The sequence below is a fragment of the Rhopilema esculentum genome, chromosome 20 (assembly GCF_057945365.1).
Source record: "Rhopilema esculentum isolate cy_ngs chromosome 20, ASM5794536v1, whole genome shotgun sequence".
Classification (NCBI taxonomy): domain Eukaryota; kingdom Metazoa; phylum Cnidaria; class Scyphozoa; order Rhizostomeae; family Rhizostomatidae; genus Rhopilema; species Rhopilema esculentum.
The window spans coordinates 16,121,116-16,193,204 of NC_142834.1; the positions used below are offsets into that span (position 1 = coordinate 16,121,116).

Below are 72,089 nucleotides of genomic sequence, written 5' to 3' on the forward strand. Positions count from 1 at the left end.
AATAAATACACGTAAGTCAGTGAAGGCTAATATTTCGCCCCGGCATACGGGGCTTCATCAGAGAAAAAAACCGTACAAAGACGCATTTTGAGGGTTTTCTATGATTGTACCGAACCTGCGTATGGGGATATAATACCCACAGATACCAAGAGTTACACTAGCACTACACCCCTGATCCTAAGTGTATATGAATCGATTTAGTGGACTTTTGATGCAGAAAAGCGCAAGAAAAACAAAACATGTGCATCGTATCAATCTCTGTTGATTGTAAATACAATACCCTTTAGTTAAGCTTAATTAAATACATTTGAGAATTATTTCTTGAAGTCATTTTCTTGCATTGACTTAAAACGATTCTTAAAACGGAACTCATTACTGTATGTGACCCCCCAGATGCTAGACGTTGATTCTCTGTTGCAGTTTGCCCCCTTTTCCCAGAGGCATGGACAAGGGGGGGGGGGACGGTGGAGTGTGGTATTGCTCAAAAACTTTTTCAAACCGCCAACAGCCAATTTGCTAGCAAGTTTAGAATTCTTGGTATTGTTTTAAATGTTCCTAGTAGGCCTCTGTTTTTACATCACAAATGCTAACATGCGCATTTTTTATAAGAAACTAAGCAAACTACTGGTTAAAATTTTCTTAACCTTATCAATAAATTTATTATTGAAAATTTTCTTTAAAACCAAGAAATTAAAAGCTAGCGTAACAAACACCTAATCAGTTGTAGGAGTTATTTTCTTTCTATTATCTATGAAAATTGAACCATAAATGGGTTCCTTATCGACTAAAAAAATTAAGTTTTGAGTAGCTTTTTAATGTTGAGGGTGATCAGTACTATTTTTTAATTTTCTTTTAAAACAAAGGGCTGGCACCAGGGGCGGATCGAGACATTCTCAACATTCTCAATTGAGAATGTCAGATTTTCCCAGTTTGATTATTCTAAATAAAATGCTAAAAGTAATGAATGAGCTCAGATTTGAGATTCAAGATAAGCATACATCTTTTTATTATGTATTTTAGGTATTTATTTCTACACAATCGCCGTATTTGCTATATTTTACTCCGTTTTGCCTTTGCGAAACATGTTTAGATCTTCTCCGATGAAAAACCAAATTCTCCTTCATTGAACCTAGTACCCAGGAGAGTAGTAAGAGGCTGCGCCGCGTCCTGTATCTAGGCATGATTTTTAGAAAGTTTATCGACTGTTGCCATGCATTTTGAGAAGTTCCTTCACATTTTTAGAAAGTTGCACGCAGTTTCTGCATGCGCACGCAGAGAATTTCAATTCATTTTTGTCCCTTAGAAGAGGTCGACCTGAAAGATTTTAACGAGAGGAAAATTCGCCAGAATGACGTATTAAACCGATTCACTTTTAATAGGGTATATCTGGCATATGTTTAACATATATTTTATGAGGTCTTGCCTACGTCGCAGTTTGAGAATCTTGAGAAGTTAGTGGGCTGGTCCACAAAGTAGCTAAATTTGACAGGGAACACCAACGTCACGTGATCAAGAATCCACACTCCACTCCAGACTACAGTGGCTGTGGCAGTGGCAGTGCTTGGTAATGATATGTGTTTGTGCTTGATTAGAGAATAATTTCGCAAGAACCCATTGTAATTATGGATGTATTGGAAGAATTGAAACAGTTATTGACCGATTGTGCTTTGGATACCATCGAGGAGTATTTTTTTTCGCTGACTAGGGAATGGTTACTTACAAGTCTGCCGGGAGGGCCTAGGCGCCAGAACCAGATCGTAACACACAACCTTCGACATTTATTGTGGCAAAGGAATTCTTTCATTTTGCTGACTGAACCTTGTTGAAAGAGAGAAGGTCAGACTTTGAGGTACTGCTGATAAATTTTATATAGGGGTTCATTTTGTGCTGCTGCTACTGGGCCTAGAAGCTCAGGTGGTAAATTCTGCAAAAAGTTTGTTTTGTTTGCAGACTGGCCCCTCTGGATGCTGGTAAAATTCTTAACCGATACCTTACCATTTTCTTTCTGTTTTTGTGTAATGTGATTTAAATGTAGAATTCACAAAAATTACACTGTTCTGAATTTAACTAGAACTAGAATATTCATTCAATGATTAAAAGGTTGCCTATCTTTGTAATATAATGTTTATGGATACATTTTAGTTTGTTTTAATAGCTATTTAATTTGTTTTAGATAACATGTTATTTATTTGCAAGTTAATTTTCACTTTTGCTGTAATTTAATTTAAAGAACTAGCTGTAAAAAAGTTAAGAGAGATTTGAACAGTTAGAGAAGTCATTACTTTCTTACAGTCTTGTTACTGATATTGTTACCAAGCAGAATAGGATTTGTTGTCACAGCCTTTGGTGAAAAGTTTTATGCTATGGTGGGCTGTTGTGTTCTATTTTGAAACCATTTGACATGTTGCATCTTTGGAAATTTTATGTGGTTAATCATATGAGCTACATTGTCATACACTGCACTTTTGTTTTGGAGATGCATCTCCTTTTTTGTTTTATTGATACTAAGCCAATAATGAACATAGTTTATTGAGAGTGCAACACCAGAAGTCAAAATCTTGAGATATATTTATTTGAACAAGGTAATACTAGGAACTGGAAATGCTGTCCAATAAAGTATGTTTTACATTAAGTTAGTACACACAGTAAAGGCAGATAGAATCTGTTTTTAATGCATGTTAAAATGCAGTATTTGGTATGATGTAATCTAGTATGACAGGAGTTGGAGTAATGGAGTAGTCTTTCAACAAGAAAAAAGATGAGAAATGCATTCGTTTGCTTATTTTAGCGAGCCTATTACCAGACTAAGTTTTGATGGAATTTTCGTTTGGATAAAAAGCTAATTTTGGTTAACATTCCTGTGGAAGGAACTATTATGAAGGCACAAAGTTATATTCATTTTCCTTGGCAAAAGAAAGTGCCTCTAAAAGCTAAGCAAAGGGAAGTTTAGTATAAAGTGTCAGGTCTCAGATTATTCAAATTTAAATTTGATGGATCTACTAAATAGACAGTCATCCCAAAGTAATTTTTCTTCCATGTATTTCCAAATGATGAACAATAAATCTAAAACAGATATACAGACTTTGGCTCTGATGCAGAAATATTTTACTCTAAATCAGTGCAATTATCATATGCCAAAAAATATGATGCATTTAAGAGAGCTAGCATCCAGAAAGAAGTTGACTAGCCTTAGCAGTCTACTTTTGTTACTAGAAAAGGTTTTTGCCCATTTCTTTGTCCAAGTTTCTATGACTTGTAAACTCTGAAAGTGCCTGCATTTTTAGTAATTTCATTGGTCAACTTTCGTTAATAATTCTCTTCTATGAGGAGTCTTGTGCCCTTAAATTTTTATCAATAATTTGGATGTCCACAAAACTACACTCCTTTCTATAAAATTCCACATGTTAAACCATTAGAAAACCAAGCAGAATTTGCCACACACATTTTGTCTTGATCTTTGTGTTATTTTTCCCTGCATTACCCAATTTTCAATTACTAGTGTTGCTATGCTTGTTAAGTAATTCTTTAATGTTGCATCATTGTTGTTTTTTGGGCAATAATATGAGGGGGCAAGCCTATTTTTTTGATAAGATGACATCACATTTGTCCATTCTTTTTAGAATAAAAGACCTCTGTCTTCCCAAAATGTTGGGGAACAACTACCTCCCTTCATCCCCCCTGGGTGTCTGCCACTTCTTATTGTTTGTTTCTATTTCTCCTCTTAACATTTCAATAATTTTAATCATTGCATCCATAAAAGATAAAAAACAATTTCTTGGGCGTTTCTGGGAAATGGGCGTGGTCGGTCGGTCATAATGGGTTTTGAGAATGTCAAATTTTTGTCTGGATCCGCCCCTGGCTAGCACAAATCTATCAACTTACTGCCAAAATTGGGGCTGTTCAAAATGCCGACAAGCTAAATTCCAGTCAATTATTTAGATGATACCCCATTACTAGAAATCACATTGAATTCCAATTTGTTTTGTTTCTGTCAAACTATCGGTTGCAAGGAAATGGATAACACCTTGAAAGACTTGATAGCGTAACCTAGGTCATAAATACTTATAACCATAGTCAATAGAAAAAGTTTTTTCTATTGACTATGTTATAACCCAATGCAAAAGTGCTTCTTTTCATATGATCATTTGAAATACGTGCATTTCAATAATAATAGCCCACAATTCCCAGAGGAAGTATTCATTGAACTGATGGAAACTGCAACATGTTCAGTTGAATTCAGTTTTAACAATGAAATTGACAACAAAAGGATGGTGTCGCTATGGGTAGCCCTCTGGGACCTGCCTTGGCCGATCTTTGTTGGCTTTCATGAAGAGCGTTTCTTCGACTTCGACCAAAAGCCAGGCGTCTATTTTCGGTATGTAGATGACACATATATCATTTTCAAAACATAGCTGAGTGTGATATTTTTCTAAAACACCTTAATAGAGTGGTAAAGTGAATACGTCACGTTGCCCCGTTAACCAAATTTCTGTTCTAAACAAACCAACAAATATGGCGTTTTCTACAACCTCTCTGTGTATATTCTTCGAAGGCGAAACAAAATCGATTTCTAGGGGTGAAAATTATTACAAATCTGGACATGTAGAGTCTATTACATACATTCCTGGAGTTCTGAAAGGAAAGGTTCGCGCTAGCATGAAGGACAAGGTCTATAATGTTACGGTAAGTTTTTATTATTTCTTTATGCTTGCGATCTCTAAAGCATTAGCTAGATTTAGGTCTATCAGAATAAGTAATTAGAATCTAGCCTAAAACTGTTTTAAAAAATGTGTCGCTTATTTAAGTCAATGATGGACCGACAAGATAATAAAGCGGTCCGATTTCCTATCGATTTACAATGCCGATGCTCTGCTAAAAAGTAGGCCTAAATCGGAATCGTGCTTCCAGCGCATCTTCAATAAGCTTTTCTTCCACTAATCTTAGGTCATACAACATAAATCAAAAGCTGTTGGTGAAAAAATATAGATTTTTAGCTTCCTAGCCCGTACCAATGTAACAGGTCAGAATAAGTTGAACCCACACTATGGGTAAATATTTTTTAGGTGTACATTCGTGTAAACGGCACTGCCCATGATGGGTGCTGATTTCCAGAGTTCGACCTTTGTAAAATCATTTGTAAATGCTACCATAAGTCCTGAAATTAGACTCTTTTAGGGAGGGGCTTGTCAATTTGCGGCGTTTTTGGATAAGGCTAATTTCTAAGGGGTGCTTATACCGGAGGGGGGGGGAGGTGGCTTTGAAATATTATCCCGAAGTCAGTTTCAAAGTGTTTTTCACTTGATTTGCCAGCTGATTTTATATCTATGTCTAGATTATTGTTAAAATGCTCAATTAATTTTTTCGTTTTTAATTGTATAACTACGTATGGTTGATTATGGATTTAATTAATATGTTATACTGGAGTGTGCTGTTTATCAATTAGCCACCATGTTAACATATAAAAATGCTAAAATTGACGGGTTTGGGCTGGGTTTATTCCAGGATGAAACTCATATAAGATGGGGTAACTAATTTTTAAGATTCGTGGTATCTATTAAAAAAATCTAATTGGAATATAAATATCATTCTGACCTTTTCCAGCAAGTAATTGAGATGATTATTCCATCTGTCGAAAGAATCGCTTGTTTGAATGCAAATAATTTTTCAGGTATATGTTGACGAGAGCTACCAAATTAAATCAACACAGTGTGAATGCCCTAGAGGTGAATTCAAGTGTAGCCATGCAGCTGCCCTTTTTATTCATGCCATCAACAGCATTAGTGTGACAGATGTAGAGTGCTCATGGAAAAAGCAGAAGACTGAGAGTCTTTCCACACATGCAGTATCCGAACTTTATCAACCCAGAAGGCCAGGATATGTTCCACTCACAAGGGAGCCAAATGATGAAGACAAAGCTGCACTTTATGCAGATTTGTGCAATTATGGCCGATTTACAGGCTTGTGGTGGCTTTTAAGTCCTGAGCCTCAAAAGCAAGAGAAGGCTCAAGTAAAATTGGTCAAAGAAGTTGTCTTTTCAAGCGAAACACTGGAAATTCCTTCATTTGTTGAAAGGCTCGATTTCATAAAAAGCAAAATTTTGGTAACTTCACAGGAGATTTTAAAAGCCAGTCAACTTACTGTTGGACAGAGGGAAAATCCACAGTGGCATCTTGTTAGAAAAGGAAGGCTAACTGCAAGTAGGTTTGGTTTAGTCCTGAATGCCAAGAGGATAACACCTTCCTTAATCAAACAAATTCTTGGAGAGTATGATCTATCTGGAGTTAAATCTATTGCTTGGGGCTTGACCAATGAGGCTGAGGCTATTGGTGCATTCTCTAAAAGAACCAAGCTGGAGGTTGTGAGCATAGGGATATGGCTTGATTCTTCTGGGGTTTTGGGTGCTTCGCCTGATGGTTTAGTAGGTTTGGATCATGTTTTGGAAGTTAAGTGCCCCTATACACAAAAAGATCAGTCACTTGGAGAGGCATTAAAAAGCAAGACATTTTGTCTACAAAAGGAAGGTTCCTTGTATCTTTTGAAGAAAGATCATGCATATTGGCATCAGGTAGAAGGACAAATGTATCTCACAAATAGAAACAATTGCTATTTTGTTGTGTGGACACTATCATGGTCGGTAATAACCGAAATAAAGAAGGATCCTTCTTGGGAGGAAAATATTGACAAATTGAAGAATTTTTATTTTGGCAACATCCTACCAAAGATAATGAATGATGAACTGTTTTAAAATATAAATTGCTATTTTGCTTCTTTAACTTACAACCGTTACTACTGCTATGTTACAATCATTATAAATAAATTTTTAAAAATATCAATCAAAGTCAGTTACTTCACAGCATTCTTTAATCAAAGGAAACTGCAGGTTAACCAATGCTGCACAAAGCTGAAAGATGGTGTCGATATGGCTTAGTAAATAGGGTGGCACAAATCCAAGTATTTTAAAATCTTTCAGCCTTGCATTTACACGCTCAACATGTATTCTGCACCTTGCAATGTTTTTTGTTGCTGCAGCTTCACTTTCTGTAAATTTTCCATGTTGCAAAAAAGGTGGAATATTAACAGAAACTCCTGAAGGTACCATATCGTGTATCAAAACCCCTTTGTCTGCTAGGATAAGGTCTCCAGTTTCCATTTTACTTAGCAACCCAGACTTGTTCACAATCTCTTTATCCGAGATCGACCCAGGGTAAAGGCTGCTTACAAATGTAATGACCCCATTTGGTGCAACTCCAACCAAAACTTTAAATGAGTTCATACCTCTATATGTTGAGTATGTTGCACTTTGATGGCTCATTAAACTGGGCCTTGCAACTTCTATGTCAGTGCAATCAACAATAATCCTACAGTTGGTGAAAAGTGAAAAGGAAGAGGGTAAGCAAAATTAATTCTTCTCCCTAGATGGGATTGATAGCATGATATGTCTGAACAGTAATTTATGGAGAATATGAATGAATGTAGTAGTTATGTTTGAAATTGTAGCAACACAGCAAGAAAAAAGTTGAGCCAAGTGTAGGTTTGTATAATTTTGACGAAGTTTCATGAGTGTAATAAAAATCTGATCCTCAAATGAAATGCTGATAACTTTCCACCCTGCATAATACACCATAGTTTCTTTAAATCTTGTGGCATGACGGTCAACAATTTGGAAAACTTCTTTTGTTGGCAGTCCAGTTTCCATGCGAATGAGTACATGCAGTATAATGTTTTTTGTTGTAAGAGGCTTCTTTTTTTCTCCCTGCCAAGTCATTCCTCGTTTGTTCCAGCTCAGCCTTTAGTATGACTTCATTAAGGGGAAGAACATCTTGATCAGCAACTGGTTGTGGCTCATCGATTACGGTATGCTATGCAAAAGCAGGCGATGTATCGATCTAGGCCATGGCTGAAATTCACATCGCCGGTTATGAAAAGTTACGAATTAATCTAACCTCAATAGCTTCAACCATCTCTTGTATTCCTGGGGCTTCTTTTCTTTGCTTGGGAATCCAAAGAAACGACAGAAGTGCGATTCCGACTGGTGGTTGCAATCAGGAGCGAAGCATTGAACCATTGTCGCGCTTTGAAAATTAATCGTATACTCCACCAAATATGTGTTTTTTGCGGCAAATCGACTAAAAGGCTTTAAAGCATACGAAATGTTTCGAATTGATTCTTTTGCTAACAGGAAATACACGTTTAATGCTGACTTTTTATTACGGCCTATTGACTTCATATACAGAATAAGGTTTGTTTAGAACAGAAAATTTGGTTGCTACGCGACGTGACGTCACACTTTAGTACTCGATAGACAGGACATATAGCCTGACAATCTGACATTCAAGTTAATGTTTACTTTCTCGACGGACTCTTGTAGTAGGGAGTCCAGGCTTTCATAATCTGCCAGGTGACTTTTTTGAAGATGTCTGGATGTAACGGGAATTATGACGTCATTTAACGGTAAAAAATCAGACAAAATCATCGCTACCTCTTTAGTGGAGTGTTATTTTTTGATGCAAATTACACACTTTGACTTGTCTTGTTGCAAGCTTTCGATTGATGTATAGTTCAGCATTATTTGCCGACATCAGTATTTTTATTATGACGTCATCAAAAAATTTGCATGACGTCATCAAAGATCTTATTACCATAGAATGATACATTGGCATAACTTTGTTTTATTATGACGCTGGGTGTCAGCAAAAGCATTTCTTTCATAATTTTTCGTCCAAGTAATTAGTATTTGGATCATTTAAATTGAATTTGTGCGCACCGCAATAGCCAAGGAAGTTCGAAAAAGGTAGTCACTACCTGACGAGTGGGTCATTTCTTCCTCGGAAGGCATTATTGCCTGATTCAGAGTCATGATCCAACTCTGAACCGGACAATAAATTCTCTGCATCTGCATTTGACTGTTGCACTGAGTTGGAAGAATAGAATGCCTTTGCACTATTATAGGCTGTCCAAGATGTCTTCGCACTATAGGTCTTTAGCGCTGGGTATGAAGGTGCATGATTTTTATCTTCTGGGTAAATTCATCTTCTTGGTCATCTTCATATCCTTGTGCTGTAAAGGAAGCTTTCTTTTCACACCTTGGATGTCTTTTGACTTCTTTTGAGATGGAGAAGCTGCTTTCCTGCGGACCATTTAGACTTTAAACGATCAAGTATGTCGTCCGAATTTAAACTGCAGGCTTGAATTGGGACATGTCTGGTAGTAATTGCATCTAGACACTGTAGCTAAAATAGCCTTGCTAAGTTGACACAATTGAATTCTTCTCTGATTGAATGACTGTGGATCTGTGGAACTGCTGCAGATGGCTTTGTTTTCAAATTTGATAAATACGTATCCTTGTCCCTAACCGGCTTTATTATAATGTTCCACCACGTTCTAAAGATTCGCGAATGTCTTTGCGTCGGCGATAACTCTTTCTGAGAGTCTCAGGGCTAAATTCCATGAATCTGTGGAAGAACATAGCAAATTTTGGAACCAAAAATTTCAGCGATGCCTCAAATCTCGACGATTTGTTTGTTGTTTATAACTTTTTTATGCACTTGCCTTGATGACTCACCTCTACTTTGTCGTGCGCACAAAAATCCAAGAATACGTCGAAAGCAGTCTCAATAATGAACGAAGACCAGCAAGGTTTCAAAACTGGCAAGGCTTTCTCTATCAAAAAGGCATTTGCACATCTCATCAAAACCATAGCTCTAGTCTTGCAACTCCTGAAGGTATACTGTTACAAGGAAATGAAGCTGTTCTTCTTAATTTCATGTGCAAGGAGTCAAATCCATAAGTAAATCTACCACCAGAAAATGCCAGATGGAGTATTGATGAATTCTGGTCGTATTTCGCAGCAGAAGATAGTCTTATTCAAGAAAGTCATGCACCTTAAGCCCAGCGCGAGGGCATCTTGGATAGCCTATAATTTCGAAACATTCTTCCGACTTAGTGCAACAGTCAAATGCAGATGCAAAGAACTTATTGTCCGGCTCAGAGTGGGAGCAAGACTTTGCAACTACGGAGGAAGAAGTGACTGACTCTTCAGATAGCACTACCTTATTCGAACTTTGGCTACTGCAGTTCGCACAAACGTAATTTAAATGATCTAAATACTAATTATTTGATTGAAAAGATTATGGAGGAAATGCTTTTCCTGACATCCAGCCTTATATTAATACAAAGTTATGCCAACTTATCATTAAATGACAAAAAGATCTTTGATGACGTCACGCAAATTTTTTGATGACGTCATAATAAAAATACTGATGTCGGCAAATAATGCTTAAATATACATCAATCGAAAGCTTACAAGAGAAGAGTCTAAATATGTAATTTTATAAAAATAACAATCCAGTAAAGAGCTAGCAATGATTTTGTCTGGTATTTTACCGTTAAATGAGGTCATCATTTCCGTGACATCCAGACATTTTCAAAAAAGTCATCTGGCAGATTATGAAAGCCTGGATATCCTACTACAAGAATCCGTTGAGAAAGTAAATTTTTATGTACGAAGAATGAGTACATGAAGGGGATATTTTGGTCAGCTCGATGGGCATCCATGTTTATATATATACAGATACTCGATAAAAAAACAATTTTTTTGCGGTACAGAATTTGAAAATGGCTTTGAAAAAAGCAAACATTTTACAACATACTTAAAGCTTTTTCGTCTGACACTCCTCAGAGCATAAAACGTCAGAATAAGGTTCCGAAAAAACACGTTTGAAAAATATAAGTCAAAACATTAGTACATAGGGCACTTATGATCTGCTCGAAATCTAAACTGCACGCTGAACTGGAAAAACTCAAAACGATCTTCTTGGACAACGGCTATCCTGAAGACGTCATTTTATCTTATACTAAGGAGAAGATCGCAAGTTTTTCGGCTGTTCAAAAGTTTGGTCCGCAAAAGTGCCCAGTTTATTTGAAACTACCATGGATTGGTAACACTTCCTTGCGATTCGAGAGTCAAATTAGGCAAGCCATAACCAATTGTTTCTTTGCTGTCAATCCTCGGATTGTTTACAGCACTAGGAGAGCCCTTCCATCCATTCAAAAGGATTGCGTCCCTACCAAACAAAAAAGTTCCGTCATTTATGAATTTACGTGCCAGTGTGATTCTGGCTACGTAGGGCGCACAACCCAAAGATTGGGGGATAGGATAAAACAGCATGTTCCTTCCAGCATACGAAACAAAACTGCCCCTCAAAGAGAACAGCCTCCTCGATCTTGTAGGTCTAGAAACACTGTTAAAACAAGTGATTCTGCCATTGGTCAACATCTTTTAGACAACCCAGATTGTGCAAAACTCTATAATGACGACATGTTTCGGATAATTGGCAGAGCCCGGTCGTCCTTCCATCTAGCAGTTTTGGAGTCAATCTACATAAAAACGAAAAAGCCGCCATTGTGTAGACAAAAGGAGTTCGTTTTCTCTCTTGGACTCCATTGGTAATTTTTCTTTAGGCTCGCGGCACTGATTGGTCAACTATACCGGTCTTGTGCTTGCATTTTTCTGATTGGCCTATTTCGATCCACAACTGGGTATATTTTTCAAACGTGTTTTTTCGGAACCTTATTCTGACGTTTTATGCTCTGAGGAGTGTCAGACGAAAAAGCTTTAAGTATGTTGTAAAATGTTTGCTTTTTTCAAAGCCATTATAAAAAAACAACTTGGTTGACTTCTCGCTATAAGCTTCTTCAGAATAACTAACACATACATCTGGAGCGTAGAATAAGGAATACGAAACAAAAGAACAAAAGGTAACACATTTTACAAGCAAGAACAATAATAGCTAATTTAACAACATAATGGTAGTTTCTAAGCCCAGCCGGAGGTGAGAAAAGATGGATAAAAGAACAATAGAACAAGTGCGATAGCAGATGGTAAAGCATGCAGAAACGTCCAAGACAAAGAAACGGTAAATGCTGTCTGTCCCAAAAAAATAAGAAACTAGGTAAATAAATATAATAAATATAGAATGCAAAGAAAAGAAAGAAAGTAGATAAAAAACATGGAAAAAATAAACAGAATTAACAAGAAGAAAATAAACAAAAAGATAGGAAATAAAAATAAAACTATGTGTCAACTAACCTAATATTAAGGCCCCGGGGCGCAAAAGTTTCTAACTTATACTGCCAGAAACTTTCACGTATCCTACCATTCCCATTAAGTCTATCTATAATAGTACCTTTTATATCTTCGAGAAACCCATGATGATCCTTCCCTGCAAAATGCCGGAAAAAATCAGCCTGAGGTACACCCGAAGAGCCCCCGATAAACTTACGATTGCACGCCTTGTAGTTATTAAACCTAAGCCTAAAAGGCGTGCAAGTGCTACCCACATACTTGAAATTTGTTAAACGCACACACACACACAAGAAGCAAAGAAATTTGTTAAACGTCTGAGGTCAGACCAACAGTTATGAGAATGATAAATTAACAATCTTGTGTTCTTTGACTACATTTTTCTTAATCAAATAGTTGAATTGCCGAGTTGAAGAAATCTTTGCACTCGCAACTAGGAAGTTTACGAAATTAAAAGTTTGGCTGCTAACAATTACGTACGAAAGATTCCCCTTCGTAATCAAGTAATTGCACTGCCGCGAGATCATTATGCGGGAACCGTTTTGTCAGCGCGGGTCGTTAGGGATCGTTAGGCACGCATCGATTTCTCCTTCTGCAAGGTTGATAGTGGAATCCAAAGATCTGGGTTTGTAAACTTACTGCGTCATAGCAGTCCCCGCCGTTTATCAAGAAAGTGTAAATCTGCGAAACGCATTTTGAAAAAGCAACCGAATAAGAATAATTATTCGTGTTATGTTATCAAGCGAAAAATATCCTTTGTCAAATAAAAAAACCAATTCCCAGTTAGGTTCCACTCTCAGAGCCCCAATAAATGCTGGAATCTTCGTTGTCATCAACAATCATCAATCATCATCAATCATCATCATCATCATCATCAATCATCATCATCATAATAATTATAATCATCCTCATCAATCATGATCGTCATCATCATCATCAATCATCATCATCATCATCATCAATCATCATCATAATCATCATCATCAATCATCATCATTGTCATCGTCGTCATCATCAGTATTTGCCAAATTTGGAGATACTTCATTGAAGTTTTTTATTTTAGTTTATTCAAAAGAGTGAATTCTATCAAGTCCCATTTTGCTATTTTCAGATGTCCTGCATACTCATGCAACCATCTGATGTTTTTTTCCGAAAAGAATGCCCTTAAGCATCTTAAAAATCCATATGTAAAAAATGCTGGCATTTGGCTAATGTTCCATAGATCCCCATAAAAGGAACAAAGGTAATAAGATAGGTCTTTAGGACCATGGGAACTGTTCCTTTGTTCCTTTGTGTTAGGAACGTCTCATCAATTTTAGGATATGCTGCTAACGTGCCGTTATGGGAATTACGGACCTTTGGTCGCTCGCTTTTCCTATACATTCTAACATAAATTTGAATATACGTTCTCAAGTTCCTTCGTTCTGCGTGCGCTAAGTACTTTTGGGCCGATTTTTATTTGCTCATTTGAGTTTAGTCACGTTTCTCCGGAAAACAGCAAGACGAAATTCACATGTCTCTTGAGAAGTTTCAACCTATATAAGGCGCTGCAAGTTTTCAGCTTGGCCACAAAACTAGAAGATGTCTTCGATGGTAGTACGTTGGAAAGACGTCCCAGGAGCTGCAAAGCTGAAGAAAAGGCTGATGTTAATAGCTAACGTGCACGGAATATTTCAGTGCCCTATTGGTGATTGCGAGCATGAAGGCTTCCGCAGTCAAAGAGGTTGCAGAAAGCACGTTACAAATTCGCATCCTTGGTTCTTCTATTTTGACGAATACCCAAAAGATATTATGGATGATAAAGCTGCGCCACAAAACACATGTGACGAGAAGACCAACGAGTCAAAGGATGGCAGTTCGAATATCATTCCAGATGACGTCATTTTTAGTGAAACGTTTGCCAAATGGATGTGCAGCTCTACCGGTGGTGCTCGCACGAAGGCACACGCAAATCAGATTTGCTCTCGTGTCCTCAAGTTTATTCAGTACTCTCAGGACGATCTTATGCTCGAAGGGATAGAGGGGCCTAAAATTGACTACTATTTGGCTTCAATGGCATGCTTGTCAGCTTTTTTACAACATTTGGAGGATGAGAAATCTATTGGATTTGCTGGGAGCGTTAGTTACATCAATGCTTTGTTGGAAACAATGGAGTATAGAAAGTTTAAAGGAGTGTCAGCTTCCATCTTATCAAACTTTAGTGTTGCAGAGGTATTTTTGAAGCGCGCCAGAAGATGTATTGCTCGTAAGATGCGTGTACAGTGGACTGTAGAATTGGATGTTGATACCTTAGAGAGAAAAGGACATTGGGCATCACTTAAAGACTTACAAAAGGTCATACCGTTTCACATGGGACGATACAAGAAAATAGTGGCCAAATGTCGAGAGCATTCAGCAGAAGTTTCAGCGTCTGATCTAACTTTTTCAACGAGATTTATAACGACATTTCTCTTCTTACGTGTCAAGGGTTCTCGGCCAATGACATACCAATTCCTGACAATTGGCATGCTACGTAGTGCAGCAAAAAATGGCGGATACGTCGACCAGAAGAAATTCAAAACAGCTGACAAGTATGGCTTTGATTCCATGGTCATAGATGACGTCTGCATGCATGTTTTGGACGACTATGTGAGACACGTTAGGCCGAGGTTTCTTCCAAAATGCGAATATCTGTTACTTACGCGCAATGGAACCCAATTTACGAAGCTGAGTCAAGCTATGTGTTTGCTTGTCTATGAAGCTATTGGCAAGTATGTGCACCCAACACGTTACCGACAAATAATCGAAACAGAGAGTGCTGATGTTCTATCCCTTGAAGAACAAGAGCTGATCTCGCAAGATCAAAAACATACTTCAAATGTTGCAAGGATTCATTATCGCAAAAAGCGTTCGAGAGTCGTTGCCGAAAAGGGGAATCACTGCATTAAGAAGCTGAGGGGAGAAACTGGAGAACAACTAGACAGCTCTTTGAAAAAACTCGTCAATGTTTCGACGGGTGCGGAAGACTCTGAGTCGGACTCGGACATTTTCATTACACAGAGCAGTACCAAACCTGTAGCAAAGACAGACAGCGACTGCCAGATGAAGTCAATTCGAAAGCGTATAACACCATTCACTGAGAAGGAGGACTTGAAATGGATAAAGGGAATAAACAAACATGGTTATGGCAAATGGGGCAAAATACTTTCGGACCCGAGCTTGTGCTTCGCAGAGGGAAGAGCACGTAACTCTTTGTTAAGACACGTTAGAAGTAATCAATTTCGTTGTATGTATGAAAAGCTGTGTGGAAAAGTTATGTCGTAGAAATCGTTTAGAAATCATAATACATGATGGGAAGAATGTTTGAATATTTCTTTTACAAAGTTGTTTTTCTGTTCGATTCGTATATACGCATGTGCCAGACGCCTAACAATGATATAAGTTGATTTTTGACTAGCTCTTATTCCTACAGTTTTTTAGACGTTCTGGCCTTATAATCTCGTAGTGATCTTTGCTTGTAATCTCGGATGGGTGTGCCATACTATACATTATAAAATGTTGGGCTGGGCTTTTCCCTATAAAGTTCAATGAGTGGTCTTCCGTCCTCGTAATGATGTTGGCTTCTAATCTCGGATGGGTGTGCCATACTATACATTATAAAATGTTGGGCTGGGCTTTTTCCTATAAAGTTTGACAAGGCAATGAGTGGTCTTCCGTCCTCGCAATGATGTTGGCTTCTAATCTCGGATGGATGTGCTATACTATACATTATAAAATGTTGGGCTGGGCTTTTTCCTATAAAGTTTAACAAGGCAGTGAGTGGTCTTCCGTCCTCGCAATGATGTTGGCTTCTAATCTCGAATGGGTGTGCCATACTATACATTATAAAATGTTGGGCTGGGCTTTTTCCTATAAAGTTTAACAAGGCAATGAGTGGTCTTCCGTCCTCGCAATGATGTTGGCTTCTAATCTCGGATGGATGTGCTATACTATACATTATAAAATGTTGGGCTGGGCTTTTTCCTATAAAGTTTAACAAGGCAGTGAGTGGTCTTCCGTCCTCGCAATGATGTTGGCTTCTAATCTCGAATGGGTGTGCCATACTATACATTATAAAATGTTGGGCTGGGCTTTTTCCTATAAAGTTTAACAAGGCAATGAGTGGTCTTCCGTCCTCGCAATGATGTTGGCTTCTAATCTCGAATGGGTGTGCCATACTATACATTATAAAATGTTGGGCTGGGCTTTTTCCTATAAAGTTTAACAAGGCAATGAGTGGTCTTCCGTCCTCGCAATGATGTTGGCTTCTAATCTCGGATGGGTGTGCTATACTATACATTATAAAATGTTGGGCTGGGCTTTTCCTTATAAAGTTTGACAAGGTAGTGGCCTTTGATAATGACATCGAGACCACCAGCCCATCAAGATGGGAACGAGGTCAGAAGCCTTGGATTTCCTTGCAAACTTATGGATGGAAGCCCAGCCCAATGATATATGTACATTCTATATTAACAGTTGTTACAACGATATCGAGACCACCAGCCCATCAAGATGGGAACGAGGTCAGAAGCCTTGGATTTCCTTGCAAACTTATGGATGGAAGCCCAGCCCAATGATATATCTACATTCTATATTAACAGTTGTTACAACGATATCGAGAACACCGGCCCATCAACATGAGAACGAGGTCAGAAGCCTTGGATTTCCTTGCAAACTTATGGATGGAAGCCCAGCCCAATGATATATCTACATTCTATATTAACAGTTGTTACAACGATATCGAGAACACCGGCCCATCATCATGAGAGCGAGGTCAGAAGCCTTGGATTTCCTTGCAAACTTATGGATGGAAGCCCAGCCCAATGATATATGTACATTCTATATTAACAGTTGTTACAACGATATCGAGACCACCAGCCCATCAACATGGGAACGAGGTCAGAAGCCTTGGATTTCCTTGCAAACTTATGGATAGAAGCCCAGCCCAATGATATATCTACATTCTATATTAACAGTTGTTACAACGATATCGAGAACACCGGCCCATCAACATGAGAACGAGGTCAGAAGCCTTGGATTTCCTTGCAAACTTATGGATGGAAGCCCAGCCCAATGATATATGTACATTCTATATTAACAGTTGTTACAACGATATCGAGACCACCAGCCCATCGACATGGGAACGAGGTCAGAAGCCTTGGATTTCCTTGCAAACTTATGGATAGAAGCCCAGCCCAATGATATATCTACATTCTATATTAACAGTTGTTACAACGATATCGAGACCACCAGCCCATCAACATGGGAACGAGGTCAGAAGCCTTGGATTTCCTTGCAAACTTATGGATAGAAGCCCAGCCCAATGATATATCTACATTCTATATTAACAGTTGTTACAACGATATCGAGAACACCGGCCCATCAACATGGGAACGAGGCCAAAAGCCTTGGATATCCTTGCAAACTTATGAATGCAAGCCCAGCCAAAAGAAAGGTTTTGTATCTATCAATGAAATGACAATGAGGTTATAAGACCGTTTCATTTCAAGGCTGGAAGACGAACCTTTGTCTGAAACCTATCCACTGAAGCAATTTAAAAGGTTGAATATATTATCTGGTTACAAATCTTCCTCGGGCTAGTCTCTGCATTGTAATATTTGCTTTAAGAATTGAAGCTACTGGCGTGTAAGCATTCCACTGGCGTTTATGATTCTTTTAAAGGAGAGAACGACAAAAATTCACAATTTTACTTCAAAGTTTTTTATTCAGATACACGCTCCTGGGCATACCTAAAGTCTTCAATTTTAAATGAAATGTGGTGTTCAAGGGGGTCAGGGGACTTATCTAAGACGACAATGTGATACCTATCATTGGACATCATTTTACCGTAGGGTCTAGTGTTCATCATACATATAATAATTGGAATAGGGAAAATTTTAGTTGACGACTTATATTTGCTACTAAAGACAATGCCATTTTTAATAGTCTCTAATGTTGAATAGTTTATCTTTGCCGATTTTTCCCTGCTGACATCAAACACGATGTATCGCTCTCCGTTCCAGGCATAAGCAGTGTCTTTCAATGTTGTAGAGGTGAAATACAAAGAACTTTTTGTTGCCAGAATGTACTTTGCAAGAAAGGTCTTGCCGGTATTTCCTGTTTCGTCAACAACGAACGTTATTCTACGTGGCCCCTGGCAGCGAAGCAGACGCAAAACCTCTTCTTGCCATGGTCGTAGAAGTGCATTTTGAAACTTGTCCAAAATCCGTTCCTTAGATTCCTCATTTTGCTGCCGCTTGATACTTTTGTCAACTGAGGACTGACTATGTATCCAGGTGTCCCCAAATTCTTCCAGCATGGCATCTTCGGTGGCTTCTTGCATACGTCTTTCTCTCATCATTTCCAATTGACTTTTCTCTCTTTCTTTGAATTTGTTCTCTCCAATTTCAAAGAATCCTTGCCCACACTTGCACTGAGCCTTGTGCTTCCTCGACGAGCCTCTAGCTATTTCTATTTCCAGTCGCTCTGGTCTCCCCTCAATATTGAGTATTGTTTCAACGCTGTTCATTCTTTTTTGACATTTGAAAATGATATATCCACGGAGGGATTGTGCTTCTCCTTCGTTGTTCACCTTCGACGCTATAAGATACTCGAAGTCTTCGCTTCGCTGTTCCAGTCGCTCCATAACATCATCTGGAAAACACTTGTAGACAAATGTCCAACACTTCGCTTTCGCTCCTCTTGCTCTCACTGCCATCGTACTCTTACTCTCCCCCAACAAACTGACAGAGTTTCTGCCTGAAACTTATAGGAACCAAGGAATCCCAAGGGTGAAAAAGGAACCAAGGAACGTGAATTTTGGGAAATGGTCATAATCATCATCATCAATCATCATCATCATCATTGTCATCGTCGTCATCATAATCATCATCATCAATCATTATCATCATCAACAATCATCAACCATCATAATCATCATCATAATCATTATAATCATCCTCATCAATCATGATCGTCATCATCATCATCAATCGTCATCATCATCATCATCATCATCAATCATCATCATCATCATCATCATCAATCATCATCATCATCATCATCATCATCGTCATCATCATCATCATCATCATCATCATCATCATCAGTTTTGTCCACTTCGCCAATTCATAATATCGAAGTACCATTCCTCCACATTCTTCGTACATTGCAAAAGCCGTGCTATTTTTATGTAAGAAGAATGAGTACATATAGGTGTGGGGGACCCTCTAAGTAAGTAAGTAGGTATTAAGTAAGTAACTAACGAAGGGACACGGTTTCCGTAACAGAATGCTACGCGAAGAATTCCCATTTTCCTCTAATTAGTCTCCCGCTTTCTTTTGCTCGCGGCTACGAAATGATGTTGAGTCAACGTCATCAGCAAGTCAATTTTGCAAATTATTATTTTGGTTGTGCCAAAAGAGAAGTTAGCACAGTTTCAAAGGAAGCTGCAGCACACAATCCAGCAATTGTGCACCCATACAATGAGAGAAATACCTATTGTGGGAATCAAGGTTTTCTATTCGATAAAATTTTCATTAATTGACAAAGCTCTTTGATACCTCTGCATAATCACGAACCATTGTGAATGAATGCAAATGGTTGTGAACCAGCATTGATCATCATAAAGCAGTGCTAATAATCCGTGAATCATTGTGAGTGATCGAGAATCATCATCAGTCATAATAAATCTCTGAAGGTCATTGTAAATTGGCTCAAATGATCATGAATCATTGCAAATCGCTGTAAATCGGCATGCCGTAAAAGCAGGGGCGGATCCAGGATTTTTGGTGACTATAGCTCAAATCTTTTGGGATCGGGACCACGCCCTCCTTGCTTGTGGGACACGCCCACTTTATAGGCAAATGATATAATCATGTGTGTTTATAGTTGTTTTGTATTCATAAATATTCCTTCGAACATCCTTTTTCTATTTCCAGGGACGGCAGAGAAGGGGGTGTGGGGGTACAACCGCCCCTGTTGCCCTTTGACAGAAGGGGCAAGGGTTGTTTTTAATAAAGTTGCCTTGAAACTGGCCAATTGTAATAATCAGAGAGATTCATATAATATTCTGAACTTCTCAAAACATGTGAAATAGTTCCTTATGCCGAAAGTTAGCCAATGTTGAAGATACCTACAGAAGATCGAAATAAAATTGCAGTTACGTATGAATTTGTAGAAGCTGAGACCTATCTTTCAAAAGCCCTTTGACTCGCACCTGCCCCCCCCCCTTGCCGCTTGGTCGTTCCGCCGTCCCTGTCTATTCCCTAGTAGGTCCTTGCCTTTGAAGCTACATTACAGTGGACCCAGGATGTGAAAATGAGCTAAAGTCCACAGTTGCTTTACAGGGGACAGAGAGCGAAGAAGTACCGTGGATACTCATATTCTATTGGTTAAAAGGCCATTTTCAAACCTGACTATAGCTCCACTATAGCTCGCGCCAAAAATTATAGTACGGGTTTCATTGTCTTCGATGCCTTTTCTAGAGCAAATCCCTAGACCGACTATAGCTCGGAATATCCACTGTAGCTCAATTCTGGTTGGCTACTGTCAACAAAGAACGAAACTTCTGATTTGTCCAAGTTTTAACATTAGACCATTCTGCGCTCAGTGTTTTATATCTTATCTGGAGAGGCATTGTGATGACACATTGCCAGCATTGCATGTTTGTTAATCGCATTTGATAACCTAAACCACTGCTTTCAAATGTTGATAGTAAACACTTGTGGGCATAAATACATTTTTAGGGACTGCAAGGAAACTTTGTATTTCAAAAATCAAACACTGAGAATTTTACTATAGCTCGAGCTACAGTTGCTATAGTCTGGATCCGCTCCTGGTTTTAGGACCTGTATTCTTCAGAAATTATTATTATTATGTTCAGCTAGATCTTTGATTATGTTGCGTGTTAAGCCTGGTTTTCACTAGAGTCATAAGGATCGTATCGATCATAAGAAGCATAATTTTTATGTCCGTGTCGCTTATATTTCTTATAATCCAAATGAAAACGCCATCATAAAAAAAAAATCCTTTGTTATCTTGGGCATACCGTAAAAACCAGACCCTAAGACCCTAAAGCCTGATTTACACCAGACGAATTTTTCGCGCGAAGCGAATTTTTCGCCACGAATTTTTCTCCTGCGAATTCGCTGCGAATTCGAAGTTTAATTTCCACTGGCAGAATTTCTTTTGCGAATTCGCCGCGAATAATGCCAAAGAAAATGGCGTCTGTTCGAAGATTGTTGTTATTGAAAAAAAGCGAGCAAAAAAGCAAATAAATGGGTACTTGGTTCGGAAAATTTATTGAGAACGTCTGCAGAAGGGGGAGTTTCATCTTTTGGTAAGTGACTTACGCTTACATTGTCAGGAATAATTACTTTCGAATGTCGCCAACTACATATGAGGAGCTTTTATCGTTTATTGCACCAAAGACGCCTGTTGCTAGAAACGTCCCATTACATTGTTTATGTTATAGGTGCGGGATTTTCCCAGCATTGTTTAGGCCTAGTCATAGGTTACTCATTCTTCACCCATGTTGTTGTTTGAACCATTGCGTAGTTTTCTGTCGTTTTGCATACTTTTGATTTAGATATGTTCACATTGCGTAGCACCATTCGGCCTAGCCCTTCCTTTGGGTTCGTGTCAGATGTCTTCAATTGCTGTTCTGATTGGTTTATTTTACATGGCGAAAAAATTCGCAGCGAAAAAGTAGGAATGGTTTCTACTTTTTCGCAGCGAATTATTCGCTGCGAATTCGCTGCGAATTCGCTGCGAATTTTCTAATCTCCACTTCTGCGCATATTTTTCGCGCATTCGCGGCGAAAAATTCGCTTCGCACGAAAAAATTCGTCTCGTGTAAATCAGGCTTAAGACCCAGGACCCTTAAGTACTAACATCAAAAAGGACCCTTAACACCAGAAAGGGTCTTCACCTCGATAAGACAATAGTTGATCGCAATCGACTGTCATCATCGCACCAAGAGGACATACCAACTGTCAAATGCGCTTTTGTGCCAACTACGGCGTTCTTCCGCACATTATACACATCAGCTGCTGACTTCAAAAAATCAGAAAGTGACAAGGAATTTGAAGATCTTTCAAAGTAGTTTAACCTCTTGGAGTCAACCATAAAGAAGAGACACAGATCAAGATCAAGGCCTGTGTCAGAGAGGAAGATGCAGGCACTTTCTTTGCACTTCCTTTGGTTGCTGCTTGTCGCTTTTGCGTGATTTTTTTGGATTCTGCCCTCCCTATTCTGAAAAAATAGCATTATCGGCAAATCGTGGGGGGTGTAAACAGAAGTTTTCTATAAAAACGCTTTTGTAAATTAGGTTTGGTGTGTAATTTTATATTTTGGAATATCGAAGAGCAAACTGTATGTAGCTGCATATAAGAAACTTGAAACTTTTTAATAAGACAATTTGGTTTCTTATACACAAGAAAGTGATTTTAATCGACAAATGTCTTAAAGCAAATGTTAAAGCTTATTGTTTTTGGCTGAACTTTCAGGAAATCAGTAATCAAAAATAAACTAGATGCCATCGAAAATAGACCCGAAATTAGAAAAAATAGACGAAATGATTCTGGAACTGATATCTACTAACAGAAGTCAGCTTCAAAAATTACCCGCATAAAAATAAATTCAATGAATTATTTGATAATGATTTTTCTAAAATCCAATGGCAGAGGTTTTCAGGATACATCATTTAACATAAAGATTTGTGCAAAGTTTGCAGGAAAATATCGACAGTTCTGTGTCTCGTTTTTACGGTATGCCGTTATCTTGATATCATAAGCGTCATGAGTATCGTAAAAGTAGTGAGATTTCTTATGATTTGAAAAGGGCGCTCTTTCCCCGCCACTTGTCTGCACGGATCCAGCATGGCTGCTACGAATCTGCGTTTGTTCCTGGCAGTGTATATTCTAATCAAAAGATGAAGGCATCGAAGAAATGCAAGTTAATAAAATACGAGGAAAGAAAGGGTTTTGGATTTCGCAAAATTTTCAAAAGGAGATCTGAGCAAGGTGTTTTGCCAACTTGCAGTCTTTCGAAAACTTGTCTTTCAAGCAGTTGAATATCACGATAGATAATCTTTCCGCGCGAGATTGATCCATTTTGTATACAGAAAATAAATTTCATGCTAAGGCCAACGAGAGAAGGAGCAATGTGTGCGGTCTTCGACTGGAATTCAGGAAAATTTGTCACCTAATTCTCAAAACAAAGGAACATCCGGTTGTAAGAGTCGTAAAGATGAAAAAATTTTGGATCCTTAGGTCACGAATTTTAAGAGATAAAATCAAGTGCTTAATATTTTACGATTATGATTCTTGGTGTTTTCACTTGATCATAAGCGTCATAAAATCTTAAGATTACGTTCTTACGATCCTTACGACTCTTATGACTCTAGTGAAAATCAGGCTTTAATGTCACATGTTTGTTTGTCGCGCTGTTGTGTTAGTAACTCCCTTTCCGGGAAATGTGCGTCACTGTCATCGTGTTGTGTGATGTTTCACAGTGTTCCTTTGTTTGTGTTTTAATATAATGTAATCCAACTTAGAATAATTTAGTCTTACTGTTATGACAAGAAACATAACATCAAAGAACGAGTATCTCTTGTGTGCCATCTACTTGGGGCTAGGCTCGTTGGCCTAGCCCATCGCTCCACTAACGAGCTTGGTTATTAACTGGTTCTTCACCGTCATGACAAGAACCCTTATCGTTACACATGGTTGAAGATAGCTTTTTACTAATGTGGCTTGGATGTAATGTGAAGAATGATTTTTAGGACAAGATCTGGTGGATTCGATAACGAAAAGCATGACTTTCGGTGTAGCGATAGGAAATGGAAACCGAAATGTGCAAAAGAGGTGAATGTAAGTAATGTTTTAATTATCATGACTAAGCTGTAAACTTCCTCAATGTATTTTCGGCACTACTTGCGAGAATCGTGTGTTTATTATTTTGCCCAATGTTTTGCATGTAATTTTGTTAAAAGCAGGCAATCTTGCCCCTGTCATTGATAGAATTATTCAGGTACTGCCCCTAAACGATTTAAATGTTCCCTATTTTTCGCTGTTTTTGTAATCAATGACAACAAATGCATAAACTGAATTTATAGTAGAGGATTTCATTTTGTTTTACAAAATTTGTAGATAGTAATTAGCATTTGTTGTTAGGAAAAGATTCTGTACTGTCGTGCATTTCCATTATGAATTCCTTGACCCAACATGACCCCTATAAGTTGATCGACACAACAAACATAGCGTGTTTCAAAATGCCAGTAATTAACTCGCCATCCGTAGGTGTGGACGCCACCCAGAAAGCATTGTGAGGGCGACGGCTTTTAAATAGAATTTGCCTGCCCCCAAGTTAAAATCACTTCTACTTTTGAGAGCATTTTAGGAATTGTAGATATTATTCTAGAAATCATTTCAAATGACTTTCTGCTGTAAAAAGTTACAATAAAAACCGGTGGCAAAAAGGGTTCGCTATACCCGCCGTGAACGTGTTTCCCTTAATGTTTTACCTCTTCGTAGTTTTGTGCTTAAAGGAAAATGGATTTGCTGCATTGCTCGATTAACAAGAACAATTTCAAATGATTTTATGCTTAATTTGATGAAATTACACGAAAAACCGGTAGTCGTTGGCCGGGCGCGAACGTGTTTAATCTTCCGGTTTTTGAAGTGTTTCAATCCTCGCGCCAGGCGACAATTATCTAGGGGTCATGATATATTCAAGGCTTTTAGGCATCATTGTCAGACAAATTAAAAAGAAACTTTGAACTTGCATTAATTTCTTTTTGCTACTTGAATGCGTGAACTGCCCCGGCAAACTACGCTTTGTTCACGCTGTTGTTCACTTTTGTCATGTGAATGCCGCATAATTCTTTGCATAATTAATTTTCCCAAAGATGCTAGGAAACGCTCGTACGCGATTTTGCTCTCGGTTAAGGCCGGTTTACACGATCATATTCAGGTCACATTTGCATCACATATTTTATGTGATCACAGAATGTGATCGTGTAAACGACCTTACAAGTTGCTTGAAGTTGTACGAAGCAGCAAGAATTAATCCTTTTTAATTGCCTGTTAATTCGATGTCACAGACTTTTCATTTGACCAGCGATCAAATGGAAATGTCTGTGATGCAATTTTTTCAAAGGCGCCGACAATTCTTTGCTGTCCTGGGTAGATCGGGAACTGTTTGGCGCGCGTTTTATCAGTGATCTGCCTTCATTCAATTTTTACGTTTCATTTGTTGTCAATGGAAGTCGAGAGCGAGGAATATAAGAGAGCTGTGGCTCGGTAAATTTTGTTTCATTCGGTAAAAATCATTTGTTGGTAGTCAATGGAAAAAAATAGCGCTAAGATTTTACTTTATTTATTTTTATTTATTTCTTACTTTATTTATATCGATACGTATACTATCAAATAAGTGAAATATATACTGTACAATTTCTAAAACTTAACAAACTAATAAACTATTTATACTGCAGCTCAATTCGTCTTTTCTGACTTAAGAATTTAGTAATAACTGCATCCCCTATTACTCCCCCATTTCCTATATCAAAATTTAAATTTGTCATCAACTATTGCCTTTTTATCAATTAGCGTGTGAGTTGAATTATGTAACCAGTGCAATAGTTACTCGACTTCTGTCTCCCCCTTTTTTTAATATAAGGTCAAAATGCATCACCCCCACCCCCTCTAGCTATTCAAAGAGGTAAATTAATGATAAATTTTAGACCACTTTTTAGACTTTTATCAGTCTAAAAATCAATAACATTTTAATGTTCGTGATTATGATAATATTCATAAACAATATGGAGGCAAAAATGGTACTCTAAAAGGGCAGAGCCCCGTACTAACCCTATTTGAGTACCCTCCCTATTTGGGTACCTTCACTAATTGAGCACCCTCACTTGGCACTCAAGCTGAAATGAAAAAAGCATTTTCGCAATCATCTTATACTCCTCTATCTCCATATCTTCTACTTGTTTGAATCCACATGTCGTTCAATTCAACTAGAGCATGCGGATCGACCAATGCATGCCCTGGCTCTTTGTTGAACTGTATCTGATCACTTCACTTGGCTTCAATCATGTTGGTAGCGCTCGGGGTCAAATAGGAAACGGGGTCAAATAGGGAAATCGGGGTCATATAGGGAAATCGTTAATAACCCCAAATATTGGACTGATATCTCAAAACAAACCTCAGAATCGGATTCGGCATGCTTCAAACTACCTTTAAGATGCTTTTTTAATTCAAATACGGTAATTTTAGCAGTATAAATCGCCAGGGCCGTAAATCTGTCATGTGAATTGGGGGGGGGGGGGGTCAGCAGAGCGAATGAATATAAAGTATGCAGTGGTTCATGGCACCACAAGGGTATGTGTTATGTTTTATGGAAACAGTTGAGGGGCAAATTACTTTAAAAACAAAAGTCAATATTTTTGGATTTCTCAAGACTTTCTGCTCTATAGTAGGTATTTACAGATATTCCTTAGTACATTGACTTGTGTTGATAATTGGATGGATAACATTTTTCAGAGATGGCCCCAAAAAATTGAACCTTGGGAGCTAAGAATCAAGTTAACTGTCGTAGGAGGACCCACCATCGTTGGGTCCGACGCGGAAGAAAATTTTTGAAATTTTATCTTCAAGAAAGGCATCCCCCAGACTAAATTTAATAAAAAACTAGAATCGCTCAGGATAGAAAGTTCGGCGTTTTTCAGAAGAACACAGATTATTGTTTATTGGGTGAAATTTTGGAGGGGAAGAATCATCCTTAAACCTTAGTGACAGACTTTAGGCAAATATGGGACGCTGTTGTATTGATTGGTAGAAATTTGCTTTCTGAACAGAAATGTGCGTCTTCCTTATTTTGAGTGCTTTCAGTAGGCCATGTTTACACATCAAAAATGAATACATTTTAATGATACAAAAAGTGATTAACTGAATAAAAGCAAATAATAGACAAATAATAGAATTGTACGTAAATAAGTTAGTTAATAGGTCAAATAAAATGACAGATTGCTCTCTTTTTATTTTGTACTTTGTTTTCAGAAATAAAGCGGTAAAAAACGGTAGAAAACTGTAAGTTTTTATCTTGTAAAAATTATAAAAACCTCTCTGCTTACAAAAATAACCTTATTGGCTGAGGTTTGTTGCAATAACACAGGAAAACGTAATTTGGTTCTAACCCGGCTACCAGGGATTTCTTTCTTTCAAGGAAAATGATGGTAATTTCTCCAAAAAATCGTTTTGCTCCAGATTTTTTTTGGGGGGGGGGGGTCCAGTCCCCCCCGTCCCCCCGGGATTTACGGCCCTGTTAATCGCAATGTTTTGCTTCTACGTTAGCTTGAGGCTTGGCTCCTCCGTAGCAAGTATAAGTAGCACTTGTCGTTTTTTTGGGGGGGGGGGGGGGGTGATCACGTGTCCTTTCTCATTATGAATCTGCTGCCGTTTTTGCTACTTTTCACGACTATTTGAAAACAACACTTCTCCTCACAGTACTTATATGCGATATTCAGTCTTTCTCTGTATCACTGTGTTACAGTGTGAGATGTATACGCATATAAATTAGGTGACAGAATATTAATAAGTTCCAAAAGCGGAAGTAATACACATCAACTTCAAACACAAGCAGCACTTATATTTACATAACCTTTTTCAGTTTCTTGCTTTGATCATAGTCTATAGAAAGCTCCCCTACGAAGCCTTAAAGGAGAACCGACACGCAAAAATAAGTTTGTGCTAAAACGGTAGTTTGTGAAAAGCAAATTCTGGGATCGAAAATTTTTTTTAAATCACAGTTACTGTTTTTGAAATACAGGCGTTTTAAGTTTGAAAAACGACAATTGTTCCGACAATTTGAGACTCGAGGCGAAAATCGTCACGAGTGGGCGATCAGCTTTGACGTCACAAGTGACATGTTCTCAGCACGTATTGTGTTTCTCTATAGAAACCTTTAAGAAAATGCTGCGGACAAATGTTTATTTTGTGCATGTGAAAGGAGCCAATTTTGCATTTTTGACACATAATTGACTTTTTCAATGGTTTGGGACTCTGAATCGGAGTTTTATTACACTGATTTCGAAACAAATGGAGAGTTTCAGCCGTCTGAGTTTGTGCCACCAACCAGCGCTGCCGCTTGGGCAGATAGTCGTCCCATGGCTCAACAGTGACGATATTATGAACAAAGAACAGACTAGAAGTACAAACTGATATGGAGTTTCTATTAAAAACATTGCTATTGCTACAATCTAAATGGGATCAGGTATCGTAAAACTAGAATTTCATTTCAGATTGAGGGGTCTTTGTCCAGACTGCTTTGTCTGTATGGCCTAATTCGCTGAAATGCCTATGATGCCCTAAACGGAACTGCAAGCTATTCGTTATCAATATGGCATTCTATGATTGTTTTTCAATGTTTCAAACGCGTTAACTGTATCGTGGTTTAAATAGTAAAGGCGGATTGAAAGTGGCACTTGTGCGGATTATATGCCATTTTCACCGGGTGTGAAGGGTTTCGGGAATTACCTTTAAGGCTGTTGAAAAATCTGGATTTACGAAATAGGCTCTTAACTCTTAGTCAAAGAACTTGATTTTTTAGTGGAAGTAATACTGTTTAGCTGTCATAGGAATATCAACTGGCGCATTATCTTCTTTTGCAAGGAATTTTGACTTGGGTGGGGGGATGGTCTTTTTGCAAGATTAGGTTATTCCCTAGTATCCCAACCTCTGTTAAAATACAATAATCAAGTTCAGTGAAATTATTATTTAGTCACACTCGCAGCTCCCGTCAATCAAGTTTTCTCTTAAATTCATATTTCTGCACCCAAAGCAGGTTGCAGTATCGTTTTTACCGCCGTCTCCACTAGATTTCGTTTGTCTTTTGGCTATTGCTTCAACATCATGTTGCGATTTTAATTGTAATTATAAAAATAAAAACTTTGAAGAAACGGCATCAGTTTCCAAACAAAGTCAACCCCTTTCTCCATAAGCTTAGAGGTCCTTTAAATGTTTCAAAGCATGCTGGTTTGAAGATATCATGGCATAAAAATAAATTTTATGTGGATATTAGCGTCCTAGCAGACATGTACCTATGATTTTATAGCTTCTTTATACTTATAAATGAAATGCCTGACAATTTTTTGTCTTTTCACCGCGGAATATTTTCAATAAAACACGAAACTTCATTTTTACTTTCACCGTTGCGGTGAAAGCCCTTACAACGGCATTGTTAACATGTCACTTGTGACGTCAACCGAGAATTTTAACAACTCCTGGCGATAATCTTGTTTCCGCTTCGGGAAATTCCCGAGTCCTAGCTGTGACGTAATTGGCGGATAAAAGTGCAAATATCAGAAAAACGGCGAATCTAAGAAGAAAACTTTTTCCAGATTTGAAGTCAGCGACAAATTCTGCATAGAATAAGCCAAAGTTATTTTTGCGGTGTCAGTTCTCCTTTAAATAGAAAGAGGGTAGAGGCTCCCCCCTTCCTAGCGATAGTCACAGGAGTGCGAATTTAATGCGCACAAGAGTGCAAGCAATTTTTTATCACGTGACCTGTGCGGAGCCAATTTTTTCAAATCGAGGTTAATACACCCCTTGTCTTTTCCGAGGCTAATCTATGTACCCTGCCGTAGGGCCACTGGCAAGCCCGCCTAGCGGGCTTCATAGGGGAGCTAGGCTTCCGTTAATTGGAAATTGCTTCAAAACATTTGCAAGCCCAGGTCTACTTGTGTTTTTCGTTAAAATATTTTAATATTTTACCACCTAATTGAGTCCCCTCGTATGAGCCCCCCTCGAATTAGCCCCCTGGAGCTTAATTATTTTTGATATTTTTGGATGGGGGCTTATTCAAAGGGAGGGAGGGCTTATACGAGGGGAGGGGCTTATAAAATTATTGTAGACAGCCTGAGATAGAAAGGGGGTAAAGGCTCCCCCTTCCTAGCGATAGTCACAGGAATGCTTGTAATTTTTTATCTCGTGACCTGTGCGGAACGAATTATTTTCAAATCGAGGTTAACACACCTCTTGTCTTTCCGAGGCTAATCTTTCTGGTTGAAGGGGGCTGTTCTTTTTTTGTTCCAGGCTTATGTTACTTTTATCCATTGGGGTTGTGGGGGGATGCTCTTGTCTTTCCTAGGCTAATGTTACTCTTATCCCTCGGGGTGGTAGAGGGGGGGGGGGGGGGGGGGGTGGTAGGGGTTTACTTGAAGCTAGTTTTCTGTTTATCCAAAGGGTAGTTATCGATTTGAAATATTGTTTATGGAACTTTCTATCGATAATATTTCTGTTAATCGACCTTCATTTTTTCTCCTGGTAGATATGTTTTATGCTAATACATATGGGCACATTTGTTCTGGACCTTAGCTCAAGAAATACTTAAAACCGATTTAATACCTAATACAAAATAATACCTAAACATATTTTTTACCTTTGTTTTTCTTATTATTTTTATTACCCATATCTTTATTACTCGGGGTTTTCTGTTTGAATATTTTTCTTGGTTATCCCAAACTTTTTCCTGCTTATTCTAAGCAATTTCTTTCAGCTGTGAAGATCAATTTTTGACAATCTTTATTGATTCGTTGTTTAAGCTAACTTCGAATTTTACTGTTTTCCACATTTTCATGTTTCCAAGCATTCTCCAAATTTTTCACGATTCCAATGATACTAGCATGAAACTACTTAAACATTGACAAAAGTTTTAGTAGCAAATATGGCTTTGAAAAAAGCAAACATTTTTGAACAAAATGAAACTTTTCATCTGACACTCTTCAGAGTATAAGAATACAGTATAATGATCGAAAAATCCAACTTAGGGAATATTTATATTAACTGTGAATCGAAATAGGCCAATCAGAAACGCAAGCACATGATTGTCGCATGCCAATCAGTGCCGCATGCCTATAAAAACATTACCATTGAAGTCAAAAGGGTGAAGATGAACTCCTTCCTCCTGTCTACACAATTTTGGTTTCTTCATTATTATATAGATAGATTCTAAAACTGCTAGATGGAATCGCGACCGGGCTCTATAGCATCATGATCTGGGGCACAATCTGGGTTTCCTATTATATGCTGACAGGTGGCAGAATCACATTCTAGAGATACAGAACACAGTAAATTGAAAGATAGAACATTTTCGTGAATCAGAAAGGATTCTTACTTCAGCAACAAATCAACAAAATACAGTTTATGAACAACAACTAATTTCAATAACTTCAGTCGTTCTATCAGCAGTTTAGTTTGTCTTGCTTCACTGTGCAACAGAGCATCACGTCTGCGTTATAATTTTGCTTCTAACGCTGTTTGCTCTACATGAAGAAAAAAGATCACGAAGATGTTATTCCATGGTTAATCAATGTAAGTTTAAGGAAATCAACAGTAAAAGTGCTTTTTCGTCACTTGATTTAGTTAGCAAGGACAACCTGAATATATCGGTACATCTAATCTTGGATTTCAAAAACATACAGGCGCGTCAACATCGATAAAGTGCAGGACAAGGTTATATGTTGATAGAAAATATATCTTCATTACAGATGATTTTTGGCACATCTACACAAAGTTGGCTTTGTAGCTTTAATTCATAATCTAAGCTGACCAATGAGTGCTACAAATTTTACCCAAATTTGTAATTTTAACTAAATTCGGAACACGTAGCAGAGTACCAGTAAAGTTTATTTGAACATATGTAATCTATGAAAACCCAAAACAAAACTTGTCGAAAATCGTCAAGCATTTGCCGTAAAACCAGCGAGGCAGGTAGCATGCAAAGCCGGGAATGATCAGAAATTGAACTTTTAAAGGCTTACTTACTTCTTATGTTATGTGAAGTATGAAGACGTCAGTATAGTCGATTGTCCATCTATCAACAAATCAAACACAAAAGGCGTTGAGGGAAATTTGCATCAAAATGATTCGCAGACGGAAAGTTGGGGGGCATAAAAACTCTCACAACGGGTTTTCCAAAAAATCAAATTTTCACGCGTCAGTATAAACAACCGGCAAAATCTATCGCAAATGTTATTATTTTCGGGGCAAGTAGGTTAATCCACTTTTCTTTTAACGCAAACGAAATGGCTGAAATGGCTGAAATTCCAGAACACACCACATTTGCGGGGTCTAGAAACCCCTTTGTGTGCCCGATTATTAGTGTATTTCGCGAAAAATAAGCAAAATATAATCAGAAAACAAATCAAAACTTTTAAAAGACCACTTACATGGATGTATGTCATGTAAATCAACGTATTCTAGATCGGGAACAACCAACAGTGATAGTTACATCAAAAGTTAATAGAGTGCACTAAAAGGAAAAGAAGGGACACTGTATCAAAAGCAATAACATGGCTTCTGCAAACGATTCTAACGACAAAAAGGAAAGCGATGGTAAAAAAGTTGCGGACTACTCACCTGTGTACATCGTTCACGACTGCTTCAAGTTCGAAAAGGAATGGCAGCTTGCTGGGCACGTAAATTTATCGAAACCAAACCTCTTTGATAGCAAAACGCAAAAACCAGTATTTCACCCATCGAAGAGAGGGAGGAAAATGTTTTAAAAATTCCTTTGAAAAGGTACTCGATCTCTTTAAAAAATGTTAGGGATGAAGAAAGGATATTCGCTTTAGAATCAAAGGTCAAGGTTCTCAATCAACTACTACTGACTGGATGAGAATCGACGTTTTCAAAACATCCAGGAAAGCGCTAGAAAAAATCTTTGAAAAGACGAACAAAGAGAGCGAAGCGTTAGCAAAGAAAATGGCCTCGTTGAGCAAGACCCATTGAGAGAAGTCACGTCACGAATTCGGAGCAAGGAAAGCGAGCAAACGGAGATTTGAGACCTTTGCACACAATAGCGGCCCCCGAGGAACCGAACTACCGAAGCTCAGCCCAAGGAGTGGAGCAGTTTTTGCGGAGTTCGTGCAAGAATTTTCGATGGGAACGGACCGATATCAATGGAGCGAGCTCATTTGCATATCCGCACATTAGTATTATCTTTTAAAAGAGCTGCTAATCCTTATAATCGTGCTGTATTCTCACGTTTAAAAGATGTCAATACATAGCTTCGTCTTCTTTGTATTATATGCAATTTGTATGTGTGTTTATAAATTTAAAAAATTTGATTTTCTTTTATTTGACTAGTTTCTTTGTGTGTTGTGCCTACTGCTTTGTACCAAAATAAAGCAATGTGAAAATCTAGCGTTAACGAATCTAGCAATTCAGAGTGGCCTAATGAAGATACTCAAAAGACAGTGTTTATTTAAATAAGATTCTAAACAGCATCTTAGACATTTGCTATTTAAGAAAGTCAATCAAAGTCTGCAAATTGCCATTTTAGAACAAAGCCTCCCTTTAAAATGGCATTGCATACGCAAAAGCCCTCAAATTTCTTATGAATTGATATCCAGTACCCCCCACCCCTATAAGAGATATCAAGTTTTCTCTCTATATTAAAATGTGCTTAAAAGGCATTACTCTAGTGTCTCTTCTAGAAGGGGGAGGTAGTAGAATGAGGGGTGTTCATTCCAACCAATTTTTCAATGGGGGTTGCTTATAGAAGAGGGGTGGGGGGGGGGGGGGGGGTAGAGGGGTGCTGATGTCCACCAGTTCAAACATAACAAGGACATAGGAATTATGACAATTAAAAAATAACTACATAACATAACAAGAGGTAAAAATTGCGTGTTCTGCTCGTGACAGATTTGTATAATTTAACAGAAGGGGGTGTAAATAAGCGACGGGGGAAGGCAAACTCTTTTGAAATTAATACAAGGGGGACCCGTCTGTTGGAGACAATAGAGCAACAAAATGACTAAGACCCCGTTTACACTAGAGTGTTTTATCCGGATAAATTTTCATCCGGATAAAAATTTATGCGGATAGGCTCTCCGTCCACACGAGCGAATTTTATCAGTGTAGATATTTATCCGCTTTGCCGTACAAATATTTATCCTGCTACGAAAGCAAATAAATTTTTGTCCGGATAGAAAATTATCCGGCAAAGGGGAGTGTAAACAGTTTTATCCGGATAGATTTTTATAAGCACACACAGTGAGGCTATTCTATTTCATATTGAGGCCATTTAAATATGATAACGAAACGGCGCAAGAGAAAAATTGGCGCGCTTTTGTTAATATTTCATTTCATTTTTCCTGTTTCCTGAACTATCATGGATGAAAGTCTTCAAAACATCATACTATCTCTGTTTGCATTTTTAAGCTCAGTAGCTGCTGCAGCAAGGCTAAACGCTCTGCTAGCTGCTCTATCTGAGAGATCCTATAGAGTTAGCCAACGCAACTTGGAATCAATAGTTGACGATTGCAATTCACGACTACAAATAATAAGTCGTATTCTGCAAGCTTCAAGAAGAAATCGACGACCACGCCGATTCTGGGAAAGACCTTGGAGCAGCAAAGCAGTTCTGTCCATGTGAAGTTTTTATCAGCCTTCTTGCTACTACCCGTCGATATATTCTCCGATTTCTTTGGCATTGTCGACTTTAAGACAGAAATATGAACGTGTTCACTCTGACATCAATGAAAAATATTTTCGCACGTTCTTAAATCAAAGGTTGTGCGCATGCCCAATTAAAAACTCGCCATTTAGTTTCACCGTGTAAACGGAGGGGCTGAACGGATAAAATTTTATCCGGTACAACGTAAATGGATAAAAATTTATCCGGATAAAAATTCATCCGGATAAAAATTCATCCGGATAAAACACTCTAGTGTAAACGGGGTCTCAAAGAATAGGCCAATAATCGTACAATTCTTGGCTACTTTTTATGTACATTTGGTAACTTGAGGTGAAGAAGAACCAAAAATATTTTATCTAAGGCACTCCGAGTTGAATTTTTTGTAGAAATGAAACTGATTTAAAATAAGCAATACAATTATGAATTATTTCTTTAGGGGGGTTGGATTTTACCTCTCAACGTCAAACAATCATTGAATTATCCGCAACCGTGAAATGTTTTACCAAAATTTAGCCTTCCCCTTAATTTATTTCGAAATTTGGTTTGAAAATAATAACAAGACGTTGTGGCAAAAATGTCAGAAGATAGGGGTCCTGACAGTTATTGGCTGTAGGCACCTGTCTCCCTATTTGACCCCGAAACTGCTGATTTCTAGCAGACAAACGGATAGAAAGAGCAGATTTAATGACTCATTGCCTTGGAAGGAGGTTAGATTTATTTTTCGTGCTTGTTTCCTGCAGTTTTTAGCCATTTCCCTATTTGACACCAAGCGCGTCGATCACACCAGCCATAGTGGGCCGGAGCCGTTGCTCTCATGCAAATGGTACCCCTCATGTCAAATATGTACCTGACGTGTAGAATTTTCAAACACGAAAAAAAATATAAAGATACCAATATAACCAACAGATGATTATATTCATGAATTCGGCAACTCTTCTTTATCCGTTTTCACTTAATATCGAGGTTATTGCCAAACGTTTTCTGTCAATATTCAGTAAAGTAAACCAACCACTTTAGGCCCGGTGAACACAAAACAAAGCTCCCCCGACTAAGTGTCGAGTCTTGTTCAGAAAGGTAGGGGATTCCCTGTGTATCAGGGGGGGGGGGGGGGGGTACGGTAAAAAATTAATCGAATTTATCTTCAAGCACGTAATTCGAAGAAACGAAAACACTCAATAAAACGACATGTGCTACAAAGAATAGAAAGTATCATCAAATACGTGTGTAATAAGAACCACATTATCTTGATCAAAATAAATCAGAATCTAGCTTTCTTCGCTCCGCCACCAAGGGACGGTAGAGACTTCGTCTCTGGAAGGGTCGGCTCCGTGTACCCCTCCTGTCGAATTTTGAAAAACTTACTAAAATGCGCCGCGTCATCGATTCCCTTCATCTCCCACTGTCTAGCCTGAAATTTCTTGTAGGGAACCGTTGGCTTTCAAGTGATATTTGAACTACTACATTGGGTTACTGAATAGGTCTTCTGATGATACCCATTGTATCTACTTTAATGACGTAATTTTGAGCGACCCCGAAGCTTTTGCAAGAACTTGCAGGCGAGATACTCGCTCAAAAAGACTTAAGAAGATAATTTGCTGCTTGAACGTTGGACAACGGTTTGGTAAAACGTTTCTTGGCGGAGAAAGATACGGCGGTAAAGTGAATCCTGTTGGATGCTATTTTACCGTCTGTGTCTACTACATAGAAAGTAGGATTTTATATTACGGGGATTCTCTAGCTGGGGACATTCCAGATGATCTGCCCTCTTTACTTGAGAAATGTTTGAGAAGGGTTGGGTTAATTGATGACAACCGATCTCCGCTAAATCCATGCACGCAGTAAATGCATTATCTAACCCAATTAATGGCCACAAATGTTCTGTCATACATACAATGCTTTGGTGTTTAAAACAGGATGGTTCTAAGTTGAAGCTCTGGTTCTCATGCTTTATCCAATCAATTTGGGGTCCTTGATAATTGTAGCAAAGATTAGTATTTGAGTTACAATGAAGATTACTGTTTACTGGTATGTCATACATACAGTGCTTTGGTGTTTAAAACAGGATGGTTCTAGGTTGAAGCTCTGGTTTTCATAATTAACCAAATCAATTAAGGGCTCTTGATAATTAAAGCAAAGATTAGTAATTGAGTTACAATGAAGATTACTGTTTACTGGTCTTTCATACATACAGTGCTTTGGTGTTTAAAACAGGATGGTTCTAAGTTGAAGCTCTGGTTCTCATGCTCAATCCAATCAATTTGGGGTCCTTGATAACTATAGCAAAGATTAGTATTTGAGTAACAATGAAGATTACTGTTTACTGGTCTGTCATATATACATTGCTTTGGTGTTCGAAACAGGATGGTTCTAAGTTGAAGCTCTGGTTCTCATGCTTAATCAAATCAATTTAGGGTCCTTGATAATTATAGCAAAGATTAGTATTTGAGTTACAATAAAGATGATTGTTTACTAGTCTGTCATACATACATTGCTTTTGTGTTTAAAACAGCATGGTTCCAAGTTGACGTTCTGGTTCTCATGCTTAATCCAATCAATTTGGGGTCCTTGATAATTATAGGAAAGATTAGTATTTGAGTTACAATGAAGATTACTGTTTACTGGTATATCATATATACAGTGCTTTGGTGTTTAAAACAGGATGGTACTAAGTTGAAGCTCTGGTTTTCATGATTAACCAAATCAATTTAGGGTTCTTGATAATTATAGCAAAGATTAGTAATTGAGTTACAATGAAGATTACTGTTTACTGGCATGTCATACATACAGTGCTTTGGTGTTTAAAACAGGATGGTTCTAAGGTGAAGCTCTGGTTCTCATGCTTAATTAAATCAATTTAGGGTCCTTGATAATTATAGCAAAGATTAGTATTTGAGTTACAATAAAGATGATTGTTTACTAGTCTGTCATACATACATTGCTTTTGTGTTTAAAACAGCATGGTTCCAAGTTGACGTTCTGGTTCTCATGCTTAATCCAATCAATTTGGGGTCCTTGATAATTATAGGAAAGATTAGTATTTGAGTTACAATAAAGATTACTGTTTACTGGTATATCATACATACAGTGCTTTGGTGTTTAAAACAGGATGGTACTAAGTTGAAGCTCTGGTTTTCATGATTAACCAAATCAATTTAGGGATCTTGATAATTATAGCAAAGATTAGTAATTGAGTTACAACGAAGATTACTGTTTACTGGCATGTCATGCATACAGTGCTTTGGTGTTTAAAACAGGATGGTTCTAAGTTGAAGCTCTGGTTCTCATGCTTAATTAAATCAATTTAGGGTCCTTGATAATTATAGCAAAGATTAGTATTTGAGTTACAATAAAGATGATTGTTTACTAGTCTGTCATACATACATTGCTTTTGTGTTTAAAACAGCATGGTTCCAAGTTGACGTTCTGGTTCTCATGCTTAATAAAATCAATTGAGGGTCCTTGATAATAATAGCAAAGATTAGTATTTGAGTAACAATGAAGATTACTGTTTACTGGTCTGTCATATAAACAGTGCTTTGGTGTTTAAAACAGGATGGTTCTAAGTTGAAGCTCTGGGTTTCATGCTTAATGAAATCAATTTGGGGTCCTTGATAATTATAGCAAAGATTAGTATTTGAGTTACATGGAAGATTATTGTTTACTGGTCTGTCATATGTACAGTTCTTTGGTGTTTAAAACAGGATGGTTCTTAGTTGAAGCTCTGTTTCTCATGCTTAATCCAATCAATTTAAGGTCCTTGATAATTGTAGCAAAGATTAGTATTTTAGTTACAATGAAGCCTACTGTTTACTGGTCTGTCATACATACAAAGCTTTGGTGTTTAAAACAGGATGGTTCTAAGTTGAAGCTCTGGGTTTCATGCTTAATCAAATCAATTTGGGGTCCTTTATAATTATAGCAAAGATTAGTATTTGAGTTACAATAAATGTTACTGTTAACTGGTCTGTCATACATACAGTGCTTTGGTGTTTAGAACAGGATGGTCCTAAGTTGAAGCTCTGGTTCTCATGGTAAATCCAATCAATTTGGGGTCCTTGATAACTATAGCAAAGTTTAGTATTTGAGTAACAATGAAGATTACTGTTCACTGGTCTGTCATACAAACAGTGCTTTGGTGTTCAAAACAGGATGGTTCTTAGTTAAAGCTCTGGGTTTCATGCTAAATCCAATCAATTTGGGGTCCTTGATAACAATAGCAAAGATTAGTATTTGAGTAACAATGAAGATTTCTGTTTACTGGTCGGTCATACATACAATGATTTGGTGTTTAAAACAGGATGGTTCTAAGTCGAAGCTCTGGGTTTCATGCCTAATCCAATCAATTTAGGGTCCTTGATAATTATAGCAAAGATTAGAATTAGAGTTACAATGAAGCTTACTGTTCACTGGTCTGTCATACATACAGTGCTTTGATGTTCAAAACAGGATGGTTCTAAGTTGAAGCTCTGGTTCTCATGCTTAATCCAATCAATTTGGGGTCCTTGATAACTATAACCAAGATTAGTATTTGAGTAACAATGAAGATTACTGTTTACTGGTCTGTCATACATACAGTGCTTTGATGTTTAAAACAGGATGGTTCTAAGTTGAAGCTCTGGTTCTCATGCTTAATCAAATCAATTTAGGGTCCTTGATAATTATAGCAAAGGTTAGTATTTGAGTAACAATGAAGATTACTGTTTACTGGCCTGTCATACATACAGTGCTTTGATGTTCAAAACAGGATGGTTCTAAGTTGAAGCTCTGGTTCTCATGCTTAATCCAATCAATTTGGGGTCCTTGATAACTATAACAAAGATTAGTATTTGAGTAACAATGAAGATTACTGTTTACTGGTCTGTCATACATACAGTGCTTTGATGTTTAAAACAGGATGGTTCTAAGTTGAAGCTCTGGTTCTCATGCTTAATCAAATCAATTTAGGGTCCTTGATAATTATAGCAAAGGTTAGTATTTGAGTTACAATAAAGATGATAGTTTACTAGTCTGTCAAACATACATTGCTTTTCTGTTTAAAACAGCATGGTTCCAAGTTAAAGCTCTGGTTCTCATGCTTAATCCAATTAATTTGGGGTCCTTGATAATCATAGCAAAGATTAGTATTTGAGTTACAATGAAAATTACTGTTTACTGGTCTGTCATATCTACAGTGCTTTGGTGTTTCAAACAGGATGGTTCTTAGTTGAAGCTCTGTTTCTGATGCTTAATCCAATCAATTTAAGGTCCTTGATAATTGTAGCAAAGATTAGTATTTGAGTTTTAATGAAAATTACTGTTTACTGGTCGGTCATACATACAATGCTTTGGTGTTTAAAACAGGATGGTTCTAAGTGGAAGCTCTGGGTTTCATGCTTAATCAAATCAATTTGGGGTCCTTTATAATTATAGCAAAGATTAGTATTTGAGTTACAATAAATGTTACTGTTAACTGGTCTGTCATACATACAGTGCTTTGGTGTTTAGAACAGGATGGTCCTAAGTTGAAGCTCTGGTTCTCATGGTAAATCCAATCAATTTGGGGTCCTTGATAACTATAGCAAAGTTTAGTATTTGAGTAACAATGAAGATTACTGTTTACTGGTCTGTCATACATACAATGCTTTGGTGTTTAAAACAGGATGGTTCTAAGTTGAAGCTCTGGTTCTCGTGCTTAATCCAATCAATTATGGGTCCTTGATAATTATAGCAAAGATTAGTTTTCGAGTTACAATGAAGATTACTGTTTACTGGTCTGTCATATAGATTGCTTTGGTGTTCAAAACAGAATGTTTCTAAGTTGAAGCTCTGGTTCTCATGCTAAATCTAATCAATTTGGGGTCCTTGATAACTATAGCAAAGATTAGTATTTGAGTAACAATGAAGATTACTGTTTACTGGCCTGTCATACATACAGTGCTTTGATGTTCAAAACAGGATGGTTCTAAGTCGAAGCTCTGGGTTTCATGCCTAATCCAATCAATTTAGGGTCCTTGATAATTATAGCAAAGATTAGAATTAGAGTTACAATGAAGCCTACTGTTCACTGGTCTGTCATACATACAGTGCTTTGGTGTTCAAAACAGGATGGTTCTTAGTTAAAGCTCTGGGTTTCATGCTAAATCAAATCAATTGAGGGTCCTTGATAATTATAGCGAAGATTAGTATTGGAGTTACAATAAAGATGATTGTTTACTAGTCTGTCATACATACATTGCTTTTGTTTTCAAAACAGCATGGTTCCAAGTTAAAGCTCTGGTTCTCACATGGAAGATTATTATTTACTGGTCTGTCATATGTACAGTTCTTTGGTGTTTAAAACAGGATGGTCCTAAGTTGAAGCTCTGGTTCTCATGGTAAATCCAATCAATTTGGGGTCCTTGATAACTATAGCAAAGTTTAGTATTTGAGTAACAATGAAGATTACTGTTTACTGGTCTGTCAAACATACATTGCTTTTCTGTTTAAAACATTATGGTTCTAAGTTGAAGCTCTGGTTCTCATGCTTAATCAAATCAAATTAGGGTCCTTGATAATTATAGCAAAGATTAGTATTTGAGTTACAATAAAGATGATTGTTTACTAGTCTGTCATACATACATTGCTTTTGTGTTTAAAACAGCATGGTTCCAAGTTAAAGCTCTGGTTCTCATGCTTAATCCAATCAATTTAGGGTCCTTGATAATTATAGCAAAGATTAGTATTTGAGTTACATGGAAGATTATTGTTTACTGGTCTGTCATATGTACAGTTCTTTGGTGTTTAAAACAGGATGGTTCTAAGTTGAAGCTCTGGTTCTCATGCTTAATCAAACCAATTTAGGGTCCTTGATAATTATAGCAAAGGTTAGTATTTGAGTTACAATAAAGATGATTGTTTACTAGTCTGTCATACATACATTGCTTTTGTGTTCAAAACAGCATGGTTCCAAGTTAAAGCTCTGGTTCTCACATGGAAGATTATTATTTACTGGTCTGTCATATGTACAGTTCTTTGGTGTTTAAAACAGGATGGTCCTAAGTTGAAGCTCTGGTTCTCATGGTAAATCCAATCAATTTATGGTCCTTGATAATTGTAGCAAAGATTAGTATTTGAGTTTTAATGAAAATTACTGTTTACTGGTAAGTCATACATACAGTGCTTTGGTGTTTAAAACAGGATGGTTCTAAGTTGAAGCTCTGGTTCTCATGCTTAATTAAATCAATTTAGGGTCCTTGATAATTATAGCAAAGATAAGTATTTGAGTTACAATAAAGATGATTGTTTACTAGTCTGTCATACATACATTGCTTTTGTGTTTAAAACAGCATGGTTCCAAGTTGACGTTCTGGTTCTCAAGCCTAATCCAATCAATTTGGGGTTCTTGATAATTATAGCAAAGGTTAGTATTTGAGTTACATTGAAGATTACTGTTTACTGGTCTGTCATAGATACAGTGCTTTGGTGTTTAAAACAGGATGGTTCTAAGTTGAAGCTCTGGTTCTCATGCTTAATAAAATCAATTTAGGGTCCTTGATAATTATAGCAAAGATTAGAATTAGAGTTACAATGAAGCCTACTGTTCACTGGTCTGTCATACATACAGTGCTTTGGTGTTCAAAACAGGATGGTTCTTAGTTAAAGCTCTGGTTCTCATGCTTAATCCAATCAATTTGGGGTCCTTGATAACTATAACAAAGATTAGTATTTGAGTAACAATGAAGATTACTGTTTACTGGTCTGTCATACATACAGTGCTTTGATGTTTAAAACAGGATGGTTCTAAGTTGAAGCTCTGGTTCTCATGCTTAATCAAATCAATTTAGGGTCCTTTATAATTATAGCAAAGGTTAGTATTTGAGTTACAATAAAGATGATAGTTTACTAGTCTGTCAAACATACATTGCTTTTCTGTTTAAAACAGCATGGTTCCAAGTTAAAGCTCTGGTTCTCATGCTTAATCCAATCAATTTGGGGTCCTTGATAATCATAGCAAAGATTAGTATTTGAGTTACAATGAAAATTACTGTTTACTGATCTGTCATATCTACAGTGCTTTGGTGTTTCAAACAGGATGGTTCTTAGTTGAAGCTCTGTTTCTGATGCTTAATCCAATCAATTTAAGGTCCTTGATAATTGTAGCAAAGATTAGTATTTGAGTTTTAATGAACATTACTGTTTACTGGTAAGTCATACATACAGTGCTTTGGTGTTTAAAACAGGATGGTTCTAAGTTGAAGCTCTGGTTCTCATGCTTAATTAAATCAATTTAGGGTCCTTGATAATTATAGCAAAGATTAGTATTTGAGTTACAATAAAGATGATTTTTTACTAGTCTGTCATACATACATTGCTTTTGTGTTTAAAACAGCATGGTTCCAAGTTGACGTTCTGGTTCTCAAGCCTAATCCAATCAATTTGGGGTTCTTGATAATTATAGCAAAGGTTAGTATTTGAGTTACATTGAAGATTACTGTTTACTGGTCTGTCATAGATACAGTGCTTTGGTGTTTGAAACAGGATGGTTCTAAGTTGAAGCTCTGGTTCTCATGCTTAATAAAATCAATTGAGGGTCCTTGATAATTATAGCAAAGATTAGTATTTTAGTAACAATGAAGATTACTGTTTACTAGTCTGTCAAACATACATTGCTTTTCTGTTTAAAACAGCATGGTTCTTAGTTGAAGCTCTGTTTCTGATGCTTAATCCAATCAATTTAAGGTCCTTGATAATTGTAGCAAAGATTAGTATTTGAGTTTTAATGAAAATTACTGTTTACTGGTAAGTCATACATACAGTGCTTTGGTGTTTAAAACAGGATGGTTCTAAGTTGAAGCTCTGGTTCTCATGCTTAATTAAATCAATTTAGGGTCCTTGATAATTATAGCAAAGATTAGTATTTGAGTTACAATAAAGATGATTGTTTACTAGTCTGTCATACATACATTGCTTTTGTGTTTAAAACAGCATGGTTCCAAGTTGACGTTCTGGTTCTCAAGCCTAATCCAATCAATTTGGGGTTCTTGATAATTATAGCAAAGGTTAGTATTTGAGTTACATTGAAGATTACTGTTTACTGGTCTGTCATAGATACAGTGCTTTGGTGTTTAAAACAGGATGGTTCTAAGTTGAAGCTCTGGTTCTCATGCTTAATAAAATCAATTGAGGGTCCTTGATAATTATAGCAAAGATTAGTATTTTAGTAACAATGAAGATTACTGTTTACTGGTCTGTCATATGTACAGTTCTTTGGTGTTTAGAACAGGATGGTCCTAAGTTGAAGCTCTGGTTCTCATGGTAAATCCAATCAATTTGGGGTCCTTGATAACTATAGCAAAGTTTAGTATTTGAGTAACAATGAAGATTACTGTTTACTGGTCTGTCATACATACAATGCTTTGGTGTTTAAAACAGGATGGTTCTAAGTTGAAGCTCTGGTTCTCGTGCTTAATCCAATCAATTATGGGTCCTTGATAATTATAGCAAAGATTAGTTTTCGAGTTACAATGAAGATTACTGTTTACTGGTCTGTCATATAGATTGCTTTGGTGTTCAAAACAGAATGTTTCTAAGTTGAAGCTCTGGTTCTCATGCTAAATCTAATCAATTTGGGGTCCTTGATAACTATAGCAAAGATTAGTATTTGAGTAACAATGAAGATTACTGTTTACTGGCCTGTCATACATACAGTGCTTTGATGTTCAAAACAGGATGGTTCTAAGTCGAAGCTCTGGGTTTCATGCCTAATCCAATCAATTTAGGGTCCTTGATAATTATAGCAAAGATTAGAATTAGAGTTACAATGAAGCCTACTGTTCACTGGTCTGTCATACATACAGTGCTTTGGTGTTCAAAACAGGATGGTTCTTAGTTAAAGCTCTGGGTTTCATGCTAAATCAAATCAATTGAGGGTCCTTGATAATTATAGCGAAGATTAGTATTGGAGTTACAATAAAGATGATTGTTTACTAGTCTGTCATACATACATTGCTTTTGTTTTCAAAACAGCATGGTTCCAAGTTAAAGCTCTGGTTCTCACATGGAAGATTATTATTTACTGGTCTGTCATATGTACAGTTCTTTGGTGTTTAAAACAGGATGGTCCTAAGTTGAAGCTCTGGTTCTCATGGTAAATCCAATCAATTTGGGGTCCTTGATAACTATAGCAAAGTTTAGTATTTGAGTAACAATGAAGATTACTGTTTACTGGTCTGTCAAACATACATTGCTTTTCTGTTTAAAACATTATGGTTCTAAGTTGAAGCTCTGGTTCTCATGCTTAATCAAATCAAATTAGGGTCCTTGATAATTATAGCAAAGATTAGTATTTGAGTTACAATAAAGATGATTGTTTACTAGTCTGTCATACATACATTGCTTTTGTGTTTAAAACAGCATGGTTCCAAGTTAAAGCTCTGGTTCTCATGCTTAATCCAATCAATTTAGGGTCCTTGATAATTATAGCAAAGATTAGTATTTGAGTTACATGGAAGATTATTGTTTACTGGTCTGTCATATGTACAGTTCTTTGGTGTTTAAAACAGGATGGTTCTAAGTTGAAGCTCTGGTTCTCATGCTTAATCAAACCAATTTAGGGTCCTTGATAATTATAGCAAAGGTTAGTATTTGAGTTACAATAAAGATGATTGTTTACTAGTCTGTCATACATACATTGCTTTTGTGTTCAAAACAGCATGGTTCCAAGTTAAAGCTCTGGTTCTCACATGGAAGATTATTATTTACTGGTCTGTCATATGTACAGTTCTTTGGTGTTTAAAACAGGATGGTCCTAAGTTGAAGCTCTGGTTCTCATGGTAAATCCAATCAATTTATGGTCCTTGATAATTGTAGCAAAGATTAGTATTTGAGTTTTAATGAAAATTACTGTTTACTGGTAAGTCATACATACAGTGCTTTGGTGTTTAAAACAGGATGGTTCTAAGTTGAAGCTCTGGTTCTCATGCTTAATTAAATCAATTTAGGGTCCTTGATAATTATAGCAAAGATAAGTATTTGAGTTACAATAAAGATGATTGTTTACTAGTCTGTCATACATACATTGCTTTTGTGTTTAAAACAGCATGGTTCCAAGTTGACGTTCTGGTTCTCAAGCCTAATCCAATCAATTTGGGGTTCTTGATAATTATAGCAAAGGTTAGTATTTGAGTTACATTGAAGATTACTGTTTACTGGTCTGTCATAGATACAGTGCTTTGGTGTTTAAAACAGGATGGTTCTAAGTTGAAGCTCTGGTTCTCATGCTTAATAAAATCAATTTAGGGTCCTTGATAATTATAGCAAAGATTAGAATTAGAGTTACAATGAAGCCTACTGTTCACTGGTCTGTCATACATACAGTGCTTTGGTGTTCAAAACAGGATGGTTCTTAGTTAAAGCTCTGGGTTTCATGCTAAATCCAATCAATTTGGGGTCCTTGATAACTATAGCAAAGATTAGTATTTGAGTAACAATGAAGATTACTGTTTACTGGCCTGTCTTACATACAGTGCTTTGATGTTCAAAACAGGATGGTTCTAAGTTGAAGCTCTGGTTCTCATGCTTAATCCAATCAATTTGGGGTCCTTGATAACTATAACAAAGATTAGTATTTGAGTAACAATGAAGATTACTGTTTACTGGTCTGTCATACATACAGTGCTTTGATGTTTAAAACAGGATGGTTCTAAGTTGAAGCTCTGGTTCTCATGCTTAATCAAATCAATTTAGGGTCCTTTATAATTATAGCAAAGGTTAGTATTTGAGTTACAATAAAGATGATAGTTTACTAGTCTGTCAAACATACATTGCTTTTGTGTTTAAAACAGCATGGTTCCAAGTTAAAGCTCTGGTTCTCATGCTTAATCCAATCAATTTGGGGTCCTTGATAATCATAGCAAAGATTAGTATTTGAGTTACAATGAAAATTACTGTTTACTGATCTGTCATATCTACAGTGCTTTGGTGTTTCAAACAGGATGGTTCTTAGTTGAAGCTCTGTTTCTGATGCTTAATCCAATCAATTTAAGGTCCTTGATAATTGTAGCAAAGATTAGTATTTGAGTTTTAATGAACATTACTGTTTACTGGTAAGTCATACCTACAGTGCTTTGGTGTTTAAAACAGGATGGTTCTAAGTTGAAGCTCTGGTTCTCATGCTTAATTAAATCAATTTAGGGTCCTTGATAATTATAGCAAAGATTAGTATTTGAGTTACAATAAAGATGATTTTTTACTAGTCTGTCATACATACATTGCTTTTGTGTTTAAAACAGCATGGTTCCAAGTTGACGTTCTGGTTCTCAAGCCTAATCCAATCAATTTGGGGTTCTTGATAATTATAGCAAAGGTTAGTATTTGAGTTACATTGAAGATTACTGTTTACTGGTCTGTCATAGATACAGTGCTTTGGTGTTTGAAACAGGATGGTTCTAAGTTGAAGCTCTGGTTCTCATGCTTAATAAAATCAATTGAGGGTCCTTGATAATTATAGCAAAAATTAGTATTTTAGTAACAATGAAGATTACTGTTTACTAGTCTGTCAAACATACATTGCTTTTCTGTTTAAAACAGCATGGTTCTTAGTTGAAGCTCTGTTTCTGATGCTTAATCCAATCAATTTAAGGTCCTTGATAATTGTAGCAAAGATTAGTATTTGAGTTTTAATGAAAATTACTGTTTACTGGTAAGTCATACATACAGTGCTTTGGTGTTTAAAACAGGATGGTTCTAAGTTGAAGCTCTGGTTCTCATGCTTAATTAAATCAATTTAGGGTCCTTGATAATTATAGCAAAGATTAGTATTTGAGTTACAATAAAGATGATTGTTTACTAGTCTGTCATACATACATTGCTTTTGTGTTTAAAACAGCATGGTTCCAAGTTGACGTTCTGGTTCTCAAGCCTAATCCAATCAATTTGGGGTTCTTGATAATTATAGCAAAGGTTAGTATTTGAGTTACATTGAAGATTACTGTTTACTGGTCTGTCATAGATACAGTGCTTTGGTGTTTAAAACAGGATGGTTCTAAGTTGAAGCTCTGGTTCTCATGCTTAATAAAATCAATTGAGGGTCCTTGATAATTATAGCAAAGATTAGTATTTTAGTAACAATGAAGATTACTGTTTACTGGTCTGTCATATGTACAGTTCTTTGGTGTTTAAAACAGGATGGTCCTAAGTTGAAGCTCTGGTTCTCATGGTAAATCCAATCAATTTGGGGTCCTTGATAACTATAGCAAAGTTTAGTATTTGAGTAACAATGAAGATTACTGTTTACTGGTCTGTCATACATACAATGCTTTGGTGTTTAAAACAGGATGGTTCTAAGTTGAAGCTCTGGTTCTCGTGCTTAATCCAATCAATTATGGGTCCTTGATAATTATAGCAAAGATTAGTTTTCGAGTTACAATGAAGATTACTGTTTACTGGCCTGTCTTACATACAGTGCTTTGATGTTCAAAACAGGATGGTTCTAAGTTGAAGCTCTGGTTCTCATGCTTAATCCAATCAATTTGGGGTCCTTGATAACTATAACAAAGATTAGTATTTGAGTAACAATGAAGATTACTGTTTACTGGTCTGTCATACATACAGTGCTTTGATGTTTAAAACAGGATGGTTCTAAGTTGAAGCTCTGGTTCTCATGCTTAATCAAATCAATTTAGGGTCCTTTATAATTATAGCAAAGGTTAGTATTTGAGTTACAATAAAGATGATAGTTTACTAGTCTGTCAAACATACATTGCTTTTCTGTTTAAAACAGCATGGTTCCAAGTTAAAGCTCTGGTTCTCATGCTTAATCCAATCAATTTGGGGTCCTTGATAATCATAGCAAAGATTAGTATTTGAGTTACAATGAAAATTACTGTTTACTGATCTGCCATATCTACAGTGCTTTGGTGTTTCAAACAGGATGGTTCTTAGTTGAAGCTCTGTTTCTGATGCTTAATCCAATCAATTTAAGGTCCTTGATAATTGTAGCAAAGATTAGTATTTGAGTTTTAATGAACATTACTGTTTACTGGTAAGTCATACATACAGTGCTTTGGTGTTTAAAACAGGATGGTTCTAAGTTGAAGCTCTGGTTCTCATGCTTAATTAAATCAATTTAGGGTCCTTGATAATTATAGCAAAGATTAGTATTTGAGTTACAATAAAGATGATTTTTTACTAGTCTGTCATACATACATTGCTTTTGTGTTTAAAACAGCATGGTTCCAAGTTGACGTTCTGGTTCTCAAGCCTAATCCAATCAATTTGGGGTTCTTGATAATTATAGCAAAGGTTAGTATTTGAGTTACATTGAAGATTACTGTTTACTGGTCTGTCATAGATACAGTGCTTTGGTGTTTGAAACAGGATGGTTCTAAGTTGAAGCTCTGGTTCTCATGCTTAATAAAATCAATTGAGGGTCCTTGATAATTATAGCAAAGATTAGTATTTTAGTAACAATGAAGATTACTGTTTACTAGTCTGTCAAACATACATTGCTTTTCTGTTTAAAACAGCATGGTTCTTAGTTGAAGCTCTGTTTCTGATGCTTAATCCAATCAATTTAAGGTCCTTGATAATTGTAGCAAAGATTAGTATTTGAGTTTTAATGAAAATTACTGTTTACTGGTAAGTCATACATACAGTGCTTTGGTGTTTAAAACAGGATGGTTCTAAGTTGAAGCTCTGGTTCTCATGCTTAATTAAATCAATTTAGGGTCCTTGATAATTATAGCAAAGATTAGTATTTGAGTTACAATAAAGATGATTGTTTACTAGTCTGTCATACATACATTGCTTTTGTGTTTAAAACAGCATGGTTCCAAGTTGACGTTCTGGTTCTCAAGCCTAATCCAATCAATTTGGGGTTCTTGATAATTATAGCAAAGGTTAGTATTTGAGTTACATTGAAGATTACTGTTTACTGGTCTGTCATAGATACAGTGCTTTGGTGTTTAAAACAGGATGGTTCTAAGTTGAAGCTCTGGTTCTCATGCTTAATAAAATCAATTGAGGGTCCTTGATAATTATAGCAAAGATTAGTATTTTAGTAACAATGAAGATTACTGTTTACTGGTCTGTCATATGTACAGTTCTTTGGTGTTTAAAACAGGATGGTCCTAAGTTGAAGCTCTGGTTCTCATGGTAAATCCAATCAATTTGGGGTCCTTGATAACTATAGCAAAGTTTAGTATTTGAGTAACAATGAAGATTACTGTTTACTGGTCTGTCATACATACAATGCTTTGGTGTTTAAAACAGGATGGTTCTAAGTTGAAGCTCTGGTTCTCGTGCTTAATCCAATCAATTATGGGTCCTTGATAATTATAGCAAAGATTAGTTTTCGAGTTACAATGAAGATTACTGTTTACTGGTCTGTCATACATACAGTGCTTTGGTGTTTAGAACAGGATGGTCCTAAGTTGAAGCTCTGGTTCTCATGGTAAATCCAATCAATTTGGGGTCCTTGATAACTATAGCAAAGTTTAGTATTTGAGTAACAATGAAGATTACTGTTTACTGGTCTGTCATACATACAATGCTTTGGTGTTTAAAACAGGATGGTTCTAAGTTGAAGCTCTGGTTCTCGTGCTTAATCCAATCAATTATGGGTCCTTGATAATTATAGCAAAGATTAGTTTTCGAGTTACAATGAAGATTACTGTTTACTGGTCTGTCATATAGATTGCTTTGGTGTTCAAAACAGAATGTTTCTAAGTTGAAGCTCTGGTTCTCATGCTAAATCTAATCAATTTGGGGTCCTTGATAACTATAGCAAAGATTAGTATTTGAGTAACAATGAAGATTACTGTTTACTGGCCTGTCATACATACAGTGCTTTGATGTTCAAAACAGGATGGTTCTAAGTCGAAGCTCTGGGTTTCATGCCTAATCCAATCAATTTAGGGTCCTTGATAATTATAGCAAAGATTAGAATTAGAGTTACAATGAAGCCTACTGTTCACTGGTCTGTCATACATACAGTGCTTTGGTGTTCAAAACAGGATGGTTCTTAGTTAAAGCTCTGGGTTTCATGCTAAATCAAATCAATTGAGGGTCCTTGATAATTATAGCGAAGATTAGTATTGGAGTTACAATAAAGATGATTGTTTACTAGTCTGTCATACATACATTGCTTTTGTTTTCAAAACAGCATGGTTCCAAGTTAAAGCTCTGGTTCTCACATGGAAGATTATTATTTACTGGTCTGTCATATGTACAGTTCTTTGGTGTTTAAAACAGGATGGTCCTAAGTTGAAGCTCTGGTTCTCATGGTAAATCCAATCAATTTGGGGTCCTTGATAACTATAGCAAAGTTTAGTATTTGAGTAACAATGAAGATTACTGTTTACTGGTCTGTCAAACATACATTGCTTTTCTGTTTAAAACATTATGGTTCTAAGTTGAAGCTCTGGTTCTCATGCTTAATCAAATCAAATTAGGGTCCTTGATAATTATAGCAAAGATTAGTATTTGAGTTACAATAAAGATGATTGTTTACTAGTCTGTCATACATACATTGCTTTTGTGTTTAAAACAGCATGGTTCCAAGTTAAAGCTCTGGTTCTCATGCTTAATCCAATCAATTTAGGGTCCTTGATAATTATAGCAAAGATTAGTATTTGAGTTACATGGAAGATTATTGTTTACTGGTCTGTCATATGTACAGTTCTTTGGTGTTTAAAACAGGATGGTTCTAAGTTGAAGCTCTGGTTCTCATGCTTAATCAAACCAATTTAGGGTCCTTGATAATTATAGCAAAGGTTAGTATTTGAGTTACATAAAGATGATTGTTTACTAGTCTGTCATACATACATTGCTTTTGTGTTCAAAACAGCATGGTTCCAAGTTAAAGCTCTGGTTCTCACATGGAAGATTATTATTTACTGGTCTGTCATATGTACAGTTCTTTGGTGTTTAAAACAGGATGGTCCTAAGTTGAAGCTCTGGTTCTCATGGTAAATCCAATCAATTTATGGTCCTTGATAATTGTAGCAAAGATTAGTATTTGAGTTTTAATGAAAATTACTGTTTACTGGTAAGTCATACATACAGTGCTTTGGTGTTTAAAACAGGATGGTTCTAAGTTGAAGCTCTGGTTCTCATGCTTAATTAAATCAATTTAGGGTCCTTGATAATTATAGCAAAGATAAGTATTTGAGTTACAATAAAGATGATTGTTTACTAGTCTGTCATACATACATTGCTTTTGTGTTTAAAACAGCATGGTTCCAAGTTGACGTTCTGGTTCTCAAGCCTAATCCAATCAATTTGGGGTTCTTGATAATTATAGCAAAGGTTAGTATTTGAGTTACATTGAAGATTACTGTTTACTGGTCTGTCATAGATACAGTGCTTTGGTGTTTAAAACAGGATGGTTCTAAGTTGAAGCTCTGGTTCTCATGCTTAATAAAATCAATTTAGGGTCCTTGATAATTATAGCAAAGATTAGAATTAGAGTTACAATGAAGCCTACTGTTCACTGGTCTGTCATACATACAGTGCTTTGGTGTTCAAAACAGGATGGTTCTTAGTTAAAGCTCTGGGTTTCATGCTAAATCCAATCAATTTGGGGTCCTTGATAACTATAGCAAAGATTAGTATTTGAGTAACAATGAAGATTACTGTTTACTGGCCTGTCTTACATACAGTGCTTTGATGTTCAAAACAGGATGGTTCTAAGTTGAAGCTCTGGTTCTCATGCTTAATCCAATCAATTTGGGGTCCTTGATAACTATAACAAAGATTAGTATTTGAGTAACAATGAAGATTACTGTTTACTGGTCTGTCATACATACAGTGCTTTGATGTTTAAAACAGGATGGTTCTAAGTTGAAGCTCTGGTTCTCATGCTTAATCAAATCAATTTAGGGTCCTTTATAATTATAGCAAAGGTTAGTATTTGAGTTACAATAAAGATGATAGTTTACTAGTCTGTCAAACATACATTGCTTTTCTGTTTAAAACAGCATGGTTCCAAGTTAAAGCTCTGGTTCTCATGCTTAATCCAATCAATTTGGGGTCCTTGATAATCATAGCAAAGATTAGTATTTGAGTTACAATGAAAATTACTGTTTACTGATCTGTCATATCTACAGTGCTTTGGTGTTTCAAACAGGATGGTTCTTAGTTGAAGCTCTGTTTCTGATGCTTAATCCAATCAATTTAAGGTCCTTGATAATTGTAGCAAAGATTAGTATTTGAGTTTTAATGAACATTACTGTTTACTGGTAAGTCATACATACAGTGCTTTGGTGTTTAAAACAGGATGGTTCTAAGTTGAAGCTCTGGTTCTCATGCTTAATTAAATCAATTTAGGGTCCTTGATAATTATAGCAAAGATTAGTATTTGAGTTACAATAAAGATGATTTTTTACTAGTCTGTCATACATACATTGCTTTTGTGTTTAAAACAGCATGGTTCCAAGTTGACGTTCTGGTTCTCAAGCCTAATCCAATCAATTTGGGGTTCTTGATAATTATAGCAAAGGTTAGTATTTGAGTTACATTGAAGATTACTGTTTACTGGTCTGTCATAGATACAGTGCTTTGGGGTTTGAAACAGGATGGTTCTAAGTTGAAGCTCTGGTTCTCATGCTTAATAAAATCAATTGAGGGTCCTTGATAATTATAGCAAAGATTAGTATTTTAGTAACAATGAAGATTACTGTTTACTAGTCTGTCAAACATACATTGCTTTTCTGTTTAAAACAGCATGGTTCTTAGTTGAAGCTCTGTTTCTGATGCTTAATCCAATCAATTTAAGGTCCTTGATAATTGTAGCAAAGATTAGTATTTGAGTTTTAATGAAAATTACTGTTTACTGGTAAGTCATACATACAGTGCTTTGGTGTTTAAAACAGGATGGTTCTAAGTTGAAGCTCTGGTTCTCATGCTTAATTAAATCAATTTAGGGTCCTTGATAATTATAGCAAAGATTAGTATTTGAGTTACAATAAAAATGATTGTTTACTAGTCTGTCATACATACATTGCTTTTGTGTTTAAAACAGCATGGTTCCAAGTTGACGTTCTGGTTCTCAAGCCTAATCCAATCAATTTGGGGTTCTTGATAATTATAGCAAAGGTTAGTATTTGAGTTACATTGAAGATTACTGTTTACTGGTCTGTCATAGATACAGTGCTTTGGTGTTTAAAACAGGATGGTTCTAAGTTGAAGCTCTGGTTCTCATGCTTAATAAAATCAATTGAGGGTCCTTGATAATTATAGCAAAGATTAGTATTTTAGTAACAATGAAGATTACTGTTTACTGGTCTGTCATATGTACAGTTCTTTGGTGTTTAAAACAGGATGGTCCTAAGTTGAAGCTCTGGTTCTCATGGTAAATCCAATCAATTTGGGGTCCTTGATAACTATAGCAAAGTTTAGTATTTGAGTAACAATGAAGATTACTGTTTACTGGTCTGTCATACATACAATGCTTTGGTGTTTAAAACAGGATTGTTCTAAGTTGAAGCTCTGGTTCTCGTGCTTAATCCAATCAATTATGGGTCCTTGATAATTATAGCAAAGATTAGTTTTCGAGTTACAATGAAGATTACTGTTTACTGGTCTGTCATATAGATTGCTTTGGTGTTCAAAACAGAATGTTTCTAAGTTGAAGCTCTGGTTCTCATGCTAAATCTAATCAATTTGGGGTCCTTGATAACTATAGCAAAGATTAGTATTTGAGTAACAATGAAGATTACTGTTTACTGGCCTGTCATACATACAGTGCTTTGATGTTCAAAACAGGAAGGTTCTAAGTCGAAGCTCTGGGTTTCATGCCTAATCCAATCAATTTAGGGTCCTTGATAATTATAGCAAAGATTAGAATTAGAGTTACAATGAAGCCTACTGTTCACTGGTCTGTCATACATACAGTGCTTTGGTGTTCAAAACAGGATGGTTCTTAGTTAAAGCTCTGGGTTTCATGCTAAATCAAATCAATTGAGGGTCCTTGATAATTAAAGCGAAGATTAGTATTGGAGTTACAATAAAGATGATTGTTTACTAGTCTGTCATACATACATTGCTTTTGTGTTCAAAACAGCATGGTTCCAAGTTAAAGCTCTGGTTCTCACATGGAAGATTATTATTTACTGGTCTGTCATATGTACAGTTCTTTGGTGTTTAAAACAGGATGGTCCTAAGTTGAAGCTCTGGTTCTCATGGTAAATCCAATCAATTTGGGGTCCTTGATAACTATAGCAAAGTTTAGTATTTGAGTAACAATGAAGATTACTGTTTACTGGTCTGTCAAACATACATTGCTTTTCTGTTTAAAACATTATGGTTCTAAGTTAAAGCTCTGGTTTTCATGCTTAATCAAATCAAATTAGGGTCCTTGATAATTATAGCAAAGATTAGTATTTGAGTTACAATAAAGATGATTGTTTACTAGTCTGTCATACATACATTGCTTTTGTGTTTAAAACAGCATGGTTCCAAGTTAAAGCTCTGGTTCTCATGCTTAATCCAATCAATTTAGGGTCCTTGATAATTATAGCAAAGATTAGTATTTGAGTTACATGGAAGATTATTGTTTACTGGTCTGTCATATGTACAGTTCTTTGGTGTTTAAAACAGGATGGTCCTAAGTTGAAGCTCTGGTTCTCATGGTAAATCCAATCAATTTGGGGTCCTTGATAACTATAGCAAAGTTTAGTATTTGAGTAACAATGAAGATTACTGTTTACTGGTCTGTCATACATACAATGCTTTGGTGTTTAAAACAGGATTGTTCTAAGTTGAAGCTCTGGTTCTCGTGCTTAATCCAATCAATTATGGGTCCTTGATAATTATAGCAAAGATTAGTTTTCGAGTTACAATGAAGATTACTGTTTACTGGTCTGTCATATAGATTGCTTTGGTGTTCAAAACAGAATGTTTCTAAGTTGAAGCTCTGGTTCTCATGCTAAATCTAATCAATTTGGGGTCCTTGATAACTATAGCAAAGATTAGTATTTGAGTAACAATGAAGATTACTGTTTACTGGCCTGTCATACATACAGTGCTTTGATGTTCAAAACAGGAAGGTTCTAAGTCGAAGCTCTGGGTTTCATGCCTAATCCAATCAATTTAGGGTCCTTGATAATTATAGCAAAGATTAGAATTAGAGTTACAATGAAGCCTACTGTTCACTGGTCTGTCATACATACAGTGCTTTGGTGTTCAAAACAGGATGGTTCTTAGTTAAAGCTCTGGGTTTCATGCTAAATCAAATCAATTGAGGGTCCTTGATAATTAAAGCGAAGATTAGTATTGGAGTTACAATAAAGATGATTGTTTACTAGTCTGTCATACATACATTGCTTTTGTGTTCAAAACAGCATGGTTCCAAGTTAAAGCTCTGGTTCTCACATGGAAGATTATTATTTACTGGTCTGTCATATGTACAGTTCTTTGGTGTTTAAAACAGGATGGTCCTAAGTTGAAGCTCTGGTTCTCATGGTAAATCCAATCAATTTGGGGTCCTTGATAACGATAGCAAAGTTTAGTATTTGAGTAACAATGAAGATTACTGTTTACTGGTCTGTCAAACATACATTGCTTTTCTGTTTAAAACATTAAGGTTCTAAGTTAAAGCTCTGGTTTTCATGCTTAATCAAATCAAATTAGGGTCCTTGATAATTATAGCAAAGATTAGTATTTGAGTTACAATAAAGATGATTGTTTACTAGTCTGTCATACATACATTGCTTTTGTGTTTAAAACAGCATGGTTCCAAGTTAAAGCTCTGGTTCTCATGCTTAATCCAATCAATTTAGGGTCCTTGATAATTATAGCAAAGATTAGTATTTGAGTTACATGGAAGATTATTGTTTACTGGTCTGTCATATGTACAGTTCTTTGGTGTTTAAAACAGGATGGTTCTAAGTTGAAGCTCTGGTTCTCATGGTAAATCCAATCAATTTGGGGTCCTTGATAACTATAGCAAAGTTTAGTATTTGAGTAACAATGAAGATTACTGTTTACTGGTCTGTCATACATACAATGCTTTGGTGTTTAAAACAGGATGGTTCTAAGTTGAAGCTCTGGTTCTCGTGCTTAATCCAATCAATTATGGGTCCTTGATAATTATAGCAAAGATTAGTTTTCGAGTTACAATGAAGATTACTGTTTACTGGTCTGTCATATAGATTGCTTTGGTGTTCAAAACAGGATGTTTCTAAGTTGAAGCTCTGGTTCTCATGCTAAATCCAATCAATTTTGGGTCCTTGATAACTATAACAAAGATTAGTATTTGAGTAACAATGAAGATTACTGTTTACTGGTCTGTCATACATACAGTGCTTTGATGTTTAAAACAGGATGGTTCTAAGTTGAAGCTCTGGTTCTCATGCTTAATCAAATCAATTTAGGGTCCTTTATAATTATAGCAAAGGTTAGTATTTGAGTTACAATAAAGATGATAGTTTACTAGTCTGTCAAACATACATTGCTTTTCTGTTTAAAACAGCATGGTTCCAAGTTAAAGCTCTGGTTCTCATGCTTAATCCAATCAATTTGGGGTCCTTGATAATCATAGCAAAGATTAGTATTTGAGTTACAATGAAAATTACTGTTTACTGATCTGTCATATCTACAGTGCTTTGGTGTTTCAAACAGGATGGTTCTTAGTTGAAGCTCTGTTTCTGATGCTTAATCCAATCAATTTAAGGTCCTTGATAATTGTAGCAAAGATTAGTATTTGAGTTTTAATGAACATTACTGTTTACTGGTAAGTCATACATACAGTGCTTTGGTGTTTAAAACAGGATGGTTCTAAGTTGAAGCTCTGGTTCTCATGCTTAATTAAATCAATTTAGGGTCCTTGATAATTATAGCAAAGATTAGTATTTGAGTTACAATAAAGATGATTGTTTACTAGTCTGTCATACATACATTGCTTTTGTGTTTAAAACAGCATGGTTCCAAGTTGACGTTCTGGTTCTCAAGCCTAATCCAATCAATTTGGGGTTCTTGATAATTATAGCAAAGGTTAGTATTTGAGTTACATTGAAGATTACTGTTTACTGGTCTGTCATAGATACAGTGCTTTGGTGTTTGAAACAGGATGGTTCTAAGTTGAAGCTCTGGTTCTCATGCTTAATAAAATCAATTGAGGGTCCTTGATAATTATAGCAAAGATTAGTATTTTAGTAACAATGAAGATTACTGTTTACTGGTCTGTCATATGTACAGTTCTTTGGTGTTTAAAACAGGATGGTCCTAAGTTGAAGCTCTGGTTCTCATGGTAAATCCAATCAATTTGGGGTCCTTGATAACTATAGCAAAGTTTAGTATTTGAGTAACAATGAAGATTACTGTTTACTGGTCTGTCATACATACAATGCTTTGGTGTTTAAAACAGGATGGTTCTAAGTTGAAGCTCTGGTTCTCGTGCTTAATCCAATCAATTATGGGTCCTTGATAATTATAGCAAAGATTAGTTTTCGAGTTACAATGAAGATTACTGTTTACTGGTCTGTCATATAGATTGCTTTGGTGTTCAAAACAGGATGTTTCTAAGTTGAAGCTCTGGTTCTCATGCTAAATCCAATCAATTTTGGGTCCTTGATAACTATAACAAAGATTAGTATTTGAGTAACAATGAAGATTACTGTTTACTGGTCTGTCATACATACAGTGCTTTGATGTTTAAAACAGGATGGTTCTAAGTTGAAGCTCTGGTTCTCATGCTTAATCAAATCAATTTAGGGTCCTTTATAATTATAGCAAAGGTTAGTATTTGAGTTACAATAAAGATGATAGTTTACTAGTCTGTCAAACATACATTGCTTTTCTGTTTAAAACAGCATGGTTCCAAGTTAAAGCTCTGGTTCTCATGCTTAATCCAATCAATTTGGGGTCCTTGATAATCATAGCAAAGATTAGTATTTGAGTTACAATGAAAATTACTGTTTACTGGTCTGTCATATCTACAGTGCTTTGGTGTTTCAAACAGGATGGTTCTTAGTTGAAGCTCTGTTTCTGATGCTTAATCCAATCAATTTAAGGTCCTTGATAATTGTAGCAAAGATTAGTATTTGAGTTTTAATGAACATTACTGTTTACTGGTAAGTCATACATACAGTGCTTTGGTGTTTAAAACAGGATGGTTCTAAGTTGAAGCTCTGGTTCTCATGCTTAATTAAATCAATTAAGGGTCCTTGATAATTATAGCAAAGATTAGTATTTGAGTTACAATAAAGATGATTGTTTACTAGTCTGTCATACAGACATTGCTTTTGTGTTTAAAACAGCATGGTTCCAAGTTGACGTTCTGGTTCTCAAGCCTAATCCAATCAATTTGGGGTTCTTGATAATTATAGCAAAGGTTAGTATTTGAGTTACATTGAAGATTACTGTTTACTGGTCTGTCATAGATACAGTGCTTTGGTGTTTGAAACAGGATGGTTCTAAGTTGAAGCTCTGGTTCTCATGCTTAATAAAATCAATTGAGGGTCCTTGATAATTATAGCAAAGATTAGTATTTTAGTAACAATGAAGATTACTGTTTACTGGTCTGTCATATGTACAGTTCTTTGGTGTTTAAAACAGGATGGTCCTAAGTTGAAGCTCTGGTTCTCATGGTAAATCCAATCAATTTGGGGTCCTTGATAACTATAGCAAAGTTTAGTATTTGAGTAACAATGAAGATTACTGTTTACTGGTCTGTCATACATACAATGCTTTGGTGTTTCAAACAGGATGGTTCTAAGTTGAAGCTCTGGTTCTCGTGCTTAATCCAATCAATTATGGGTCCTTGATAATTATAGCAAAGATTAGTTTTCGAGTTACAATGAAGATTACTGTTTACTGGTCTGTCATATAGATTGCTTTGGTGTTCAAAACAGGATGTTTCTAAGTTGAAGCTCTGGTTCTCATGCTAAATCCAATCAATTTTGGGTTCTTGATAACAATAGCAAAGATTAGTATTTGAGTAACAATGAAGATTTCTGTTTACTGGTCTGTCATACATACAATGCTTTGGTGTTTAAAACAGGATGGTTCTAAGTCGAAGCTCTGGGTTTCATGCCTAATCCAATCAATTTAGGGTCCTTGATAATTATAGCAAAGATTAGAATTAGAGTTACAATAAAGCCTACTGTTCACTGGTCTGTCATACATACAGTGCTTTGGTGTTTAAAACAGGATGGTTCTTAGTTAAAGCTCTGGGTTTCATGCTAAATCCAATCAATTTGGGGTCCTTCATAACTATAGCAAAGATTAGTATTTGAGTAACAATGAAGATTACTGTTTACTGGCCTGTCATACATACAGTGCTTTGATGTTCAAAACAGGATGGTTCTAAGTCGAAGCTCTGGGGTTCATGCCTAATCCAATCAATTTAGGGTCCTTGATAATTATAGCAAAGATTAGAATTAGAGTTACAATGAAGCCTACTGTTCACTGGTCTGTCATACATACAGTGCTTTGGTGTTCAAAACAGGATGGTTCTTAGTTAAAGCTCTGGGTTTCATGCTAAATCAAATCAATTGAGGGTCCTTGATAATTATAGCGAAGATTAGTATTGGAGTTACAATAAAGATGATTGTTTACTAGTCTGTCATACATACATTGCTTTTGTGTTTAAAACAGCATGGTTCCAAGTTAAAGCTCTGGTTCTCACATGGAAGATTATTATTTACTGGTCTGTCATATGTACAGTTCTTTGGTGTTTAAAACAGGATGGTCCTAAGTTGAAGCTCTGGTTCTCATGGTAAATCCAATCAATTTGGGGTCCTTGATAACTATAGCAAAGTTTAGTATTTGAGTAACAATGAAGATTACTGTTTACTGGTCTGTCAAACATACATTGCTTTTCTGTTTAAAACATTATGGTTCCAAGTTAAAGCTCTGGTTCTCATGCTTAATCCAATCAATTTGGGGTCCTTGATAATTATAGCAAAGATTAGTATTTTAGTAACAATGAAGATTACTGTTTACTGGTCTGTCATATGTACAGTTCTTTGGTGTTTAAAACAGGATGGTTCTTAGTTGAAGCTCTGGTTCTCATGCTTAATAAAATCAATTTAGGGTCCTTGATAATTATAGCAAAGATTAGAATTAGAGTTACAATGAAGCCTACTGTTCACTGGTCTGTCATACATACAGTGCTTTGGTGTTCAAAACAGGATGGTTCTTAGTTAAAGCTCTGAGTTTCATGCTAAATCCAATCAATTTGGGGTCCTTGATAACTATAGCAAAGATTAGTATTTGAGTAACAATGAAGATTACTGTTTACTGGCCTGTCTTACATACAGTGCTTTGATGTTCAAAACAGGATGGTTCTAAGTTGAAGCTCTGGTTCTCATGCTTAATCCAATCAATTTGGGGTCCTTGATAACTATAACAAAGATTAGTATTTGAGTAACAATGAAGATTACTGTTTACTGGTCTGTCATACATACAGTGCTTTGATGTTTAAAACAGGATGGTTCTAAGTTGAAGCTCTGGTTCTCATGCTTAATCAAATCAATTTAGGGTCCTTTATAATTATAGCAAAGGTTAGTATTTGAGTTACAATAAAGATGATAGTTTACTAGTCTGTCAAACATACATTGCTTTTCTGTTTAAAACAGCATGGTTCCAAGTTAAAGCTCTGGTTCTCATGCTTAATCCAATCAATTTGGGGTCCTTGATAATCATAGCAAAGATTAGTATTTGAGTTACAATGAAAATTACTGTTTACTGATCTGTCATATCTACAGTGCTTTGGTGTTTCAAACAGGATGGTTCTTAGTTGAAGCTCTGTTTCTGATGCTTAATCCAATCAATTTAAGGTCCTTGATAATTGTAGCAAAGATTAGTATTTGAGTTTTAATGAACATTACTGTTTACTGGTAAGTCATACATACAGTGCTTTGGTGTTTAAAACAGGATGGTTCTAAGTTGAAGCTCTGGTTCTCATGCTTAATTAAATCAATTTAGGGTCCTTGATAATTATAGCAAAGATTAGTATTTGAGTTACAATAAAGATGATTTTTTACTAGTCTGTCATACATACATTGCTTTTGTGTTTAAAACAGCATGGTTCCAAGTTGACGTTCTGGTTCTCAAGCCTAATCCAATCAATTTGGGGTTCTTGATAATTATAGCAAAGGTTAGTATTTGAGTTACATTGAAGATTACTGTTTACTGGTCTGTCATAGATACAGTGCTTTGGTGTTTGAAACAGGATGGTTCTAAGTTGAAGCTCTGGTTCTCATGCTTAATAAAATCAATTGAGGGTCCTTGATAATTATAGCAAAGATTAGTATTTTAGTAACAATGAAGATTACTGTTTACTAGTCTGTCAAACATACATTGCTTTTCTGTTTAAAACAGCATGGTTCTTAGTTGAAGCTCTGTTTCTGATGCTTAATCCAATCAATTTAAGGTCCTTGATAATTGTAGCAAAGATTAGTATTTGAGTTTTAATGAAAATTACTGTTTACTGGTAAGTCATACATACAGTGCTTTGGTGTTTAAAACAGGATGGTTCTAAGTTGAAGCTCTGGTTCTCATGCTTAATTAAATCAATTTAGGGTCCTTGATAATTATAGCAAAGATTAGTATTTGAGTTACAATAAAGATGATTGTTTACTAGTCTGTCATACATACATTGCTTTTGTGTTTAAAACAGCATGGTTCCAAGTTGACGTTCTGGTTCTCAAGCCTATTCCAATCAATTTGGGGTTCTTGATAATTATAGCAAAGGTTAGTATTTGAGTTACATTGAAGATTACTGTTTACTGGTCTGTCATAGATACAGTGCTTTGGTGTTTAAAACAGGATGGTTCTAAGTTGAAGCTCTGGTTCTCATGCTTAATAAAATCAATTGAGGGTCCTTGATAATTATAGCAAAGATTAGTATTTTAGTAACAATGAAGATTACTGTTTACTGGTCTGTCATATGTACAGTTCTTTGGTGTTTAAAACAGGATGGTCCTAAGTTGAAGCTCTGGTTCTCATGGTAAATCCAATCAATTTGGGGTCCTTGATAACTATAGCAAAGTTTAGTATTTGAGTAACAATGAAGATTACTGTTTACTGGTCTGTCATACATACAATGCTTTGGTGTTTAAAACAGGATGGTTCTAAGTTGAAGCTCTGGTTCTCGTGCTTAATCCAATCAATTATGGGTCCTTGATAATTATAGCAAAGATTAGTTTTCGAGTTACAATGAAGATTACTGTTTACTGGTCTGTCATATAGATTGCTTTGGTGTTCAAAACAGAATGTTTCTAAGTTGAAGCTCTGGTTCTCATGCTAAATCTAATCAATTTGGGGTCCTTGATAACTATAGCAAAGATTAGTATTTGAGTAACAATGAAGATTACTGTTTACTGGCCTGTCATACATACAGTGCTTTGATGTTCAAAACAGGAAGGTTCTAAGTCGAAGCTCTGGGTTTCATGCCTAATCCAATCAATTTAGGGTCCTTGATAATTATAGCAAAGATTAGAATTAGAGTTACAATGAAGCCTACTGTTCACTGGTCTGTCATACATACAGTGCTTTGGTGTTCAAAACAGGATGGTTCTTAGTTAAAGCTCTGGGTTTCATGCTAAATCAAATCAATTGAGGGTCCTTGATAATTAAAGCGAAGATTAGTATTGGAGTTACAATAAAGATGATTGTTTACTAGTCTGTCATACATACATTGCTTTTGTGTTCAAAACAGCATGGTTCCAAGTTAAAGCTCTGGTTCTCACATGGAAGATTATTATTTACTGGTCTGTCATATGTACAGTTCTTTGGTGTTTAAAACAGGATGGTCCTAAGTTGAAGCTCTGGTTCTCATGGTAAATCCAATCAATTTGGGGTCCTTGATAACTATAGCAAAGTTTAGTATTTGAGTAACAATGAAGATTACTGTTTACTGGTCTGTCAAACATACATTGCTTTTCTGTTTAAAACATTATGGTTCTAAGTTAAAGCTCTGGTTCTCATGCTTAATCAAATCAAATTAGGGTCCTTGATAATTATAGCAAAGATTAATATTTGAGTTACAATAAAGATGATTGTTTACTAGTCTGTCATACATACATTGCTTTTGTGTTTAAAACAGCATGGTTCCAAGTTAAAGCTCTGGTTCTCATGCTTAATCCAATCAATTTAGGGTCCTTGATAATTATAGCAAAGATTAGTATTTGAGTTACATGGAAGATTATTGTTTACTGGTCTGTCATATGTACAGTTCTTTGGTGTTTAAAACAGGATGGTTCTAAGTTGAAGCTCTGGTTCTCATGGTAAATCCAATCAATTTGGGGTCCTTGATAACTATAGCAAAGTTTAGTATTTGAGTAACAATGAAGATTACTGTTTACTGGTCTGTCATACATACAATGCTTTGGTGTTTAAAACAGGATGGTTCTAAGTTGAAGCTCTGGTTCTCGTGCTTAATCCAATCAATTATGGGTCCTTGATAATTATAGCAAAGATTAGTTTTCGAGTTACAATGAAGATTACTGTTTACTGGTCTGTCATATAGATTGCTTTGGTGTTCAAAACAGGATGTTTCTAAGTTGAAGCTCTGGTTCTCATGCTAAATCCAATCAATTTTGGGTCCTTGATAACTATAACAAAGATTAGTATTTGAGTAACAATGAAGATTACTGTTTACTGGTCTGTCATACATACAGTGCTTTGATGTTTAAAACAGGATGGTTCTAAGTTGAAGCTCTGGTTCTCATGCTTAATCAAATCAATTTAGGGTCCTTTATAATTATAGCAAAGGTTAGTATTTGAGTTACAATAAAGATGATAGTTTACTAGTCTGTCAAACATACATTGCTTTTCTGTTTAAAACAGCATGGTTCCAAGTTAAAGCTCTGGTTCTCATGCTTAATCCAATCAATTTAGGGTCCTTGATAATTATAGCAAAGATTAGTATTTGAGTTACAATAAAGATGATTGTTTACTAGTCTGTCATACATACATTGCTTTTGTGTTTAAAACAGGATGGTTCTAAGTTGAAGCTCTGGTTCTCGTGCTTAATCCAATCAATTATGGGTCCTTGATAATTATAGCAAAGATTAGTTTTCGAGTTACAATGAAGATTACTGTTTACTGGTCTGTCATATAGATTGCTTTGGTGTTCAAAACAGGATGTTTCTAAGTTGAAGCTCTGGTTCTCATGCTAAATCCAATCAATTTTGGGTCCTTGATAACTATAACAAAGATTAGTATTTGAGTAACAATGAAGATTACTGTTTACTGGTCTGTCATACATACAGTGCTTTGATGTTTAAAACAGGATGGTTCTAAGTTGAAGCTCTGGTTCTCATGCTTAATCAAATCAATTTAGGGTCCTTTATAATTATAGCAAAGGTTAGTATTTGAGTTACAATAAAGATGATAGTTTACTAGTCTGTCAAACATACATTGTTTTTCTGTTTAAAACAGCATGGTTCCAAGTTAAAGCTCTGGTTCTCATGCTTAATCCAATCAATTTGGGGTCCTTGATAATCATAGCAAAGATTAGTATTTGAGTTACAATGAAAATTACTGTTTACTGGTCTGTCATATCTACAGTGCTTTGGTGTTTCAAACAGGATGGTTCTTAGTTGAAGCTCTGTTTCTGATGCTTAATCCAATCAATTTAAGGTCCTTGATAATTGTAGCAAAGATTAGTATTTGAGTTTTAATGAACATTACTGTTTACTGGTAAGTCATACATACAGTGCTTTGGTGTTTAAAACAGGATGGTTCTAAGTTGAAGCTCTGGTTCTCATGCTTAATTAAATCAATTAAGGGTCCTTGATAATTATAGCAAAGATTAGTATTTGAGTTACAATAAAGATGATTGTTTACTAGTCTGTCATACAGACATTGCTTTTGTGTTTAAAACAGCATGGTTCCAAGTTGACGTTCTGGTTCTCAAGCCTAATCCAATCAATTTGGGGTTCTTGATAATTATAGCAAAGGTTAGTATTTGAGTTACATTGAAGATTACTGTTTACTGGTCTGTCATAGATACAGTGCTTTGGTGTTTGAAACAGGATGGTTCTAAGTTGAAGCTCTGGTTCTCATGCTTAATAAAATCAATTGAGGGTCCTTGATAATTATAGCAAAGATTAGTATTTTAGTAACAATGAAGATTACTGTTTACTGGTCTGTCATATGTACAGTTCTTTGGTGTTTAAAACAGGATGGTCCTAAGTTGAAGCTCTGGTTCTCATGGTAAGTCCAATCAATTTGGGGTCCTTGATAACTATAGCAAAGTTTAGTATTTGAGTAACAATGAAGATTACTGTTTACTGGTCTGTCATACATACAATGCTATGGTGTTTCAAACAGGATGGTTCTAAGTTGAAGCTCTGGTTCTCGTGCTTAATCCAATCAATTATGGGTCCTTGATAATTATAGCAAAGATTAGTTTTCGAGTTACAATGAAGATTACTGTTTACTGGTCTGTCATATAGATTGCTTTGGTGTTCAAAACAGGATGTTTCTAAGTTGAAGCTCTGGTTCTCATGCTAAATCCAATCAATTTTGGGTCCTTGATAACTATAACAAAGATTAGTATTTGAGTAACAATGAAGATTACTGTTTACTGGTCTGTCATACATACAGTGCTTTGATGTTTAAAACAGGATGGTTCTAAGTTGAAGCTCTGGTTCTCATGCTTAATCAAATCAATTTAGGGTCCTTTATAATTATAGCAAAGGTTAGTATTTGAGTTACAATAAAGATGATAGTTTACTAGTCTGTCAAACATACATTGCTTTTCTGTTTAAAACAGCATGGTTCCAAGTTAAAGCTCTGGTTCTCATGCTTAATCCAATCAATTTGGGGTCCTTGATAATCATAGCAAAGATTAGTATTTGAGTTACAATGAAAATTACTGTTTACTGGTCTGTCATATCTACAGTGCTTTGGTGTTTCAAACAGGATGGTTCTTAGTTGAAGCTCTGTTTCTGATGCTTAATCCAATCAATTTAAGGTCCTTGATAATTGTAGCAAAGATTAGTATTTGAGTTTTAATGAACATTACTGTTTACTGGTAAGTCATACATACAGTGCTTTGGTGTTTAAAACAGGATGGTTCTAAGTTGAAGCTCTGGTTCTCATGCTTAATTAAATCAATTAAGGGTCCTTGATAATTATAGCAAAGATTAGTATTTGAGTTACAATAAAGATGATTGTTTACTAGTCTGTCATACAGACATTGCTTTTGTGTTTAAAACAGCATGGTTCCAAGTTGACGTTCTGGTTCTCAAGCCTAATCCAATCAATTTGGGGTTCTTGATAATTATAGCAAAGGTTAGTATTTGAGTTACATTGAAGATTACTGTTTACTGGTCTGTCATAGATACAGTGCTTTGGTGTTTGAAACAGGATGGTTCTAAGTTGAAGCTCTGGTTCTCATGCTTAATAAAATCAATTGAGGGTCCTTGATAATTATAGCAAAGATTAGTATTTTAGTAACAATGAAGATTACTGTTTACTGGTCTGTCATATGTACAGTTCTTTGGTGTTTAAAACAGGATGGTCCTAAGTTGAAGCTCTGGTTCTCATGGTAAATCCAATCAATTTGGGGTCCTTGATAACTATAGCAAAGTTTAGTATTTGAGTAACAATGAAGATTACTGTTTACTGGTCTGTCATACATACAATGCTTTGGTGTTTCAAACAGGATGGTTCTAAGTTGAAGCTCTGGTTCTCGTGCTTAATCCAATCAATTATGGGTCCTTGATAATTATAGCAAAGATTAGTTTTCGAGTTACAATGAAGATTACTGTTTACTGGTCTGTCATATAGATTGCTTTGGTGTTCAAAACAGGATGTTTCTAAGTTGAAGCTCTGGTTCTCATGCTAAATCCAATCAATTTTGGGTTCTTGATAACAATAGCAAAGATTAGTATTTGAGTAACAATGAAGATTTCTGTTTACTGGTCTGTCATACATACAATGCTTTGGTGTTTAAAACAGGATGGTTCTAAGTCGAAGCTCTGGGTTTCATGCCTAATCCAATCAATTTAGGGTCCTTGATAATTATAGCAAAGATTAGAATTAGAGTTACAATGAAGCCTACTGTTCACTGGTCTGTCATACATACAGTGCTTTGGTGTTTAAAACAGGATGGTTCTTAGTTAAAGCTCTGGGTTTCATGCTAAATCCAATCAATTTGGGGTCCTTGATAACTATAGCAAAGATTAGTATTTGAGTAACAATGAAGATTACTGTTTACTGGCCTGTCATACATACAGTGCTTTGGTGTTCAAAACAGGATGGTTCTAAGTCGAAGCTCTTGGTTTCATGCCTAATCCAATCAATTTAGGGTCCTTGATAATTATAGCAAAGATTAGAATTAGAGTTACAATGAAGCCTACTGTTCACTGGTCTGTCATACATACAGTGCTTTGGTGTTCAAAACAGGATGGTTCTTAGTTAAAGCTCTGGGTTTCATGCTAAATCAAATCAATTGAGGGTCCTTGATAATTATAGCGAAGATTAGTATTGGAGTTACAATAAAGATGATTGTTTACTAGTCTGTCATACATACATTGCTTTTGTGTTTAAAACAGCATGGTTCCAAGTTAAAGCTCTGGTTCTCACATGGAAGATTATTATTTACTGGTCTGTCATATGTACAGTTCTTTGGTGTTTAAAACAGGATGGTCCTAAGTTGAAGCTCTGGTTCTCATGGTAAATCCAATCAATTTGGGGTCCTTGATAACTATAGCAAAGTTTAGTATTTGAGTAACAATGAAGATTACTGTTTACTGGTCTGTCAAACATACATTGCTTTTCTGTTTAAAACATTATGGTTCCAAGTTAAAGCTCTGGTTCTCATGCTTAATCCAATCAATTTGGGGTCCTTGATAATTATAGCAAAGATTAGTATTTTAGTAACAATGAAGATTACTGTTTACTGGTCTGTCATATGTACAGTTCTTTGGTGTTTAAAACAGGATGGTTCTTAGTTGAAGCTCTGTTCCTCATGCTTAATCCAATCAATTTAAGGTCCTTGATAATTATAGCAAAGATTAGTATTTGAGTTACAATAAAGATTATTGTTTACTAGTCGGTCATACATACATTGCTTTTGTGTTTAAAACAGCATGGTTCCAAGTTAAAGCTCTGGTTCTCATGCTTAATCCAATCAATTGAGGGTCCTTGATAATTACAGCAAAGATTAGTATTTGAGTAACAATGAAGATTACTGTTTACTGGTCTGTCATATAAACAGTGCTTTGGTGTTTAAAACAGGATGGTTCTTAGTTGAAGCTCTGGTTCTCATGCTTAATCAAATCAAATTAGGGTCCTTGATAATTATAGCAAAGATTAGTATTTGAGTTACAATAAAGATTATTGTTTACTAGTCGGTCATACATACATTGCTTTTGTGTTTAAAACAGCATGGTTCCAAGTTAAAGCTCTGGTTCTCATGCTTAATCCAATCAATTTAGGGTCCTTGATAATTATAGCAAAGATTAGTATTTGAGTTACATGGAAGATTATTGTTTACTGGTCTGTCATATGTACAGTTCTTTGGTGTTTAAAACAGGATGGTTCTTAGTTGAAGCTCTGTTTCTCATGCTTAATCCAATCAATTTAAGGTCCTTGATAATTATAGCAAAGATTAGTATTTGAGTTACAATAAAGATTATTGTTTACTAGTCGGTCATACATACATTGCTTTTTTGTTTAAAACAGCATGTTTCCAAGTTGACGTTCTGGTTCTCATGCTTATTCCAATCAATTTGGGGTTCTTGATAATTATAGCAAAGGTTAGTATTTGAGTTACATTGAAGATTACTGTTTACTGGTATGTCATACATACAGTGCTTTGGTGTTTAAAACAGGATGGTTCCAAGTTAAAGCTCTGGTTCTCACATGGAAGATTATTGTTTACTGGTCTGTCATATGTACAGTTCTTTGGTGTTTAAAACAGGATGGTCCTAAGTTGAAGCTCTGGTTCTCATGGTAAATCCAATCAATTTGGGGTCCTTGATAACTATAGCAAAGTTTAGTATTTGAGTAACAATGAAGATTACTGTTTACTGGTCTGTCATACATACAATGCTTTGGTGTTTAAAACAGGATGGTTCTAAGTTGAAGCTCTGGTTCTCATGCTTAATCCAATCAATTATGGGTCCTTGATAATTATAGCAAAAATTAGTATTTGAGTAACAATGAAGATTACTGTTTACTGGCCTGTCATACATACAGTGCTTTGATGTTCAAAACAGGATGGTTCTAAGTTGAAGCTCTGGTTCTCATGCTTAATCCAATCAATTTAGGGTCCTTGATTATTATAGCAAAGGTTAGTATTTGAGTTACAATAAGGATGATTGTTTACTAGTCTGTCATACATACATTGCTTTTGTGTTTAAAACAGCATGGTTCCAAGTTGACGTTCTGGTTCTCATGCCTAATCCAATCAATTTGGGGTTCTTGATAATTATAGCAAAGGTTAGTATTTGAGTTACATTGAAGATTACTGTTTACTGGTCTGTCATAGATACAGTGCTTTGGTGTTTAAAACAGGATGGTTCTAAGTTGAAGCTCTGGTTCTCATGCTTAATAAAATCAATTGAGGGTCCTTGATAATTATAGCAAAGATTATTATTTTAGTAACAATGAAGATTACTGTTTACTGGTCTGTCATATAAACAGTGCTTTGGTGTTTAAAACAGGATGGTTCTTAGTTGAAGCTCTGTTTTTCATGCTTAATCCAATCAATTTATGGTCCTTGATAATTATAGCAAAGATTAGTATTTGAGTTACAATAAAGATTATTGTTTACTAGTCGGTCATACATACATTGCTTTTTTGTTTAAAACAGCATGTTTCCAAGTTGACGTTCTGGTTCTCATGCTTATTCCAATCAATTTGGGGTTCTTGATAATTATAGCAAAGGTTAGTATTTGAGTTACATTGAAGATTACTGTTTACTGGTATGTCATACATACAGTGCTTTTGTGTTTAAAACAGAATGGTTCTAAGTTGAAGCTCTGGTTCTCATGCTTAATCAAATCAATTTAGGGTCCTTGATAATTATAGCAAAGATTAGTATTTGAGTTACAATAAAGATGATTGTTTACTAGTCTGTCATACATACATTTCTTTTGTATTTAAAACAGCATGGTTCCAAGTTGACGTTCTGGTTCTCATGCTTAATACAATCAATTTGGGGTTCTTGATAATTATAGCAAAGGTAAGTATTTGAGTTACATTGAAGATTACTGTTTACTGGTCTGTCATAGATACAGTGCTTTGGTGTTTAAAACAGGATGGTTCTTAGTTGAAGCTCTGTTTCTGACGCTTAATCCAATCAATTTAAGGTCCTTGATAATTGTAGCAAAGATTAGTATTTGAGTTACAATGAAAATTACTGTTTACTGGTATGTTATACATACAGTGCTTTTGTGTTTAAAACAGCATGGTTCCAAGTTAAAGCTCTGGTTCTCATGCTTAATCCAATCAATTTGGGGTCCTTGATAATTATAGCAAAGATTAGTATTTGAGTTATATGGAAGATTACTGTTTACTGGTCTGTCATACTACAGTGCTTTGGTGTTTAAAACAGGATGGCTCTTAGTTGAAGCTCTGTTTCTGATGCTTAATCCAATCAATTTAAGGTCCTTGATAATTGTAGCAAAGATTAGTGTTTGAGTTACAATGAAAATTACTGTTTACTGGTATGTCATACATACAGTGCTTTGGTGTTTAAAACAGGATGGTTCTAAGTTGAAGCTCTGGTTCTCATGCTTAATCAAATCAATTTAGGGTCCTTGATAATTATAGCAAAGATTAGTATTGGAGTTACAATAAAGATGATTGTTTACTAGTCTGTCATACATACATTGCCTTTGTGTTTAAAACAGCATGGTTCTAAGTTGAAGCTCTGGTTCTCAAGCTTAATCAAATCAATTTAGGGTCCTTGATAATTATAGCAAAGATTAGTATTTGAGTTACAATAAAGATGATTGTTTATTAGTCTGTCATACATACATTTCTTTTGTATTTAAAACAGCATGGTTCCAAGTTGACGTTCTGGTTCTCATGCCTAATCCAATCAATTTGGGGTTCTTGATAATTATAGCAAAGGTTAGTATTTGAGTTACATTGAAGATTACTGTTTACTGGTCTGTCATATAAACAGTGCTTTGGTGTTTAGAACAGGATGGTTCTAAGTTGAAGCTCTGGTTCTCATGCTTAATAAAATCAAATTAGGGTCCTTGATAATTATAGCAAAGATTAGTATTTGAGTTACAATAAAGATGATTGTTTACTAGTCTGTCATACATACATTGCTTTTGTGTTTAAAACAGCATGGTTCCAAGTTAAAGCTCTGGTTCTCATGCTTAATCCAATCAATTTAGGGTCCTTGATAATTATAGCAAAGATTAGTATTTGAGTTACATGGAAGATTATTGTTTACTGGTCTGTCATATTTACAGTTCTTTGGTGTTTAAAACAGGATGGTTCTTAGTTAAAGCTCTGGGTTTCATGCTAAATCCAATCAATTTGGGGTCCTTGATAACTATAGCAAAGATTAGTATTTGAGTAACAATGAAGATTACTGTTTACTGGCCTGTCATACATACAGTGC

General features: G+C 36.0%; 2 protein-coding genes, 1 long non-coding RNA gene and 1 other non-coding gene across 4 annotated transcripts; 1 reads left to right on the forward strand and 3 right to left on the reverse strand.

Annotated features, from left to right (window-relative positions):
• Nucleotides 1-826: 826 nt before the first annotated feature.
• LOC135688717 (uncharacterized) lies at nucleotides 827-7,047 on the forward strand. Its single transcript, XM_065205679.2, has 2 exons — nucleotides 827-4,683; nucleotides 5,669-7,047. The coding sequence occupies exons 1-2, from the start codon at nucleotides 4,513-4,515 to the stop codon at nucleotides 6,743-6,745; spliced, it is 1,248 nt and encodes a 415-aa protein (XP_065061751.2). The 5' UTR covers nucleotides 827-4,512; the 3' UTR covers nucleotides 6,746-7,047.
• Nucleotides 6,830-8,290, reverse strand: LOC135688716 (uncharacterized). Its single transcript, XR_016145018.1, has 2 exons — nucleotides 7,944-8,290; nucleotides 6,830-7,851 (listed from the first exon to the last, which is right to left on the reverse strand). It is a non-coding gene; the product is annotated as an uncharacterized LOC135688716 (transcript).
• Nucleotides 8,291-17,822: 9,532 nt separating this feature from the next.
• On the reverse strand, nucleotides 17,823-18,818 carry LOC148957897 (uncharacterized). Its single transcript, XM_089114374.1, has one exon. The coding sequence runs from the start codon at nucleotides 18,816-18,818 to the stop codon at nucleotides 17,823-17,825; it is 996 nt and encodes a 331-aa protein (XP_088970500.1).
• Nucleotides 18,819-29,021: 10,203 nt separating this feature from the next.
• LOC148957898 (uncharacterized) lies at nucleotides 29,022-35,676 on the reverse strand. Its single transcript, XR_016144987.1, has 3 exons — nucleotides 32,334-35,676; nucleotides 31,930-31,978; nucleotides 29,022-31,427 (listed from the first exon to the last, which is right to left on the reverse strand). It is a non-coding gene; the product is annotated as an uncharacterized LOC148957898 (long non-coding RNA).
• Between the last annotated feature and the right edge of the window lie 36,413 nt (nucleotides 35,677-72,089).

Excerpts from the sequence above, each read along its gene's own strand:
- LOC135688717 (XM_065205679.2), top strand. The coding sequence starts at position 4,513 with ATGGCGTTTTCTACAACCTCTCTGTGTATATTCTTCGAAGGCGAAACA. Across the intron at positions 4,684-5,668 it reads ACAAGGTCTATAATGTTACG|GTATATGTTGACGAGAGCTA; the intron begins GTAAGTTTTTAT and ends ATAATTTTTCAG.
- LOC148957897 (XM_089114374.1), bottom strand. The coding sequence starts at position 18,818 with ATGGCAGTGAGAGCAAGAGGAGCGAAAGCGAAGTGTTGGACATTTGTC.